The sequence below is a fragment of the Macrosteles quadrilineatus genome, unplaced genomic scaffold (assembly GCF_028750875.1).
Source record: "Macrosteles quadrilineatus isolate MER2022 unplaced genomic scaffold, UCM_ALF_1.0 Scaffold_2__2_contigs__length_208266976, whole genome shotgun sequence".
In the NCBI taxonomy this organism is placed as follows: Eukaryota; Metazoa; Arthropoda; class Insecta; order Hemiptera; family Cicadellidae; genus Macrosteles; species Macrosteles quadrilineatus.
Genome location: NW_026542595.1, coordinates 127,044,966 through 127,117,054, shown reverse-complemented (window position 1 = coordinate 127,117,054; position 72,089 = coordinate 127,044,966). Strand labels below are relative to the sequence as shown.

The window sequence follows — 72,089 nt, the reverse complement described above, 5'->3', positions numbered from 1 at the left end:
AATATATCTTAAGAATATTAATATCCGTTGTAGCTATGATTTCCTTGCACATCACGCCACTGTGATCGTATGATTTTCAATAAATCTCATTGGCTACAAACATCACCTGATCCCCTCTCCACCTACATCACACCACCGTCCATGTCCGTCCGTCCCTACAACAGACAGTCTACCTCCAGAATTCAAACCTTAACCACCCGTTTGTAGCCGTGTTTTAAACATGTAAAACTATCGTATTTATTTATCAGTTCACTTCCTAAGTCCAATTCAACCCACGAACACAACAAATGGCGACGAGGTCGGTCAAATTTACATACCGCGCAATGCAACTGTTCGATTGTGCCGCGTAGTGTAAAAAATATACTAGGTAGCCCTATACCAAACAATACCGACTAAACCAAGACTGGATATCAAGGGTTCTACCGTAATTTACTAAGACAAGTCAATGGCATGAACTCAAGATACTATGGCACTGTTAGCTAGGCCTAGCCCTATTTTTTTTTTTTGAATGAGTAGGTCTACTTTTGGTAGCCTAACTACAGTAATCCATTGAAGGACGTTGTAGACAGTGATTAATCGCCTAAAATAGGTAATAAAACTATTTTTAATAGGCCTACCATTTTTGCTGCTGGATGAATTACATTCATTTGTTTTAGAATTGTGGCTCCATCATTGGTAATGGTTACTTCCCCATTGGCAGCTTGGATCTGAAAAAAATATGAGGTCTAAGTAGGATACATGGTTTGCTTCACAGATCATTTTAGTCTTAAGTATTTATTAACACATTCGCTGCTGAAACCTTTAAACAGGCGCTCGCCAATTGCGGCGAGGCCCGGGCGGAGCCCCGACGCGCTAACTGAATCAGCGATCGCTATTGGTATTGAAATATCTCAGTAAGACGAATCACAAAAGAGCAGTGGTGATTGTTCTGCGTTACTCCGAAAGTGGACGTAGTTCACTGAAACACCCAAAGGTAGCAGCACTGCCTGGATCAATAACCAGAGTCTTTGTAATACGGCTCGAACTGAGAAAATCCCCGAAAACGGGACAAAAGCATTGCCAGACGGGATTTTACGGGCAATTTTTGTACCAACCTACACCAGAATAAAGCTCGCATTATAAGCTACAGGCTGGTAAAGATTACAACGTTCCCCGACAATGGCTGAGCTCACATTGAAACAATAAACATGACATGGCGCGCTCCCCCACCCGTGGACCCCCCGCTCCTCAGCTGAGACGCGCGGGGTCCACCGGTGGACCCGCCGCATCGAATGTGTTAAGTTTTTAGTCTTGGGTATCAATGTAGTCTTAAGACCAAGAGAATAAAATAAAATCAAGGCAAAGTAGTTGTAGATGTGCAATTAGATAGATGGATATAGAGATCTAAATACCGTATGGATCCAATGCTTGGAGGATCTTTTAATAATAAACTAAGTTTAGTAGGCCTAACTTAAAGTTACAGTGTTAAATTTGGTACAATAATCATCGAATATGAATAGGCTATACTAAATAATTATTGGTCTTTAGTTTGTAGATACTGAAGTAGTTAAATAGAGTTCTAGGTTAATTAGAACATCAGACTAAACTTAGTCCTAAAACAACTAAACGTAGTAAGTTACCATTTTGTCCATTCCTCTTGGTCCCAAGCTAGTCCTGATGGCATCAGCAACCGCTGAAATAGATATTAATCTGCTTTAAAAATGCTGTTTAGGCCTATACCCCTTAAAGGCACAAGTAATATTCCAGGGCTTTGAGTACCATCTATAGGTACCTAGGCTAACTTATTAGACTAACTTATGGGATAAATCCAAAAGATTCTTGGGACCATACATCCAAATCCCATCATCCGCATTAAAAATAAATAGCCACCTACACCAGTTTTTCCAAGATTACTACAGTACCAATGTACAAAACATATTACAGCGAAGAAGTAAATCCATAAGCCTATACAATAAAATATATAGCTACAGCCTACAGCAAATGGTTATCCAAGCATTTTAATTGACAAAATCATTTCTGAACATAAAACAAACCCGCAACCAAAAAACCAAACACATTCGTCTCTGCTAAATATGGCAATTACATGAGCAATAAATATAAAACTCGAATGGCAAAAAACAATAGAATTAGCAAAGTATCATTCAAAACAGGAAATAAACTAGATTCATCGTTAAAGGAGCGCAACCCTACGATGACACAATCTTTTGACAAATCCGGCATATACAAGACAAACGGACAAATGGTTCCTTTACAAAACAATTCAAGGAACATCTTCCAAAAGTGTCAAAAGCCCACCAAACATCAGCTTTTACTGAGGATATGATTTCCCTGGGTCACAAATATAACTTACTAAGCAATATGAATAGCCTATTTTAAATTTTTCTAGTGACAGATTTAAATTAAACAACTTGGAAGAATTTGAGATATAACTTACATTAAACAGTACAAAGCTGTTAAATCCGACCACCAAAATGTGTTAAATTATCAACTCTTGTTCTCATTGAATTTTATGTATGACACAGCCATCAAAATACTGTAGAGGAGAAGTGTACGGTAATAGACATGACGTACGGCAATCTTTGGTGATAGATAAGATAACGGAGGTACAACAACTGCACTGACCACCCGCGGTCTGGACTCAAACACCGTCGGGTTAGCATTGTCTGTTAAAGCTGATCAGTTAACATAATTTTTTTTGTGTTTTGTATCGTGTCGTATAAATATTTACTTATTTATGTGTTACCTAATCCTAAATGTATTAAGCACATGCGTTATGTTGTTGTGTTCCTCTTCATATGAAGCAAGGATGTCCTTAAAAATACCGCCTGATGATGGATCCAAATAGGATCCGAAACTAGTTGTGACTGCAATTGATTGGATTGCCTAATAGAAGGGTACCTATTTAAAACCTTTTAAATTATTATTTGGCAATTCGGAGGCTAACATTTCAATGAACGGTACTTTCCTGTTAAACAAAGGGACACTTATTAGGCTATTTTCAATGATTTTTTTTTCCATATAGGCCTATAGATATTCTTGTTTTCGTTAACGATTTATATTTCTTCTGTTCTAATTTTATCTTCAAACGTATTTAAATTCAAATTGACAAACTGATCTTGTTTAGGCTAAAATAATATACGGTACCTACCTATATACCGGTACTTACTTAATACATTACTACTTGTGAGCTACGTCGTTGACGGACAATGTCAGATAGACTGCGTTAATGTAGGGCCTACATATACATTTAAAATATATACCACTACCTACTATTAAAATACATACAAAACTTAAGAAGGCTGTGGCGGTAAATAAAACGAGTAGGCCCTAACACATTTTTAGGGAATGGGTTCTATTCTAAGGAACTTATAGGGGCTCTTCACTCAGCTCCTCCAGCGAATATAGTGGCCTATTTACTAAGCTGTTTCTGATTGCCGCTTTGAAAGAGGTGATGTTCATATCCCACACCTTATCCGGCAAGGTGTTAAAAAGTCTTATGGCATAGCAGGGATAGCTCTTGAGGGTGCGGGTGAGACAACATCGCGGCATGTCAAGGTATAATGCTTGCAAAGTATCATAGCGGTGATGAACTTATCTTCGGTTGAACAGATGGTCATTCTCTTTCAAAAGTATTAGAATGTTCAATATGTATTGACTAAAGACTGTAAGAATGCCCAGGTCTTTAAAAAGGGGCCTACAATGTTCGTTGTAGTCGGCTGACATTATGATTCTTACAGCTTTTTTCTGGAGCAATAATATGTCCTGTACTGCTGGTGAATGACCCCAAAGTACCAAGCCGTACATAAGATGGCTATGAAATAGAGCATGGTAGGCCTACACAGGTACCTATCAAGAATTGCTTCGGAATGACGTTTGGAAGTTTCCTTAGAAGGCAAATCACCCTACATAGGTAGCCGTGCGCTGTATGTTAGTAGGGTCAACCGGGGCTAATATGAACAAAAAAAGTAGGCCTATACTTTTGACATTAACTCAAAAATGGTAAATGACAGAAGAAAAGAAAAAATAGTAGTGTATACAGCTCTTTTAGCTGAATCTATTTATTTACTAACAAAAACCATAAATGTAACCATTATTTAAAAAAAATTATAAACCACTGTTCACATTAGCCCCGCTAAAAGGGGCTAATGTGAACGGCCCATGGGGCTAATGTGAACACTCTTAATAACTCAGTTATTTACAACACTAGGCATATGTGGGGGCTGTTGTGAACAAGCCTAGGGTCTAGTCTACCAGTTGCAATAAGTCTCAATATTTTATCTTAAATAGTTTTTGAGATATGAAGGTATCTTTGGAGAGCCGCGGGTCGCCCTACGGTAACCCTTTTTTTTTAAACCATTTATAAATATTATACAGGGCTTATAATAAGATATAAACAAGAAAAAAATTATCTGTCAACATACCTGAGTATTTATAAAAAATTTCTTCCACATACGGTACAAATTGTTTTTTTAAAAGCACTTAAAAAACAATAATTTAAGACAATGCAAATTGTTTGTTTAGGCAAATGACAGTTTATTGCACTTTTAGGCCTATTAGGTAAATATAAAAATGTGGGCTAGGCCTATTCAACACCTTAACTGTTGTCTTCGTAAAATTAAAACTGTTTTATCACTGTAAGGCCTTCAAAGAAGTTTATTGAGGAACTTACGCCTCAAAAACTTCGACAATTTTGTCGAAGACATACTTATGTCTATCACTGGTTCCACATACATTAGGGGCTGGAAGTTTCCCCAAAATGTCAGTGGTAGAAACAATAAATATATCATCTTCTTTTTTCAGGAATGATTTTTTTTTCCTCATCACAGGATTTAAATCCCATCACTTCGATCTCCCCGTCAGCCTGAGCTTGTATATATAGTACAATATATACTGTATATATTGTTGTTCATAATAGCCCCATGTCACTGTTCACAATAGCCCCCCAACTTTGAAAGCTTATAACTTTGGCTGTTAGTAATATATTTTAACTTTGGGAAAAGAAAAATAATCCCCAATTCTTATTTAACAAAATTCAGGCTTAAGATTATTCCTACAACCAATGTAAAAATTGTTATAACAAAAGTTTTCACTTTGCGCGGAAAAGTTTTTTGGGCGGAAAAAAAGTGTTTTAACAAAGTATTTTTTTAAAGTACCTAAAAGTCAAATTTGAAGTTTTCTCATTATGGACACAAAAAATACAATAAATTTCCTTTCTAATTATATTTTTTTCATGATTAAAAATCCCAGATAAATTACTTTTTAAGTCATTGTTCATATTAGCCCCAATATTTTGGTGTGTTCATATTAGCCCCGGTTGACCCTATTATATGTTGTATGAGTAAATTGTATGTTAGGGTTTACCCTATCAATGTGTGAGCTCCAGCTCAGTTTGGGATCCAATCAGAACCCTAGAAGTTTAGCCATCTCATCCCTTTCAGTTAGTAGCTTCAGGGTGCAGAGCAAGGACCTGAGTTTTGGCTGCATTTAATTTTTTGCTGTTAGGCCTATATCCTAAGTTATATAGCCTAACTTATGTGTGTGTAGGGATTAAGAAATTAAAACTTTTCTAAGCTAACCTAAAATAACTTTAGGCTAACAAAACTTGTTTTTTCAAAATTCCCTTGATAACAGAAAAGGCAAGTGGAGAATATCAAAAAGGAATCTTTAAATGTGACAGCAAGTTTGGTTAGGTAGGCTACCGTAGTCATGTTAGGTTAATTTGGTAAGTTATAAGTTAAGTTAATTTCATTTATAGGCCTATATAATTTTTGTTTGTTTGTTGATACTGAACAATAACTTAAGTTATTTATCGCAGTTGTCAGCTAATAAGTTTTAATTTATTAAACTTACCTAACCCTAGCAGTGGCCAATGTTAGAAATCGGGAATGGCCAACCCATTTGGGCGATTTTACAGACCTTTTTTTGAAAATTCGTAAAAGTTCAACCGTCCAAGTAAACCTAGCCAACCTCATATTCATTTTGTTTGGAAAGAACAGGAGAATCTAGAAATAGTAATATAATAATGATTTTAGTGTATTTTTTCGGTAAAGTGAAAAAAATGAAAAAATAATTTTTTTTGTTGGTAAATTTTAAAAGCGGCCTTGGTATTTTTTTTCTACGGATTTTTTATGGGAAATTCATTAATAAACATTCTCAACTGAGTTGATTAAAAGTGTTTTTTTTACCGTTAAAATAATTTCGGCCCATACCGTCACTAGACGACGGCTGGCCATTCTAAGCATCAACGTCAAACCGTCACCAGACGACGGTTGGCCACTGCTAGGGTTAATATCGATGTGCCTAGGCCTAAGCTACATCGCATCAAAAAATAAAATCTTCGATAATAATGAATGTTTCATTTAGGCCTACAGAAAAGTACCCTTAACGAACAAAAAATCTTCTTTGACAACAGAGAAGAAGTAGCCTAGGCATAGCCAAACATAAAGTAGGCCTAGGAACCTTGCTTGTGGGATAACCGTGCGCTTTCAACGGTCAGTATTGAGGCGGAAATACTTAAGCCGGAAATACCTAGACCTGTGACGAGCAAGGAAGATCCCGAGAGGCTTTAAGCACTGCGCAGAATTTCCTATCGCACAAGGCACAGTGTCTTTGTCCACCACATGAGCATTTAAGTACTGTAGCCTACATAAATACAGCGTCCAACCTCTCCATTCCTCGAAAGATTTGGAAGTAGACTACACCCACGAATACCTACATTTGTGGCTACAACTTTATACCCTACCTAGAAGTTTTCGGTAGGCCTACGTTTTCACAATGAAGGTTTAAAACAAACCAAACTTAGCATAGGCCTAGGCCTAAATTAGTTCTGACTTTTTAGTTGAGCAGGATCGTTATGATGGTGAACATTTTTGTTAACAAACATTAAACATTAAAATATGAGTAAAGTAAAGTAGGCCTAACTTACCTTTTGCAGCGGTTATGTTACTTGATCGAATGTCAGTCGGTTTACTTTTGTCTCTATAGACACCGGGTCCTTGAGCTCGTCCACCCATTGTTGCTGCGGGAGACATCTTTTTAATAAAATAAGGAACTATTTAAATGCAAATAAATGCTTGTAAATGTAATAGTAATTCAGAATTTAGTCACAAAAAGTTTCACTAGACTCGACTCCCACGACAAAATGCAAATGCAGAAGACAGGAAGAAGAAGAAGAACACAACTTGAAGCACGAGGTGAAAGGAGTATAAATGAAAAAAGTTTGTGCCAGTTACAAGCACAGAGTAGAGAATCGTATAATGTAAAGATCATTATCGTTTTGATATATTTTTATATATTTTTTGAGGGGGCGTGGTTTTGACACGGCCGCCTTTAACTACAGGCCGCGGCCTGGTAGAATTGGCAACATCGCAAGTGGTGTTGTTCAATGACAGACGTCCCATAAGATAACATGGCAGACAGGTGACATCAGCTCATTAATTCGCACTTTATTGATTTAATTTTTAATTTATGAACATAAATTTATTAAAATATTGAAAATAAAGCATACAGAATTGAAAATTGAAACAATATGAATTAAAATCTATATCTATTTATTTATTTATTTATTCATTTCGACGGCAATCGCCATTTTACAAAACAATCATTAGACAAGATTTACATGCAACAAGATATAATACAATAGAAAACATCAATAAATGAGTAAGAATTTTGGTGGTGGTGGACAGTTTGAGTGAAATTGCAACAGTTACAACATTGTGAAAAAAAGTAACAATAACAAGAAACAGTGTAAATAAATAACATCAATAACAATAACAAGAAACAGTGTAAATAATTAACATCAATAACAATAACAAGACAAAGTGTGAATAATAAACATCAATGACAATAACAAAAAACAGTGTAAATAATTAACTACAATAACAATAAGTGTGAAAAATTAACATCAATAACAATCAGTCTGAACATTTTTAAGCGGAGTCAATATTGTCATAGTCCAGTAATCAATCTTTCGTAAATACAAAAATACCATTAGTTGCTTCCTAAAAAATCAGCTGTTACAACACCACTTGCGACGTTGCCAGTTCGAAGGCCGCGGCCTGGAGTTAAGGCCCTGTACACATGAGGGCGGCAGCCGCCGCGGTGGCCGCCTAGGACCGTACACATGACAGCGGTTGGAGCCGCGGTTACGCTGCGGTTGCGGTGTGAATTGACCGTCACTCGACAGCCAGTACTGTATTTACCCAATTATTTTTCTTTTAAAAGCGTAACGCTTGACAATTCTTTTTAGCAAAAAACTCAACAAACTCTTGCCACTCAATCTTTTTTAGTTTTATGTCCTAAACGTATCTTCTTTGTGTACTTCTTTAATGAGCTGTTCAGTGTCAAAGTTTTCTGGTTCCACAGCAGCACGCATGGCCATTGTAAACTTACACTACGAGCACTGTACATCAACTCCAGCCACAGCTACACACTTTCACCAACACAGAGAGCGATATCCACAGGGCAAGCGCGCAGATGCCTGTGATCCTATAGTAGCAACTGCAGTCAACCGCGGCGGCTACCGCCCTCATGTGTACGCTCTCATGCCAACTCTAGTAACTTCAACCGCACGGGAGCCGCGGCGGTCGAAGGGAAATCTACGACCGCCGCGGTTTGTTGCGGTTGACTGGAAGTGAGCGGTTGCATGTGAACGGACCCATTTGCTCCTTTGTACTTTCAACCACCGCGGTTCCCGCGCAATGGCAACCGCGGCGGCTGCCGCCCTCATGTGTACAGGGCCTAAAGGCGACCGTGGGTTTTGATATCCAGGCAGTACCCTTGTTTGCCGAGTACAGAAACACCTTTCATTATTCATGTACTGCCTGCGGCGTGAACCTCTTTGGAAAATTTCACAGTATCCGTTTGTGTCCAATTCTAGTGCGGTTTTTAGAAATTTTTCTCAGATTTTAAATACGAATTGGACTGTTTTTTCTCCGTCTTTTGTGGTCCACCAGGACATTCCGCCATCGTTGCTGGATGACGTAGTTCTGCCAGAAACTTGGTGGGATGTCACAGACGTGACGTCATTTAAATACGTTGTGATTTTTGTATGGTTGGGGATTTTATCGGTTCTTTTGATTTATATATGTCTAAAATTGTACAGGTTTAATGTTGAAGTTACACTTTTGGATTCAAAGGCAAGGATCAATAGGGAATTAGTGGGGGAGTAATTATAATAGAATTTTTTTTTGGCTGATGACATGCTATATAGGGCTATGATTGTTAATTTTTTGTTTGTTTTATTGGTGTTTTGAAGAGATTTAGATAGTGGAGACGCTGAGGACATCGTCTCGTAAGGTAGGGGGGATGTAAGGGAATAGGTTTTATATTTGTACTAGCTGGCTCGACAGACGTCGTCCTGTCCTATTGTGGTTTTATGTCACATGCTCGTTCATTTTCAAGATGAGCTCGTTCGCATGGCTCAATCACGTCCTGGTTGAAGTTCGTTCGCTACGCTCACTTACCTTTAGGTTGGAGCTCGTTCGCTGCGCTCACTTGCCTTCAGGTTAGCTCGTTCGCTACGCTAACTCGCCTCCAGGTTGAAGTTCGTTCGCTACGCTCACTCACCTTTTGGTTGCAAATTAGCTGTTCTCATAAATTAAAAATAAATATAGTGCTGCACCCTGTTGGTAAACCTATTAACCTTTTAATGCTATTGAACATCACAGAATAAACTTGTTTAGTTGCACCAGCTGTTAAGATTCTTTAATTCCACTTAAATATGAGTACTCATAAGGTTAACATGGGAAACTCCAGAGCCACTGGGGCGGAGCCCTATTGACGGATCTGCACCAAACTTCACACAAACCATCCTTGAATAATGTTTAATAATGCCTGAAAGTTTCATTACAATCTGTCGAGCGGTTTTGGAGTCCATAAAGGACAAACATACAAATATACAAATATACAAACATACAAACATACATTGGATTTTATATATATAGATATATATGTAAACTAGGGGTTGAATTGTAGATAGTGACCTTGCCAACTAGGAAGCATGCTGGAGGTGTTTTGGTAAACACTGGGTGCTTGCAGTTGTGCTGAATTTATTGCCAAACCTTTTACACTGATCATCAATGAATCTTTTGCAACTGAAACTTTTCCAGACAAATTAAAAATATCAAAAATAATACCTATTCATAAGAAAAATGATAAAAAACTTGCAGCTAACTATAGACCAGTAGCAATCCAATCTGCTTTTTCCAAGGTGTTTGAGATAATTTTCCTTAATAGACTCATGCCCTTCTTAGAAGAAAACAACATACTTTGTAAAAATCAATATGGGTTCCGGAAAGAAAGATCAACTATAGACTCAGTTTTTAAATTAATGACAAAAATTTATGACAACATTGACTTAATGGAGGACTCTCTCATCCTTTTATATGACACTAGCTGGCCCGACAGACGTCGTCTTGTCCTATTGTGGTTTTATGTCACATGCTCGTTCATTTTCAAGATGAGCTCGTTCGCATGGCTCAATCACGTCCTGGTTGAAGTTCGTTCGCTACGCTCACTCACCTTTAGGTTGGAGCTCGTTCGCTGCGCTCACTTGCCTTCAGGTTAGCTCGTTCGCTACGCTGACTCGCCTCCAGGTTGAAGTTCGTTCGCTACGCTCACTCACCTTTTGGTTGCAAATTAGCTGTTCTCATAAATTAAAAAAAATATATAGTGCTGCACCCTGTTGGTAAACCTATTAACTTTTTAATGCTATTGAACATCACAGAATCAAATTGTTTAGCTGCACCAGCTGTTAAGATTCTTTAATTCCATTTAAATATGAGTACTCATAAGGTTAACATGGGAAACTCCAGAGCCACTGGGGCGGAGCCCTATTGACGGATCTGCACCAAACTTCACACAAACCATCCTTGAATAATGCTTAATAATGCCTAAAAGTTTCATTATAATCTGTAGAGCGGTTTCGGAGTCCATAAAGGACAAACATACAAATATACAAACATACATTGGATTTTATATATATAGATGACCAAAGCCTTCGATTGCCTGGATCATGAAATACTTAAGACCGAACTAATGAAAATTGGTATTAGGAATAATCCCCTAAACTGGATAATGTCATTCCTTAAAAACAGATACCGAATTGTAAATATTAGAAACACCAGTGAGACGAATGTTATAAAGACTTTTAAATCAAATATCTCTGACTGTATCAACACAGGAGTCCCGCAAGGATCAAATCTCGGACCAGTGTTGTTCCTTCTGTATATTAATGATTTGCCTGAAGAGATCGATTTGGTATGTAGATTTATGGTAGGTATCTCCAATAGTTTTTTCTTACTTTTTTTGAAAATTTGATTTTTATGGGGACTTTCCCGTAAAAACCCATAAATTAACAGAACAGACCAATTTCCTCAAACATGGCCCAAACGATTTTTGATAAAATTTAGTATGTTTTAGCCCATGACATTCTAAAAAAAATGGTACTCCCATTGCTTTAAAAATTAGGGTTCCAAATTTATTGTAACTCATGTTATTTCAACACAAAAACTCCCCTAGAATAACAAAAAATAAGATTTTAGAAAAAAGCTGGTCTTGATTAAAACGAGTATGTCAATTGTATAAATTTGTTAATTTGGACAGGTGAAAAATAGATGTAACAGAGAAACCCCTTATTGTATTAAGTATATAGATGGAGTACAGTTCTGCTGGTAATAATAGGATTGTAATTGTAATGGTATGGTAAAAAATAGTAGACTTTTAAAAATGTCATCAATATCTATTTATCAATCAACAATAACAGTTTCACTCAATTATGTTGGTCATAAACACTTTAATAAAAATAAATCACATTGTATATATAACATAATAACTTTACATCTAAAAATATGTCAATTTGTACATCAAATGATCCACTGTAAAATTATTAAAACTTTCAGTCTACATGATCACAACAAAATTATGGGATTCGTTAGTCAAAATACAGTACTTAGAGTTATTTAAAACAATATCAAATATTGCCTATAGGTATTTAAAAATATTGTATATCTGTGTAGTACATTATAAAACTCATTTTAAGTGTACTTGATAATTGACAAGTGGGCTGTGTACTTAGCAGTGGGGAATTGAAAGCTGTGTAATAGTGCTATTTGATAAAATACTTAAAACTCTAAGGTGAAATTCCATGCAAAACTGGACTAGCTTTGACGTTCACTCATCTAACATTAAGCTACTGAAGATCACAATACTGTAGTAACAGCTAAATCTATAATCTAAATTATTTATTAAGGCTTAAAGCATCTAAAAGTAACATCAAGCTGCCACGGATCGTATTTTATATAATGATCAATACTCGACAAAATAATACTAAAAAATAGGCCTATTATGTACGTTTATAAAAAGTACTGATAAATGGATATTAAACCTATATTAAGAACATGTAGTTTATGAAAGTTGATTTTGATGAGTTCTGAGTAATCATGAATGAGGATATATACTATAAATTAAAATTAGAAAAATATTTCTACTTATTATGTATTGGTGTTGTATTAGAGGAATAACATAATTAATTAACTACAGTACTAAATTAGCATTTGATAAGCATAGTAACAGACACTAAGTTACAATTAGTTGTCATTAAAATCAAAAGGTTATAAAAATTCATGCATATTTTTATTGCTTAGGAAGACAACTTTAAAGCAGTGTATTTGCAGGACTTAAGTCCCAAAACAGGATTTTTTTAGGCCTTGCATGAGAATAAAATGTGATGCAGAATAAAACAAGATTCATTTTTGAGCGCTGATACTCCATTTTGTTTTTATAAATTAAGATGGTATAACGGAGTATGTTTTATCTATGGTATAACCAAGTCAAGAAGGATGTGATCCAATGCAAAGGAGAAATTTGGATGGCGAAAGATAAAGAAGAGTGGAGGCGGCTAATCTACGAGGCAAAAGATCTACAGAGATTAGCGACGTTCTATCAGTAAGTAAGTATATTGATTTTCAGATACCAGTTTATTGGTTCAATTATTTTAATAGGCCTATATGCATTCATTATAGCAAGGCTAAAAAGAACTATTTTAAAATAATAAAATAATACATCAATAAGATTACTCAGGATTGAACCGGTTTTTTTACTAAATTCATGTATGATAAAACAGGATTTAACATTATTTTAAAGCAGGATAAAACAAGATTTTCTCGGCCTGGTAAGCAGGATGGTAGTCTGGAAACAATGTTTTGAAGTGTCAAGTGTTCAAATAAAAATCAAGGTATGATAGTCAGAATATGTCAACTAGTAATTGACTGATATGTCTACGAACTGAACACATCGTTTACTGCAATAATCTTTTTTAAAATCCAGTGTCAAACACTAAGTACATAATAGAAAATATGAAAGGATTGTAGACTTTTTGAAGATGAGATTCCTAACTTTGAGAATATAATACTTAAGCATTTGTCATTGCTAATAAGGTACTACAGTTGCTTACTAAACTTTGGCACAGGAATAGGTAAGCACCTTACTATATAATAATCTTAATTCAAGTTAGAAGACTCGGCTGTTTCGCAGGCACTTGAGACTTAATCATTTCTTCTGCTTCTTTCCCTCTAGATTTTTCAAAGCTATTTTGCCTCAGGTGTTTTTCGCTGAAGAGAGAATTGTCAGCTTTTTCCTCAAACACGGATCGACTTGTACAGCTGATATCTGAAGGTTCGACGATTTGTAGTTCTATTTTCTTGTTTGGAAGAGGACAACCCTCAAAAAGTGATCCTGTGCTTGAAGACTGACTGGGTATACTGCTACAACTTTCATTTCTCACTTTAAGCGGTCGGATCTGTCTCAATTTGGTAGTTCCGCCGAAACAAATGTTGACCGTGTCAGAATTCAACGGAAGCAAATCGGACACGGCAGAAACCGATTCTGACTTCCCCAATTCGTACGAGCTTTGACTACTTTTCAATATCTTTCGCTTCCCATCGGTTGAAGGCATCGAATTTGTTTTCACGAACGAATCCGAATCAACCAATCCTAAGGCTTTCCTATCATTGTCTGTCAAAACTCTACCCAACCTCGGTTTTTCTGTTTCGATTTCTCCTATAATTTCTTTACTTTCACTATACAACAGCTGTTTTACACTGCTTGAATCCGAACGTGACTGTTTCATCCCATTAAGGGGGGACGTTTTATCAGATATTCCTAGTTTCTGTTGGTTAATCTGGTTGAACGAATGTGCGAAAAAGGATGTCTTGGGCTCCAAGTTGGGGGAACTGAGAGTTGATTTCAATGGTCGCGGACTCTTTTTTGTATCTTTTTGCGGACTGATTCTGTTGTCGTCTATAGTTTTAAGTGGCATATTCCGATTGAGGATCCCAGGACGGAGAACGTTGTTTGGTAAACTCTTCCGCTCAGAAACATGTATCTGGGCAATAATACGAAGGATCTCTCCAGGTATTTCTAGATCTGTATTGTTGTAGGCGAGAGTGGTTATAAAATCCCCCAGTGTGGAAACTGTCACTTCCAAGCTTCTAACTTGGGACTCTAATCTATTTATCTGCATCATGTGTGATGATCTACTCGTCTCCAGTCTGTTAATATTGCTTGTAGAGATCTGTAACATAGAAAATTAGTGTAAAAGGATGTAACATAGAGCACAAGGACGTAGGTTTTTGGATTGTTGTAAGAGTAGCAGGCTTATCTGAATGGGAAAGAGTTCTAACAGAAACAAGAAATACAAGACATTAAAATATTTCACTGTCACTGACAACATTTTAAACTAAGAAAAGTGTGAGTTTAAGAGTGCATCACTCACTAAACCTAATGATATTTAAATTGGATTTACATCTAACCTGTTTAAGGGAATACTTCAGTGGAAATCCGATCAGGAAAATCAAATTTCACTTAGTCAGCAGGTTTGCTGAGGCGGGAATGTTAAACAAAATAGTTACAGTTGGTTTTAATGCCTTTTCTGTGGTTAACTAGCAGTGTTTTATTATTAGATTGATGCATCACAATTAATTTTACAAAAATGACATTTTTCACCTAACAGTTTTTGATACTTTTGTTTTTTTTACCCATTATTATTTTTTTTACAGTGCAAATTGGTTTTGTTTGACATTATTGCTACCTGCAAGAATGTAATCCCTACTATAAAGTCACTATGTTATTGATTACCTCAAGCTGCTCTGACAAACATCTGTTCTGTATGTGGAGTTGTTTGTTGGCTTCCTCCAGCTCCTTGATTCTCTTCACCTCCGGTCGTGGAGTATTAACTTCCTCTTGGAGCACATGATACTCCACTTCATACTCCAACAGTTTCTTGGATATGTCGGAGTAGAAAACCTGTCGAAAACACAAGGTGTGATTAAGGACTTGAATTCAAACAACGCTGATACTATTTTATTATTATTTATTACTTTGTGTATATTTACGCCTTTGTTACCTAAATATATATTTTTACAGTCCAAACACAGAGCTTGATGTATTGTTACTTTTCAACATCAACTTATAGTTAGACAGCGTCATTAATTGATAGCCAAAGATAAACGGCATTTTAATCTGGAAACAATCTTGATCACTAATGGAGTAAATACTTTTGTTACTAGGATTATTATTCACTAGATCAGATTTTTTGGCTGCTTAATTTTGTGTAGTCTTGAATCCCTTGAACTTACCTTGATTTTGTCAAGTGATTCTCAAACTGAAGAGCGGATGACAATAGTTTCAATGACTATGTCGTTTTGACTTAATGCTCATAGGTTAAATGTTTTTTATATTAGGGATGACCTCAACACGGGATAAGCTTGTCATTCTTGACAAGTATCTGGCAAAGGCGACATAGTCACCAAAACTATCGTCACCCCCCTTTAGAGGAGGTTAAGGACTTAATAGACAAAATCAAGGTAAAATGGTATCTTATTTGGTTAATTAATCAGAATCATAATTTAGACTTCAATATTCAAGTACAATGAGGTCCAGTTTAAAGCCATCAAAAAGCAATTGACTTTTCTCACAATTAAACTAGTAGGTCTATCTGATTTCTTACACTATAACCATTCAGCTATGCACAATAATCAATTGCAAAAGTAAAATGACAAGCTATATGAAACAGTCACACCAGAAATAATCACCTCTTTAAGTACTTTATCCATGATGGGCTTGTCTATTTTAGGAAAGTTGGTTTTAAAGTAGTTCATGATCTGTTCAAAGTTGTCACAGTTGAGAAGACCCTCTTTGTGGTGACTGAGCAGAGCCATGGCAACACGGAACAACACTTCCTTGCCTTCCAGGAACAACAAGTCTGCAACAGAGATGGGAAACACTGTTACTTTGCAATAATAGTCAGAAACGATCATTAGCTTTTTCGGTGACACTTGAAATAACACTATTACTTCCTTGTCCAGCCTTCAGCTGGTCGTAACGCAGAGTTCTTTTCATCTGCAATTATTGAGCGGAGCGAGTGAAGGAAACACTGTTACTTTGCAATAATAGTCAGAAACGATCATTAGCTTTTTCGGTGACACTTGAAATAACACTATTACTTCCTTGTCCAGCCTTCAGCTGGTCGTAACGCAGAGTTCTTTTCATCTGCAATTATTGAGCGGAGCGAGTGAAGCGAGCGAAGCTCTTATACTACACTCCTGCTTTTGTTTTACAAATACTCCTCCTGAACGGCTGAAGCGATCTGCACGAAATTTAACACAGTCATAGTACCCAACCATGGGAAGGTATAAATCTGAAATGGTACAAATCGGACCATAGGACTTTTCCCTACATGAATGCAAACTTTTAGAAATTTAACATGGGCCTTATGGGTTAATTGGTCGCCATGGCATTATTTGCGAGTTAACACTAAAAAGTAAACAAGAGCCTCGACATATGTTAGTCAACAAATCTAACACATTATAAATACAGTACAAAAGAAAAAATCTGATGAATACTAAATAGCATATTAGTCTATTGCATGTAATACGAATTGATTAACAATCAGTTCTATATTGAGTGATTAAAATCATGCCGTTTATATTTAATTGTATAATCGTTCTGTTCTTTTTCAACAATGAATAGTTAACTAATTAGGCCTAAGCCTATGTTGCGTCACAGAAAACATACTCGGTTATAGTAGTATGTTTTCTGTGGTTGCGTGGAGAGTATAGATAGGATATACAGGATATAAATAGGAATGCAGTCTACAAATAGGAATTCCTAAGGTGAACCAAATATAAGACTCATAGTTTCGCTGCAATTAGATAATTTGATGACATGAACCCGACCATAGATAAAACATACGTTAGTCTATGACCCGACGTATCATTGACTTTGAATACTGCACATAGACATCCCATATAAAGTGAAGCAGAAGTAGGCCTAAGCCTACCATTGACTTCGGATACTGCAATTAGGCGTTTTTTTATGTGAACAAAATAAATGGACCATTGATTTAGGATACTGCAGGTAGACTATTTATTTACATGTACCATTGAGTTTGGATACTACAAGTAAACAATCCGTCTACGTGAACCAGACGTACCACTGACTTTAGAATCTGTAAATAGGCATTCCATTTATGCGAACCAAATATATAATTGGCATTGGATACTGCAAGTAGACATTTAATTTATGAGAACCAGATGAAACATAGAATATGGTTCATGCAAGTAGACAATTCATTCACTTAATCCTGACTTATGATTGACTTTGGATACCTACTGCAAATAGGCATACTATTTAAAATGCGAACCAAATATATCATTGACATTGAATTAATATGCTGGCTCCGCTCAATATTGCAATCAGACAACTGCATTGTACACCTAGTTATGGTGAGTGATTCATTAGATGATTTTGGGAAGCTTGCTAATAATAAGACCTGATCAGCTGGATTTAACTCGCTCATTCAAACAGTTAAAACGTTACAAAAATAATAGGTGATCTCAGTAACCTATTGTCAATGTAATAGGTGACACTTCAGTAACAGAATAATTTTCATTCGTATTAGTTAAATAACTCCCACCTCTAGTCTATAATAGCATGAGAAGTGGTTAAGCAAAGGACTTTACCTCAAGGCAATTGCCAATAGATATCATGTACTTTTTTCCTTCATTTTCATCAATTATCTGTTTTTTTTTTCAGAAAAATTATAATTTGGTCAAAAGGACCAATGCGCCCCCGAAGGATCAATGCATTCCTAAGGCAAGAGCTATTTCCTCCAACTGAATTGTTTATTTCTAACCCTTTCACAGACTTTCCACTCTGAAAATAAATGCCTTGACTCACCGAACACTCTAGTCACAAAACCGAGGGGAAACTGTGACGCGAACATGGTGAGCATCCACGGAGCTGCAAAGAGCGTCGGAGCAACCTCATGTTTGTCCAACTGGGCGTACAAGTCCGGCTGATGATCATGTATCAGTCTGGACAGTTGGTACAACTGGACCTGTAGCGCTATCATGTCTGGCAGATACTGGGCTCTCATACCTCGCCGAAACATCAGGTGTCTCAACATGAAGAATGCTTGGTCTTCAGTCATCTGTGCGATCAAAGATAAATAAAATAATTTGTTATTCACTGAACATTGTAGTTTCATTTCATTTCATTTATTTCCCACGGTTAAACCAATTTTACAAATTTGTCTACATCAAGATGATAATACAATAACAATAACAATAATAAACAATAACAATACATAGTTGTTTGCTAAGCATAAAAAAATAATCACCTACAAAAAGGTGCATATGGTTGGCTACACTTTGTTACTCCAGTCAACTTGAATTAATTGGATCAACCTGGATTATACTGGCTGGATCAACCTCACTCTACTTCCGCCATCATCAATGTCAGTCGTTCACATTCATACATTCTTGTGGAATATTAATTAGTAGATACAACATTTTGTTAGGTTAGGGAAAAATCAGGACATGGCCCCCCTCCCCCCGGATAAACATAGGCTTAAATACGGACATAAGGAACCAAAATCGGGACTGTCCCGGCAGAATCGAGACGGGTGGCAACCCTGCTGCAGGGTGTTATTAAATAAAAAGTTCAGTTAAAATACTCAGGTAAAAATTATAGTACTCACATGTAATAGCAGCACCCCAGCCACGAATGACAGGCCTTGGCAGTACCCTACCTCAGGGTCCAGGAGGGAATAAGCCTTGAGTAAATTATACAAGGCTAACTGGCCTGGTCCTAGGGGTGAAGAGAAATATGTGTGGTTGGGGAAGGTGCGACCTGCAAAAAACAATCAGTCAACTGAATCATCTTAATCTCACAAAAAGGGCAGTTTGGTACATGAAATAATGCCACATTAGTCTACTTTATCTTAAACACATTGTAAATATCCCAAATAAATTGATACAGGTACAAATTGAAATATAAAACAAATTAACAATGACTCATTGATTTTTCTCATACAATAAACACAACTGATTGAACATCGTTTCACAATTAACATAGAATAACAAAAAAAAATAAATAAAGATAAATGTTTTGAATGCATGGGATTTTCACAAACAAATTCCTTGAATGGATTCAGTTAAAAACCTTTTTAATGGTTAAGAAAGCTTAATATAATTTTCTCTCATTTGAAAGTTCCCGGAATATAGTGTAAAAATGTATTTCCTATATAGATTTTCCTTTTAAAATTCCAAATTGTGCTGCTCTACCAATAAGTGTGAATTTGTGTTTATATATATGAACATTGTCACATATTGCAATAATTTTATCATTGATCAAAACGTATTTAATTAAATCATAACATACAGTGAATTTGGTATGCAAAAATCTTGCATTCTTTGCCTAGTCTGTGTATCTTAAATACTCTAGTACTGTACTCAACAATCGATGTCAATGTATAAGCCTTCACAACCATTTGATGAGCCTTCCTCGTCACACGTAAAAAAGGCACTGCTGTTTTGAAAATACCCGTTCTTCATGATGAAACCCGGTAGGCAGTGGCATCTGACGACAAATCAAACAACTATTTTGAACTGCTGTATACAGCACCAGCACATTGTCAATCTTTTACAACTGTTTCTGATCGTTGTGATTTTAAACTATGAAAGGTCAATACTTCAAAGGTCATGATACCTTTTGTGCACCATTTAGTTGTAAATGTAAACCTAAAATTCCACTTTTCCTACCAGGTACTTTTGAGTTCTATGTGGTTATGCATTTACCTAAGTCAATAAGTATCGCATGCTGTTGCGAGGTGAGTTGTTTTAGTAGATCCTCGTAGTGGACGTTGTAATTGGGGAACTTGGAGCAGTCAAACGGAGGCATTTGAGCACAATGTCTCTCTGCTAGATACAGCCAAACTTCACCTCTCTTGCTGCGAGGAACTCCTGTAAAATATAAACATTAAAATACAACAAAAATATAATAAATTAAAGTGTTTAAAAAGTGTATGTTAAAGTCATGACACCAACAATATGTTTGTAGGAAGGTAGGTGACCACATAAAGCATGAAAGTGGCCTTACAAGATTTTTTAGATTTAAAAAAAGATGGGCAACATAAATATTAGAAACTATTGAAACCCAAACTGTTTGCCAACCAGTCTAGCCTGCACAAATAAAACCAAAAAGGATGAGAGCATGTGTATCGCCATTCTAGGCCAATTTATACTATCGAGTTGTGTTTTGTGTTGCCATAAAATACCAACTACATGTTTTACCTTGTCTGATAGCTTGAGTAAGTATACGCTCGTCAGCTTTCCTCGCCTCTTTGTTGATGATCATCTCCCAAACCTCCAGATTCTGTCGACCAAGTGCGCCAATGTCGTCATATTCCAACTTGATACGCTTCATTGTAGCTTCTTCTTGACTAGCTGTAATCATGAAGGAGTTATTGACTTTTGCATACTGAAGTCTTATGGGCCTTGTCTGGCATAGACTATGTTTTTCAGTTTGAAATGTTCTACAAGATATTTATAGTTAGGTTAGGATAGGTCTTAAATTGTAATAACCAACTGTCTGTGTCTAATAGTGTCAAATAAATAGAAAATGTTAAATATTTAAACAATGTTCAATTAAAGTGTATAATGCAGTTGGTCACTGTCTTCGGTGACATTTGAGTTCACACGCGTAAATACACAATGTTTAACTGTTTTGTGTATTTATGAGTATGAACTCATTTGACGATGACAAATGTTCAAAAGAAAATGAAGAAGAAATGATCTGACAATGAGCCAACTTGCCTTGAAACTGTAGAGATCTGTTAAAAAACTATAGGATTGACAATGGTGACAGGTTAGGTATATAACCTGCTTGTTAAGTAACGATTTTCAATTTAAGAAGTAAATAATAAGGATAAAGAAGGTTATCCGAAATAGATTTTCTCCCCATATTTTGGTCAGTGTTTTTACTGTGTGTAGTTAATTATGAATTTTTTGTTTCACCAACTTTCCATCTTACAGGTAATACATGATGATAAATGATCGACTAAATTAAATTGATTATCGAATTAAATTGATGTTACCTTTGAGTCTAGCGTTTTCCTTCTCCATTCGTATAAGCAACACCTGTTGGTTGATAGCTTTCCTCCATAACGCTCTCAAATCAGCTTTATCTCGTTTGCTCAAACTGTCCAACGCACGGTTTTCTGAAAAGAGAAAATAAATTATTTCATAAATATGTAGATTCATTATATAGACATGTCAAGCTACGATACCTGCTTCATTTTACTTATCCCTTGAAAGTTAGAGAAGATCAAAAAAATAAATAAATTACTCTCAAATGGTACAGATTACATACCTAAAGACAAACACTATAGCCAGGATATATTTACAATTTTAGGGATGGAATTGCATTTAATTCAGGATTTTTCTTGAGACGGGATTTGTTCCAATTGTCAGCTATTTTTCTACGTGTAGAGTGACGATGATGACATTTTCTGCAATCGTAGGAGATGTCGCCAGTATTGACAGAAGACGATGTGCATAGGCACAATGATTCCGCAAAACCATGAGACTAAATGATGTCTCTGTGACCGTAGAAGATGTTCACAATGATTTGGCAAACCCATGAGACTAAATGATGCCTCTGTGACCGTAGGAGATGTTCACAATGATTTGGCAAACCCATGATACTAAATGATGTCTCTGTGACTGTAGGAGATGTTCACAATGATTTGGCAAACCCATGAGACTAAATGATGCCTCTGTGACCCTATAAGATGTTTACAATGATTTGGCAAACCCATGAGACTAAATTATGCCTCTGTGACCGTAGGAGATGTTCACAATGATTTGGCAAACCCATGAGACTAAATGATGTCTCTGTGACCATAGAAGATGTTCACAATGATTTGGCAAACCCATGAGACTAAATGATGCCTCTGTGACCGTAGGAGATGTTCACAATGATTTGGCAAACCCATGAGACTAAATTATGCCTCTGTGACCGTAGGAGATGTTCACAATGATTTGGCAAACCCATGAGACTAAATGATGTCTCTGTGACCGTAGGAGATGTTCACAATGATTTGGCAAACCCATGAGACTAAATGATGCCTCTGTGACGGTAGGAGATGTTCACAATGATTTGACAAACCCATGAGACTAAATGATGCCTCTGTGACCGTAGGAGATGTTCACAATGATTTGGCAAACCCATGAGACTAAATGATGCCTCTGTGACCGTAGGAGATGTTCACAATGATTTGGCAAACCCATGTGACTAAATGATGCCTCTGTGACCGTAGGAGATGTTCACAATGATTTGGCAAACCCATGAGACTAAATTATGCCTCTGTGACCGTAGAAGATGTTCACAAAAATTTGGCAGACCCATGAGACTAAATGATGTCTCTGTGACCATAGAAGATGTTCACAATGATTTGGCAAACCCATGAGACTAAATGATGCCTATGTGACCGTAGATGTTCACAATGATTTGGCAAACCCATGAGACTAAATGATGCTTCTGTGACTGTAGGAGATGTTCACTATTTTACTATGATCATAAGACATTCGACTCGTCCCGAAAATCAGGAATAAAATAAAAATACCATCTCGTCCCATACATTCCAAATTCATGTACACCATTACCTTGTAGGTTTTTACTAGGAGTGACGACAGTGTTAAAGATGGCTTGACGCCAGGAGCCTGCCTGTCTTCCTGGAGTTTCAATCTCATCTTTGGGCGAGGTGTTGTGTCCGACCTTTAGGAATCTGCAATACATTCAAATAATAACCATTTACTATGCAAGATGATGATGCGTTAACTCATACAAACTGTTAATTCCTACAGCTTTTAAATAATATAATTGGGCAGACAACACGGTAATTTATGTATGTATAGATTTTAACTAACTCGCCTTTATATTCCATCCACTAATTAACAGCCCGACCCTTTTCATTCAGGTCAGTCAAGTTTTACTGATTTTACACCATTTAAAATGTTTGTTAGGGTTTTTTTTTCAATAATCCCAATTTAGATCACACTGTTCTTCGATAAATTATTCCCCATCAAAATGTCACTCACATGTTCATCATGGGACTGCTCTTGGGTGTGTCGGGTGTGTCACCCGTGTCAGGTAGAGACCCGACGGTGCTGCTACGGGTGCGGGTGGGCGTCTGAGGAACCTCTAGCAAGCCGGATGATGCTGAGTGTGTCATACTACTGCTGTTGTTGCTGTCCTGTAATCATCAAATCAACTCTTTACTGTCATTCAGCATTCTAATAATTCAATAGATATGTTCAATAATCAACAATATACAAATTAATAGGTCACACAGTAACCAAAACAAACAAAAATGTCACGGACAAGTTGACCAAATAATTCATGTTATTAAGCAGGTAGGCTACACTTTTTATATTTGAATGACTAGACATTCAAAATGTTTAGTTTCGTTCAAGGAAAGGCTGTAGGCCAGGATTTTTAATTGTAGAATAAGGAGGATAGCAACTAGCTTTTATCTTTCTACCACTTTATCCACACTTGAAAAAGTCCAGGTGTGTAAAGTGTCACTTCTGTATGTTCTATGGGCTACCTACACTTCTCCAATGTAAGCTAGCTGCTATTCTATTTATTCAAAATCCTAGACTTTCAAAATATTCTTTAAGATTGTAAAATGGATTTTCAAGCAACTAGTATTATATGAATGTGGGAGGGGGGCCAAACTCGACAGGGTGCTGCTACAGGTGGGGGTGGGCGTCTGAGGAACCTCTAGCAAGCCTATAGCCTATAGGTTGCAACGCTATACTTGTCATTTATTGTATCTTAATATTAAAACTTTCCAAAGTTTTAAGGTTTTAGATTCAATTTTGACACATCAATTCCCAGCCTTTATAGTTGTTTTCTGCACTAACCTTACACAGAGCAGCGTTCATCGGCAAACTGAGTTCCTTAACCATAGTGTTCTTGACAGGAAGGTCAGAATGAGCCAAATCATCCTTGGAGCCTTTTCTTTTGAGCAGCTGGTCAAACGAGCTGGTCAATGACCGCTTGGCCTTCATGAAGATGGTGCTGCTGCCCAACATGTGGTTCAGGAATTCATGTCTGCGGACAAATGTCAACAAATGAGTTTGGAAAAAAAATCCTCTAGGCTACACTTTGTTGGTATGATTGTGGGTTTGAAATTGAAAAACAATGTTCTATTAAAAATTATTATTTGGAACGATAGCAGTGAAGAAGTGATCCCGTAGCAAAATCAAAAATATCTTTTGTGGTCATGGCAAAATTGTCAACATCTTTTGCTGTTACTGTGAGATCATGAGCATCTTCCTTAGTCATGGCAAAAGGGTGAACATCATTACATCATCACTATATCTCACAATCGCAGCAAAATTATGAACATCACCCACCATCGTGGCTAATCGTCAATTTTGATCACACATCTAGCCAGACACTGTCTGGAATAATGAAAATAAAAGTTCAACTTGGCTCGACCCAGCCTGTGCTTAGCCCGAAAATTATTTAGGCTCAAACCGACCCGTTGTTCCAACTGTTAGACCCTAAGACCTCTGTAAATGTGATCTCACCTATTCTCTGCTGTGTCGTGTACATGTCTGCTCTGTTTGCTCTCACAGTGAGCTCTCAGCAGCATCATCAACAGCTCGTTCTGCTCCTTCACACTGGTATCACTCAATGCCTCGGCCCCTCTCAGTTTAGTCAACACCACCTCCTGCTCCTCCTCTGGCAGCAGCTCCAGTCTGCGGAAGATGGTCGACTGCACTCGCTTGTCACTCGTCTGGCCTGGAGATGCAGAAATACTGATTAAAATAAAATCTGTAGGCCTAAAATGAGTAAGTACTACATAATTTGCTACTTGATAAAAAACATGATTTTGTGACATAAAATCCTGTTATGCAAAGGGGTCTGTGGGTCACTGATATTTTCGAGTAGGGTCATGTCGTCTATTGGTATAGGGGGGAGGTTGTGCAGTGCCGAGCTTTAATTTTCGCGATCGCTTGAAGGGTCTGCGGAGATGTGCTATCAAAAATTGACGATTGCCCGGATCGCGGGTGATGTTCAAGATTTTGCCATGACCGCGGAGGACGTTCACGATTTGCCGTGCGTAAGGAAGATGTTCATGATATGGGCGAGATAATGTACAATATTAATATTATTTATAAAAATTATTTTATAAAAATTGTAGTACCTATTACAATAAATATTATTAAAAATTACTGCTTTCCAAATTATCCTGATTATGGTCTAGATGTGAGGGCTAAAACATTTAAGGCGATCCGCCACCTTAAATATGATTTTTTTTATTTTTTAAGTGAATTTTGCTAATAACATTTTTGCTTGTTTTATTAGTGTTAGAAATAAGGTTTCCAGGTGGAATTATTTTTTTAACCCTTTTAAGTATCTTATAATTTGAAATGTTAACGTTTTTTTACGTTTTTTACACATATTTTATACTTTAAATAACTTTTTTGCTTTTTAACCATTTGGCTTGATTTTTTTTAATTTTTATTCCTTATAGCTTAAAGAAACTTTTGTCTTATGGAAAATAAGATAAAATTGCTAGGAAAAAAGTTACAAACAATTAAAAACACATAATATTTATAGTTTTTTTTTTTATTTATAATTTTTTTTTCACAGTTAGTTTTAAAGTCAGAGTGTTTTCCATAAGACAAAATATTGGTAATATAACAATGAAATAGTGGTAAAAATTTCATAATTTTATTTAATATACTTTAGAAGTTATTCAAATTTTTGTATCAAGAAACACGGAAAATCCAAATTTTGGGAAACAGAGTTTAAAGTTGAGGCTTACTCAGGGAAGGTCGATACTGAAGCTTGAAGCGTAGCTGAGTCAATATTTTATTTCATTTCTTTTTGTATGAAAAAATAATCAGATTTAGATAAAAATCTACACACATACTCAGAAAAGTGTGTAGAATAAAAAAATAACATATTTGGAAAATTAAAAAAATTTTAAAAATTGGCCATTTAAAGGTGGCGGATCTCCTTAACCCAATCTAAAGTAAAAAAGTATCACCTGCAGACCCCAATGAGTAAACTAGAATATTGACTTGATAAGCCTAGTGAAAGCACTAAAAATAAAAATAAATCAATTATGAAATTATTAGTGAACAGTTTAAAGTACCTAAGCTAGTTGACAGTTTAAACTTACTTTCAATTTCAGCGCAGAGCTTATGGTACCAAACCATGGGACAGTGTTCACAAGACAAAACGGGTTGTTTCTCCTTACGAACAGCTTCACAGGCCGTTATGTGGGCTTGTGAGATGGCTGGAATATGAGCAAACATATATTATTTAGTGACAAATATATTTTTACAATTGTATTTTGTGGCAATATATTAAACAGCCGTTTCTAAAGTGATGGAACAGCTTTTCAGTAGAAGAGTAGCAAGAAAATTTTCTTGAAAATAAAGTTATTTAAATACCTATATAAAATAGGCCTAGATGATTTAAACTTCTTGACAAGCACGTAGTCTCGAGCAAGCACATTGTTTTAAAGATCACTCTCACAATTTCAGAAAACATTTTGTAGTTTTTGTCATGTAAATTTATTAGGTAATAAACTATATTATGATTTGATTTGTCGTTAAAGAACTTACCACCAACAACGTCGTCTGCTACAGAGTCCGATTCACACTTGAAGACATATCCAACGTGGTAGTCTAGACCTGACTCCCGGCAGATGAAACCAAAGTGTGCGTGATGCTTGTTGCCCTGTTAAATATTAAAAGTTTACATTTACAAATCAAGCTAACAAATTAAATGATGTTTAGGATTCTTTGTACGACGGGCTTACCCGAATGGGAAAAAGTCTTATCTCAAGAAACATATAACTTTACATGACACTTAAAAATAAAGACAATTTTATTATTTGGGTACAGTGTAAAGTGTTGTGTTTCTTGAGCCAGATCGGACTATTTTCATTCAGGTAAGTCTGCTATCCTCACAAAAAATGAATCATCACTTATCTTCACTAGAAAAGTTTTATACTCGTACTGGTTAGTTTTCAGTTGTTCAATGTTTATTGCGTGTGTGTTTTATGTTTGTAATTGCGATGGTTTAGACGGATATACAACATTTTTAACACTATTGACATCTGATGATGAACTAGTCTAGAACTATACATCCCATTACCATGTCGTATTATGTACAACTAAACACGGATTACTTAATCGATCAGAGCATAGAAATAATTTCCAATTAATCCAGTGATCAGAGGCCTTAAATTATTTTGTAAGTATGTAATTTTGAAATAAACAGGAAATAACAGAGAGCGAGCTTTAGTAATAGAGCATGAGACTTTGGTCCTTGAGGTAATGGGTTAAAATACTGTCAATGACCCAATGGCTTTTTAGTGATATTTCAGCGACCCTCTAGGCTTAGCCTGAAGTCATATGTAAACAAACACGGTTCCGGACTAGATCCTAGCATCCTAGGATGCAACGATGGGACATGAAAAAAACAAAATAAATGTAAGTTAATGAAAGTTTGATTTCCAAACAAATTTACTTGATACGTTTCTTCCAATCTCATATGTTTACCTGGACACAGTAGACAATGTCTTTCAGCTGTTTATGTAGCAGCACTTGTTTCCTGTCAGGACTGATGAGTCTTAGGTCGTAGTGTCCTACTTGGAACACCATCGTCCTGTTGTCTTCTACCTTGGTTGTGTTGTTCACCTGTCAACCGATAAAAATAGTTTAATTCGAGGTTCATACTATGAAGAAATAATAAAATACATCATAACTTTGAATAATCGGGTATATATAATACCGGAAACCAGTTCAACTGGAAATCCTTCCATTTATCTATCTATCCTTCCATCTTCGTCAATTTAAAAGGTACTACTTTTCCATTTTAGTTAAAATTTTAACAAAAAATATGATTCTAAAAGCCAGCTATACAACGCCCTGCTATTTACTGACGAGTTACAAGGACTGTCGAGTTACATGACTGTCGAGTTTCCGGTCGTCGAGGTAGTGAGGTTTTACTGTATCACAAATAGTTCTTATCCTTTATACTTACTCTTCTACACCTCTTTTGAGCAAGCATGAAAACACATTATTCCATTAAATATTACAGATTAGTAATATTTTCAGAAGATAGTGTATAAAAGAACCAAACAACAAAATATTAAAATTACATATAATTTAGCTTTAAGAGTGTTGTTTGTCTCGAGAATCATTATTTAAATTCCCATGATTATTCCATGTGAGCGTAATTTTATACATAATTAAGCCTGGATAAAATGACGCAACTTAACCTGATTTTTATTCACACTCATCAAGTTTCAAAAATTGCATCTTTGACAGATGAAAAGTTAAAGTTAAAGTGATTCGTATAAAGTAAACAATGTTTACAAAATATAATATGTACAAAAGAGGTAAGTTTAAACCTCACTGTAATCCCCCATGGAAAAACCCGTGCGTGGGAGTGAGTCGTAATAGGCTATTTATATTGAAATAAGAAAAGTTTGATAACTTAACATAGTAAATAAAACAAAAAAAAACTAAAACAGGAACTTCTAATTGCTGGTATGATTCCACAGTGCTGGTGGGATCGTGACAAATAACACTGATAAATGCACCGTCTATATTTATTTAAATTCACACCTGCAATTTGTAACATACATTTCCCCAAAACACAATAGGTAATACATTCAAATTACCAAAATTATTTTATATCAGTATGCCTATTGTCGATAAGGGGTGAAATGTACAATTCGACACAAAGATAAACACAAATAATGTCAAAAAACATAATATTTTTATCAATAGGGACTATTTTATTTTGTTTAACAAAATAAGTAGACAGATTATAAAGCCTGGAAAATGTGCGTGTAATGTACACGACTACAGCTGATTCTCTTGTAAAAAAAATGCATTTCACGTATTGAAAACAGCTGTTTATACCGTGTAAAAAAATAGTTTTACTCCAACTTACCCCAGAATCAGATTTCTTCACATTAATTTGAGGAACACTTCCAACAGACCCTGATCTTAGCCTCATCACCAAGCCTCTGAAACAGGGTTGCCAACTCGAATGAATCAAGATGAAATGAGAACTTCCACAATGGTCTATCTATACTATAAAATTCATTAATACAATTTTACAGTTTTATGTCACTGAATAAATAGCCTATTTGATACATTAACATTTGTTTACACCATAAGGCTTGATTTAAATAGATAACATTTTATAAATTGTACTAACTGTGTTTCAGACGTATCCGCCTTGGTTGTTTCAACAACCTGAGTGTTGTCTTGAGAAGTTGTTACTAAGGCCAGGTTAGGAGAAGAGCTGGACTCAGATATAGAGGGTGATTGCTCTTTCACATCTTCTTCCTATAAACAAAACACTAAAGTGATCAAATACAGTGGAACCTTGATAAGAAGATCTTTAACAAATGGACCTCAATAACAAGTGTAATTTTCAAGAACCCTTGATTTTATGTTACCCTTTGTTAAATGTCATTGCAGACGATTATAAGGAGTCAACCTTGATAACAAGTCATATTGGATTATCCCTAAGGGAGACTTGTTATCAAGGTTCTTCTGTGAATAGTATGTGTTTACAATATTAAATCCTGAACAATAAACTAAGCTACAAGGGTGCTAGAAGATTGTACAGGGGAAGAGCCAATTAACCACTAAGCCCTATTTACACGAGGCCAGGATAGCGGACAGGTTACGGAACAGATAATCCCCTCAATCCACTGGGTGTCTCTAATCCATTTCAAGTTACCTGAGGCAGGTGACCTGCCTGACAACTTCCTTTGTGTAAACACGGCTTAAGAGGCTGAAGACCATATTTTTACCATAATTTTTAGGTCGGGCTGGGCCAACGGTTGGCCTGAGAGATCGGTTAGGGCCAATAATAGTTATTGGGCCAAGCTCTGATTGGGTCTTTTATACCGCAGACAAGGACTGTTAACAGATTTAAAAAATAGGAAGTTTCAATAGCCTTCAGGACTCAGAAAACCATAAAATACTGCATCCTAAAATAGAAGAATGTAACAAATTCGACGCTACAGGCATCTACAAAATCAATTGTAACGATTGTGATAGCTTCTACATTGGACAGGCTGTGAACTTAGTTAACCACTTCAAAAACCACATATCTTTGTGGAAGAACAACAAACGGGAAAGATCAAACCCCGTCTAGGTGCACAACACCTTTGACAAAATGGCCATTCAATGGAGGGATAGACTATGTATTTTAAAGAATTGTAAAACAGGATATGTAATGAATGATTGGGAAGAATCTATATATATAAAAGGCAAAGCCCTCACTGACTCACTCATCACTAATTCTCCCACTTCCCATTTACCTAGGAGGCTGAAATTTGGTACACTGATTCTTTAGGCATTAAAAAGGAAAACTAAGTTGTTTTCATTCTGATCGGACTCTCGGGCTCCGCTCCAGTGGCTCTGGAGTTTCCCATGTTAACCTTATGAGTACTCATATTTAAATGGAATTAATGAATCTTAACAGCTGTTTCAATTAAACAAGTTTGTTCTGTTCTATGATGTTCAATAGCATTAAAGTTACAAGGATTACCAACAGGGTGCAGCACTATTATTTTTTTTTTAATTTATGACAACAGCTAATTTGCAACCAAAAGGTGAGTGAGCGTAGCGAACGAACTTCAACGTGGAGGCGAGTTAGCGTAGCTAACGAGCTAACCTGAAGGCAAGTGAGCGCAGCGAACGAGCTCCAACTTAAAGTGAGTAAGCGTAGCGAACGAACTTCAACCAGGACGTGATTGAGCCATGCGAACGAGCTCACTTATGAAGTAAAACGGGGCAAAGCCCGCGGGTACAGCTAGTTATATATATAAGTAAGGAATTAGGATATAAGTAAGGATGCCATTCAAGATTCCTGTCATTCGCCTATTGGGTCTGATGATGATTGGAGTGTCCAATCAAAATCGATCACCACTTACCATCTTTTATGTATATTTACTGTCTTGTGAGTAACAGTATAAGCGTAAATATATATTTTACGTGTTATAAGATGTTTCTTTTATTTACCAAGATTTACTTTCTGTCAATTTTTATTTTAGACCAGGAGATCAACATTTGTGACCTGACCAGGCCTGAACCCAAAGTAAACAACTAAATTGGTATTACAGTAGACTCTCGCTCATCCGGATCGGCCTTGTCCGGACTCCCGGTAGTCCGGATCGGCAATCGTGATTTTTTTTAGTGGCTCAGTACTGTAGACTACCTCGAATAATGAAAAAACTCATATAATACGGCGGTAAAAACTATTACCGGTGGAAGTGCATATGCCTGGGCTATCATTACTGTGGACCTGGAACAAAATTTGGCCGATGGTGGAAGTGCATATGCCCAGCTATCATTACTGTGGACCTGGAACAAAATTGAAAAAAACGTCTATATACAGTACTGTGTATTTGCTCGACTCTCGATAGTCCGGATTTTTCGTAATCCGGACCGGACGTCCGCCACATTAGTCCGGATGAGCGAGAGTCTACTGTACTTGTATCTACCTGGGAGCTAGATGCTTCTTCTTCTTTAGCTGTCTGTAGAGCATTTTTCTTCTCTTTTTCTAGCTCATAATTTTTAAACTTATCTAACGTGTCGTCAATAAATGTGTCTGTTGATATCTTTTTCTGGCTCACTCTGACTTTTCCTATGTACAGCACCTAAAACAGTCAGTTTATTATCAAAAATGTATTTCAAAAGTGGTTAAAAATCAAAATGGTTAGCAAGCAACAGTCTCTTTTAGCGAATTTCCCATATAGGGAATAAGCTATTTCCGTAGTACTCATGGTAAGACCTGGACCCAGGACCGATTTTTTTTTCGTTTTGAGGTCCCTAGAGGCCAAAAACACCATCCGTTCAAATTCATATATATATATATATATTTATATATATATATTTTTATATATATATATATATATATATTTTTTTTTATATATATATATATATATGTCCGTTAGCGCAATAACTCGAGCAAAAATGATCCGATTTTGATGAAATTTGGTACAAACGTGTAAACCTACGTTTATTCGAACGAGTTCGCGAACCAGCATGATCGGACCATGGGAACGGGGGTTTATGGGGGCTTTTATGGGGTAAAAATGGGTTTTTCCCATTTTTGACCCAAAAAACATAAAATTTTGCAATTTCTTTCTAAACTATTTTGTAGAGCTTAAAAAAACAAATAATTTAGTATATTGAAGCGTTATAATGCGCCTAATATTTACGGAGAAAATTCCAAAAAATTGTAAATTTAAAATTTCCATGTTATTCTTATGGAGAATAAGTAAACTGTTGTAGTTTGCTTGTTTATTAACATATTTTGCCCAAATTTGGAAAATGTTTTTATTTCTTACCAACTATTAACATTTTACATAAAAAACACTTTTACCCTCCCTGTTGCAGCAAACCTAAGTATGTTTTAAACTGATTCTTTTTAAATAGGGAATAAATGTGATATTTTTAAGGAGACATTTTAGTGTAAATCCATTCAGGGAAATGGAAATTCGCTTAGTCTGCAGGTTTGCTGCGGCGGGGGTATTTAAACTGACTATGGTCAAGGAAGAAGTGAATTTTGTTTATAAAAACACATTTTACCTAAAACATTAAACTGAACAATTCGCTAAAACATGTACAATGAGAAATTTTGTAATCTTGCATAGTTTTCTGAATATAGATTATGTAACAAAAATCCAATCTCCTAGCTATTTCATTAATTATTTAATTTATAAAATACATTCATGTAAATTATAATTAAAATGGACCTTTTCTGGTTATTCACTACTACTATATCGTTTGTAAGTATGATAATACACAATAAACGTTCTTATTTTAAGTCTTAGTTCTAACCAAACCTAACCTTAAGCAGAAATTATTGTACTGTAATTATAATATTGAAACCTGAAAAATATAGTCGTAGTGAATAAAAAAGGCACTGAACAGCCTTTGTAATAGGTAGGAGGACAAGGTCTAACATTTTTACGGTCAATCCAACTAGAGTAATTTGGCTTATACAAGAGGTGTAACCATCCTATGCCAGTTCTGTATTTTTAAAACATATTCCAATAGAAATATTGAATACAGAAAATCAAAACAAGTTCAAAAGTGAATTCAAAAGTTTTTTGATCAGAAATGCATTTTACTCTCTTGAAGAGTTATACAATTTAACTGATGTGAATGCTGATGTATGTAGATAACTGTCAATTTCATAACTGAACAATTCAACAATGTACTGAGTTATATTAAGGAACTGTGACACTATTTATTGTATTGCTGTACATTAAACAAATAAAGAAGTTTTGAATTGAATTGAATTGAACCAACGCTGAACGTGGTGACTTAACTGTAGTAGGAATAGCTGTATTTTTCCACCTTAACATTACGGGAAATATGAGAGCGTTGCTTGAAAAGCCCTCCGAGCAGTCAGTTGATTGTCAACTGTCTAATACACTACACGAACCACAATGTAGCAAAATATGACGGTAGCCGATATTGAAAAGTGGAATCGATCCGAGCACTGGTAAGTGCAGAGTATGTAGTTGGGATTCTATTTAATCCCCCAGTAGTTGAAGAAATAGGTAAATATATGTGTTGTGAGCTTTATGTGTCAATTTGTGTTCATTTATGGATGAAGACTTCTGTCAGATTTCATGGACTGATTTTATGTTGATTTGAGAATGGGTTTTATGACCCAAAAGTTGTACTCCCCAGCCCACAGTTTCAAGAATGAAGATAGAGAAAGGTACGTAACCTATTATAAATTAGTTTAGGAAACTTTGTTAATTATTTTTTACCCATTTTGTATCTTTGTCGTTCAGTTATGTTCCAGACAGGATTATGCACAGACAAATAAGCGTAGATTCTATCTTACACGAGAATTTTGTACTTACCAAGTACTTTTAAATGAGTTTTATTTCACTTTACTTCATATACAACATGTTATATAAGCCCCAATATATGTTAGTAGTGTACCTCAAAGAAGTGTGATGAGCTGGGAGATATGTCCGCACATAGTGAGGTCAGAGTAGCAGCGTTACTGAGCGTACGTGTTGGCGGAGGAACTCTTGTCGCTTGGTCCTTCATTGCAGCAAACAGCTCTACTGCCTATAACACATCCACATAGGTTTAGTATACTTAAATATACACAAGTAAAACAAGAGCAAACAGCTGTTGTCAATGATGCAAACAGCTGTAGTGAGCGAGACAACCAGACATTAGTGGAGACTGAAATGTTTAAATGATAGCTGTCTAATGGAACAGCTGATCTTAGTGAGTAACAAAGATACACAGAAAATCTAACTCCATTCTTTACACATCCTTCATATTTGTGTTAAAATACACACCTAGGAATCCTCCAAATCTGCTTTCATAATTGAAAACTGCTCGATCAACGATGCATGCCCATGAGGCAATACCAGAAAGACTGGGCTTTTTATAAGCGTTTTTTATTGGTAAAATGGGTTTATTTTCCCTGACGGATCCATGGTCTGAATGAACACTGAAAATAGTGTGCAGATGTTGGGCAACGTGATGCAGAAAAACGGAGACTTAACAGAATGTACGGCTACCTCTGGTAGTAGGCGGATAGTCTGATTAACTACATTTTTTTTAAGAGGTTGGTGGCCTCTTTTCTTGCATTTGCCCGTCCACATAGACTAACTGCCTGCGCGTGGAACGTATCCAGCAAAGCAAGGGGTGAGCCGGTACAGTACAAAGGTGAACTGTACTAATAAAATGTTTTTGGCAGTGACCAGGACCGAACCCTCGACATCGCTGCCTTGGGCCCGAAGTCTGTGACGCTACCGACTGAGCCACCGACTCACCTAAACTACATTACTGCAACTGTAAACTGTATTAACTTTAACTGATGCATTAACTGCATTATTTTTTGCAATCTACAGTAATTGAAATCAATTGTAAAGTTTGATGTGTATACAGGGTGGATCAGACCACTCGTGCATAACGATTTAGCCCAGCAAGCGTAAAAGAACCTTTTTTTATTGAAAATCCGCCATTAAAATTTATTTTTAGATGGTTATGATTTTAAATTGTCACTTTAGGCACTTTTCTTTTAATGTTGGGATCATTAAAAGTAGAAATATATGACCAAAAAGTAATTTAAACAGTTTTAGAAATGGGGCGTTTTTTGGAGGTGAAGGAGTGTGATTTTCGAAAAACCCCAAAAGAGTGTCCTATGAAACTTAATTCCTGACCATGAAAATTCTTTTAAATCTAGCTCTTACCGTTTTTGAGCTATAACCGTTAAAAAAACATGGTTTTTCTCAAAAAAGGGGGGTTTAAAGGAATTTTTTGGAGGGAGTTGTAATTTGAAAATGTATCTTTTTTGGATTTTCTGGGTGGTGTGGGACCGAGATGGACCTCCACGAAAAATTTCAGACCCCTAGCTATTCTAGAAGTCGGTAAACATTTGTATAACTGATCAGTAAGTCAGTGAGTTAGACAAGCGGCTGTATATCCCGTTTAAGTATGTGCACGGGTGGTTTGATTCACCCTGCATATAGTTTTAATTTTTAACAGCAGTTACAGTATGAACTTGCAAAACTGTCAAGTTCTGAGTGACGTAAAACTTAAAATGGCTATAATTTTTACTGCCCCATATTTCAAATGCAACATCATTTAACTAGCCATTAAAAATTATCTCCAACCACAATGGCAAACAGCAATAGCCATTAAGAAGTAATGGTTATTTCTTCACAACAATAACTGATGAATGGTTATGACATCACAGACACAAAACACACTGTCAATAATTAACAAGTCCACTACATGATTAAAAGCTGAAGTCCTTCTAAAAAATCAACACTTATGCATCTTAACTTATGTTTAGTTGCAACTCACATCGTTTTAAAACACATAAGACCTACTATTAAGTTTATTTACAAACAACAAAAAAAACTGTTCAAAACTGAACATTTTAGAGCATCAAGCAGTAGATCCAAATTTGAATTGTTAGTTTCATACATGTATGTCTCGGAAGAGAAGTGTTAAACTTCCATTTTTATCCGTTGAAGTATATTTCTATATTATTAAAGATTTTTTCTACAAATGTCATCAAAATGTAACCCGAAAAGTTCTAAAAACTTAATTGATTTTCAACCCAAAACAATTTTTATGATTTTTATTAAATAAAACTAAAAGGAACCAGTTAAATATATTTACACTTAAAATATGATTTCATTTTGGTTGATATACTTTTATATATTTGGTTGATATAATTTTATGGAAAAAATAAGGTGCCGGAACTGTAACCTATTTAATGTAATTTGTATCTATTTATGCCAACACTTTTATCTTTCTGATGAGAGGTACCGGAACCCCGTTCCGCCGCATTCCCCTGCAAATCGAGCACTGTCAGACATAATCATTATTTGAGTTTATATATTTTTGTAGGTGATATTTAGAATAACATACAAAGTGTAGTTAACTTAAATATTGTTTTACAGTGTTTTTGTGTGAAAAGTATTACTACTCTATCTGAAAACTAAATAGCTATTATACTGGTGTGTAAAATTAAAACATGTCTAGGACAACTATATGTGCTGAAGCTTTAAATGTGTTTGTATGAGCAAGAATTTTTAAGCATAAAAGAAAACATGTAATCTGGTTCGCTTCTCATTTGTACTCCTTTCAACAAATAATCAAACTAAGTTCACCCATCAACACATATCTGCTGTCAAATCAATAATATTTCCAAAGCGTAAACATGTACTTAATGATCAAAAATAAATATCAACAAATTTCAGTGACATTTTTTAAATCGAAAAATAAAGACTAGGCAAATTCATGTGTTAGTGCAAACAAAACAAGGAACAAACAGCAGAATTAAGCGTCCATTTGAGGCAGGAATACCATTAAAAAAAACAAAATATACTTACAAACTGGTGCTAAATTTTTAATTCCACTGTTAACCTTTGCTTAGAGCTATTATCTGAAATGAAAAAAAAAACTTGTAATTGCTAAACCTTCCCTGTTTTATTCTCTAACTTGTTTCTCAGCGTACATAAAGAATTGAATGAACACAGAAATTTCCATCTGCAATCTATGTGAAATTTTACATAAAATAACCAAGTCGTTTATATGATTATTGCTGACATTTTACATCACTGATTAGTAAAATAAACAAGTTTTGTTTAACATTGATAATCTTTTTTAAACTTCTTTTAAAGTTTTGTGTAAATAAATTGATTTATCAACACCAGAAAACCTAATAGATAGTATTCAATGTATTTTATCCTGAGTACATAAAATAAAGACCAATTCTCGCAAAAAGTTTAAACCTTAAGTGTATTTCTATACAAATCAAAAGCAAACCACTTGCTACCCAAATGGATTCACTCTTTCTGTATTTCACAAGTTTAAACCCACAAGGACACAACCTAAGAATCATTAGATTATTCTTATAATTTTCCATAACATTACACGATAAGGTGCCAAAAAAAGTTCATTGGAAATCTCTCATCAATATACATAATTGTGTATCAGAAGTTGCCAATGACGTTGAAATAGCTTTTGGCGAGTTGCCAACCTCTAGATAACTGAACTGCTAACCTGGATCATAAACAAGACACAACCATAGTCCAACCGAGGACTGACAGACCTGGTTTATAATGGGCTTAGTACACGCTAATTAAATAACTTAACAAAAAACTTGTCACCAAAGCAGCTTGTTAATGTACTTTTTGAAGACCAGGAGGTTGTTTTTGACAGAAATGGGCTGGGAAATGCATCTGGAGTACCGTAAAATCAGCTGGAGTACAATAAAATCAGTTGGGAGTACAATAAAATTATCTGGAGTACAGTAAAATCAGCTGGCGTACAGTATAATCAGTTGGAGTACAATAAACTCAGTTGGAGTTCAGTCATATCAGTGGAAGTACAATACAATCATCTGGAGTACAGTAAAATCAGCTGGAGTACAATAAAATCAGTTGGAGTACAATCATATCAGTGGAAGTACAATACAATCATCTGGAGTACAGTAAAATCAGCTGGCGTACAATAAAATCAGTTGGAGTACGATAAAATCAGCTTGAGTGCAGTAAAATCAGCTGGAGTCCGGTAAATTTACAGATCACTCTTATGTGACAGTTTTTCAAACATGCATACTTTGAGTTTTCTAGTAGACACTCAACAAAGCTACACAATTAATAATACACAGGTTTGGCAAGATATATTGCACTTTCATTTCCAACATGTGTTAAAATAGTGTACTGTATAATAATCAGCATTGAGGTTGTGTGTATGGGTTGTGTTTTACGTATCCTGTATATTTTGCTGGTAGTGTGGCAGAAAGTATAATAGGCAGCTCATTTTGGAAGGTTTAAACGGTATTCACATGAAATGCTACGCTCGGCAAGCCTAGCTATCATACAGGAGAACTTAAACAAATAATAATACTTCAGAAGAAAGTGAGGAAAGTTTTAATATGACCCATCATGAATGAAGCTGGGTAACTGAGTGGGTTATTGTGCTTGCCAAGAAATAAAAATGACAGCAGATAAGTTCTGGAAAAAATCTGTAGCCTTTTGAGGGTTTAAAACCTAACTTGGATGATCACAATAAATAAATGGTCCTAGCTAAGAAACAGCTGATTTCAGTGAGTGATAAACATACACAGATCATTCTCTCAATTCTATATTCTTATTCAGCTTCAAATGTGCACCTAAGTGTGTCTTCAAAAATTCATTGATAGAATCGATGTGACCTAGCTTGACTAAAACTAAATGTATTTTCCCAAAAAAGGAAATCGGACATAAGTAGGCCTACACTAAAACGTTAACAAACCAATTTAAGGGGATGAGGTAGTTTTGGCCTTTGTGTCAAAGTTTGGAATTAAAATACTTTTTTGATTTAAAAAATACCTACAACAATAATAGTTTGTATGTGATTTTTTATCCCTGCCATCTTAAAATTTATAACAACTGTATATGGTACCCAAAATCTACTTCTAAAAATAATGGACAGTTGTTTTCTTAACTTTATCTATATCAATGTACGAGATCCATGTTGTTGTCAGCTCCATTACATTCCCTTAGCTAAGCCAGGCCAACTACTCGCACCACAGTGAGAAAATGCCCGCTGCTAATTTTCTAATTGATTTGAATTTGTATTAAATTTGATTAACCGGTATTCTGGTTTAATGGAGTTCTGGTTAAATGTGCAGTTAAAAAGAGGTTTACTGTGATGGTAATTATTTGATTTCCATCCATCCTTCATAGACTTTTTACCCGTATTCCTACAAAGTAAAATGTATTTGTTTTATAAATTTCCTATATTTATACAATGAAACAATGAATGAGAGTAGGTAACAAAGAGCGAGGCAACAAGCCAAAGAATTGAGAGTCACTCCAAAGCCTTTGCTGATGGAGGATGTATAATTCAAAAGTTTAAGATAAGGCTGTCTGTATTCTACTAAGCAGCGACTGTGTTATGGCACTTGTGATGTGAGGCTTCGATGACTTGCTAGATTTTAACTATCCGTCAATCATCCACTGCAATGTTAAGTTTAATTATTGTTATTTATTTAATTTTATTTTCAAGGCCCTTTTTCTACTAACCAACAATATTATAGCTCAGTTCTTCTGTTAGTAAACTGTTCTTTATATAATTATATTTTATGTTTTTTACCTACGACCGATTTTCAAACTAGCCTTTTCAATTCAGTTCTAGAATTTAAAATATCCACTTAACAGTATTGTTTACTTACTTTACAGTATTGTTTTGTTACTTAACAGTACAAGTTTGGACCAATGAGGTTCAAGAATTGAGAAAAGAAGTAAAATTGTAATACTTCAAACGTCAACTTATCAGCTGTTAGGACCAATTTAATTGATTAAACAATGAGTGGGTGGTTAGGACAAAAAGTTAATGGATCAAAATCAGTAATAATGAGAGGTTATAAACGTAAATATAATCTCTCATGGAAGTTATGTTATGAGTAGTGATTTTTAGTAATTAGGAAATGGTGGTAGGTAAAGTAGTGTACGCAACTCGCGTAATTAGCCTTTACAACACTCTTAGAGTGTTGTTTACATTTTTTACTTGTGTCGTATGAAATATCCTTACGTGATTGTTCCATGTAAACCACTGTTTAAATACTGGTAATATGTTTATGGACCTTATATATTTGTTCATATTTTTTTCTTCTACACTATGCAATTTTATTTATTACATTTTAAGGTGTTTTGTTTCTTGATTTCCCTTTGAGGTCCAATTTTTTTACATTTTTTGACGAGTATAGGTCGCTATTCAAGCAGTCAGGGAAAATAGCGCCCGGCGACTTATACTTGCCATTCGACTGCAAAGGGTTAAAATATGATAGGCCTATACAATTATACTTCAGCTGCTTGTAATTAGGTCATGTATAGTGTTTGATGTCAGAACTGATTTGATTCCATCAAAATGCATAAACACGTCTAACTAGACATATAATACAAATTGAGATGAGGACACCACCTAGGTAATATTTTAACCCAAATTTGAGTAACGGATGAGTGCAGAATGAAGTTAGAGTGCCATGTGTTAAGCTTAGTTACTAAAATCAACCATTTCATTAGTCAGGACCATTTATAAAAAGCCCAATGATCAAGGACAGCTGGGTCCTGTTTCAAACTATCAAAAGTTACTAACTTTTCTCAGGATCAAATTGGCAACTATTTGATTACCAGGCGCAGGCGAGCACATTATCACTCAGTTACCCAGTTTGTGTGGTACATATTAACAATTTTAAATAGTTCTTTGGCTCTTTTTAAAGTACCTAACTCATTATTTAAGAAATGTAATTCTACACAAAAAGGCATCATAGTCTATATACTGACTTTAAGAGAAAAAAATGTATGTTTTGAATTCTCTGATATACAAATACATTGGTTATTATATTCCAACCAATATTGCTAATTCAGATATTATACTATAAATAATTTACCAAGTAAGAACCAAGAACTGTATTTTTAGAATTTTACTTCACACTTACAATTAGTTTTAAATGTTCACTAATTCTACTTTGTTAACTTTTTTCTGACCACTGATTTTCACTTTCAAAATAATGAAATTTAATATATTTTAAATATAGTTTTTTGGCTTCTGATATTTTCCTACTTGAATTTTTATTACAAAACAACTACTTCAGGTGTCAAATCTGTTTGTTAGTTCTGAAAAAATGTTCCAATCAGAACAGTTATCACAAGCATTCAAAATCACCATACATTCACATCTTTAATTCAGATTAAGTATTCTGAATCAAGCACAAGGTAACAATCAAACGTTTTTACTGGATGCAACACACAATCTTAAGCCAAGGCAGAGACAGTACAGTAGTTAGAACTGCAGTAGGCCTACAGCTGACAACAGCTGTGAGTGAAGGTCAAATCAAATAACACATCACAACATATCAAGTACATCAAACAATCTAACTGAAGCTTTGATTGGTGTGGTTAGACAATTGCAATGTGGAGGAAAACCAATTATCAAGCTGCAAGGTAATTCAAGATCTTATGAGACACTAAAAATAGACGAGGTATTTACCTTGTGCAATTTTTCTACAGATATTTTGAGTATGATTTTTTTAAAGTGGTTCCAGTAAAAAAGTTATTTACTTAGTCTTATTTACTTTCCGAAAAAAAAAACTAGCAACCTGTGTCACTTCCTGACTTACTCTGCTAGTAGTTTTTCATTAAAAGAAATTTTAAAAAAATCTAGGAAAAAATTCTTGCCCAGATGGGGTCTTGGACCTGGTACCTTCGGTTCATAAATTGACAACCAATTTGCCTATAAAAATTAATATTTAGAGGTTGATTTGCTGCACACTTTAAATAATATAGATAATAAAGATATAACCATTTTGCATGTCAAATTTGGATAAATAACGCCCCAAACATCACAATATATTTTATTAAAGCCTCATAAAAACCAACTGTTCATTAAAAATTATATATTTTTTACTATGGAGAGTATAAGCTATAGAAGTTCAAATAAAAATGTTATAGCCTTCAAAAACTTGAATCAACTTTTTTTTATTTATAGTTTTAGAAGTAAAATTACTGAGGAATGTTTCCCATTCAGGTAAGCCAGATATACCCAAAAAGAATCCTTAACACTTAACCCTTGTTGGGCTATCTTAAATTAATCCTTTACCTAAAATTGCTACATACTTTTTTTTGTTTTAACGCCAGTTGTATTTTCCACAAGAGGACCAGAAGCATTCTTAAAAGACGATCCAAGCCCTCGAGTTTTAGCAAATTTCCCATTTAGGGAATAAGCCATAGTAACATGGTAATACCTGGACCCGGGACCGATTTACTTTTTTTATTTTGAGATCCCTAGAGGACAAAAACACCATCCGTTCAAATTCATATATACATGTACATATATTTATACAATATGTGTGTCCGTTAGCACGATAACTCAAGCAAAAATGATCCGATTTTGATGAAATTTGGTACAAAGGTGTAAACCTACATTTATTCTAACAAGTTCGCGAACCAGCATGATCGGACTATGGGAATGGGAGTTTATACAAAATTTAACAATTTCTTTCCAAACCATTTTGTAGAGCTTAAAAAAACAAATAATTTAGTATATTGAAGCGTTATTATGCGCCTAATAGTTACGGAGAAAATTCCAAAAAATTGTAAATTTAAAATTCCGATGTTACTCTTATGGAGAATAAGTCAACTGTTGTAGTTGGCTTGTTTATGAACATATATCAATAAAATTTGGAAAATACATTAATTTCTTACTAAACTACAGTGTTATTACATAAAAAAAACACTTTTTTACCCTTCCTGTTGCAGCAAACCTAAGTACAAGTTCAACTAATTATATTTAAATAGGGAATAAATGTGACATTTTTAAGGAGACATTTCAGTGTAAATCCAATCAGGCAAATGGAAATTCACTGAGTTTGCTGCGGCGGGGGTATTTCGTATATGCCAGGGATAACATCTGTTTCTTTCACACCAAAGTCATCTAGAGACGACAACCTCTAGGTTAGCAACACACCCCTCCGACCATTTTACCAACTCACCCTAACTAATTAACTAGGATAGCAAATGGACATTCTAGATGGATTATAAATAACTTTGTAGGAAATATTTCACAGCAAACATAAAACATCTATCCCTGGAATAAATGGTTCTTTATATCACATCATGATAAAGTGGAGCAGAACTAACAAGCTAAGAGTCAGCTTCAGGGTGTGTCTGTTTACAAGATAATTACCGAACCTTTTCTATGAGGAACCCACAAACTTTCACCCATGTTACAACCATTCAGCTCAAAACCTGTCTGATACATTACATAGTTTGAAATGAAAACTGTTTGTAATAAAAAATTCCCCGTTATTTCTTGTTAAAAAAATGTTGATTCACTATAAACCTTAAAGGATATATATCTGGGGAAAATATTTTTGTGAACCGCAAATAATCATGTCATAACAAGAGCAAATTTAGTATATTGAACAGAAATATTAATTTTCAACCAAAGATAAGTTTTAAGTGATGACTCATAAGTTATCTGTAAATGGTAAACGGTGTTGGAATTAGTGCTAGATTACATTGTTATATTTTCAAGATTATCTACTAAAAATATTAGTCAAATTGTTGCTAAAATTCTGTTTACTAATAAATATAGTGCAGAGCACAAGAGCTAAGGTCAGGGGTGCCCATCCCCCCCTAGACTCATGACGCACCCCCCCCCCCCCCAATTGAGCAACAGCCCCCCCCCACCATAAATAATGTACACAACAAATGAGAAACATTATTCCCCCGCCCAACACTATTTGTAAAACTATAAAAGAAGTTTTATAATTTTTTTTAGATATTTAAAATTCAAACCCAGTTAATCTATATAAAGTTATAGTTTTGTCTGTACACTGCTCAGAATTGTACATATTTTGGGTTATTTATGTTCTATACATTGAAGACGTTGAAACATGTCTTATCTCAATTTATGTCCGTCTGTCACGGCTCAGAAGGCATTTTATGCAGCCTACTCTAAAGAAAACTAAAGTACCGATTACGATTCTAATGGTTTAATTGTATCCACAGGATTGGCAAGAGAGTCCTTATAGCCATTAAAATATGGCCTCACTATTTTGGAAATAAAATAACGGACGATCAAAAACACAATTTTGTGTGATTTTTCTAGTTTATTTTCTCCATGTTTACTACATACGTCATTAATTAATAAAATACTAATAATCTGTTAAGAGAACACGTCATATATGATATTACGAACAGCTGTTTTGATAAAGATTCCTTTTCCTAGCTGAACTGATATGTTTACATAAATGTTGTTTACGAATACTGTGTAGGCCCTAACCATTTCCGATCACGTTTGTAAGCAAATCCAAAACCAAGTGATATTAATAACCGTGTGGCTTTGGCTTACACAACGGGTTTCATTTATCACGGGTAATATGTAACTGTAAATTAAATTAAATAACTAGCCATCATCCAGGTCGGGAACCGGAGATTCTGTGTGTATCAAGTTGTACTTGAATTTTTATTACAGGGAAAAGACCGTGATTTAGTGTTGTACAGGACTGGAAAACTTATCTTTCTATATAAATAAAATTAGAGTTTTATAAGTCACCTCAATTTAAGGAATTCTTTATTGCCAGACTATCCATATAGCGTTCGTAACCTCTGCTTAACGAATTGTCAGCGTCTTTCTCGATATAACGATCCCCTCTCCCTCCCTTTAGAAACATCACAGCTCCTTTGATGAAAATGAAATGGAAACAACGCTTGCGCCAATAATCGTCTGCTCCGTTTTACACTTCTCACTTCTGTCTGCTGTGCGCTATGTTACAACAGATTTGAGATACAACAGCTGGGGAATGAGAATGAATGATGACGATATAATCATAGATTTTTTTTTTTTTTTTTTTTTTTTTTTTTTAACAAGTATTTATTTACAATCTATTCTATACTAGAATAATAAGTAAATTTTATAACCATTTTAACATGGGTTAGTTACACTCCATCAAGTGCACTAACATACAAAACTTTTAAAAAGTTTAACTAAAAACGATTTGGAAGGTCTATTGGATTAACTCTTTTGAGCCTATATGTAGCTTCACTATTGTCGAGGAGGTTGACTGCCAGGAAATTTGGATGGGTTTCTAATTTTCTTTGGTATTTTTCACTTCGTTTCTTTATTTATTCTTTAACATAGGGTAATTTTGTATCTTGATGAATTACTTTATTTGTGACAAACCAAGGTGCTTGTAAAATTTTTCTCAATGTTTTCGATTGAAACCTTTGAACTATTTCTATAATCATAGATAAATCATAATGCTTAGTAAACTGTGATTGAGTGATTAGTAACCATGATAACTTTAGTAAGGTTGTGAGTTGTGATTGGCCGATGAGTAGGCCTAAATATGGCGACTTGTTGAATTTGTGTATGAATTGAAGAGAAACCAATTAAAGAACAGAAGAACAAAGAAAAAGAATAACGAGATTGTTCTCGTTACATTCTTTTTTAAGAGTGTTTTAATTATCTCTAAATATAATTTTACACTTTTTTATTACTTATCTATCAATTCCTATGCTGTGATACAGCACCTATCGGTAGCCTATCTGTCTATCACGAGCAGTACCTTATAACACTTTCTAAAGGTTCCTTTAATATTTACGTTATTTATAGCAATGCAATGTTTGGCTAGTGATTAGTTGAGTTTGAGTTAGCTACAATTTTAAACGTTGCCGTTTGTACAACTGAACCAAGATAAATGATTTTAAATTTACAATAATAATGTTATTGCACAATAATAATGATTATGCAATATTGAATTTCGTTTATAAAAAAGCTAATCGTGACGTTAATGGCTGTTTTGCTGTTTACAGCGTTTTAATGAGTTTGTCATCTGTTTTTATACTATATTGGATTAACCGTATTTTTCATTACCCCCCCCCCTCTCCCTATTAACTCAGGTAATCGAGTATCTACACAATATTGTAAAGTATTGTAGCCTATGCTACTTGATTGTATTTTAACGAGCTTTATGTCAACAAAGCGTTCTGTGCTAAGTCGCGGTGTAGCTGGACGTGTCTGTACCACGCGTTATCTTTTATCTATCACAGCAGTTGAGCCATCCCGTGCGCTCCCTCTAGATCTCACGTCTTGCTAATCTTAAATAATAACTTTCTACACGAATCCTAAACTATCCTAAAATCCTATTTTAACTAATTCAATTCAATAACTATTGTCATTAATTAATCCACTTTCTATCTGGTAACTGTGTAATATATTTTTGATTGTCGTCACGTTGAACACTGTAGCAATTAGCTTTAGCCACCCCCCCCCCCCATTTGAATATTTTGAGCCCCCCCCCCCCAAGAATTTCAATGACGCAGTCTGCGTCACAGCCCCCCCTTGTGGGCACCCCTGGCTAAGGTTATAAGGTTTTTTGTCAGGAAAGCAGGTTTTTTGAATGGAAAAAGTCCTTTAGGGCACAAGAAACAGCATCCTTAGTGATGGTATTATTGTTTTTGGTTTCCTACCAACCAAACAAAAATGATTAGCTAAAGATACATCTTTCTATGACCATTAGCTTAAGAAGAATATATATATATGTTTAAAATTAGTAATTTTGTAAAACTGAAGGTGAATTAAAGGATCCAACAATATCTGTATCATCATTTATTTTGAAAGGGCATTCTCAATTTCCAAAAAAACAAATGTATTTACTCTTCCACCTATAAAATATTAACTGCAACTCGAGACTAAAACCCCCTAACTCAACCGGAACAGCTTTCTGTATTATTCAAGTGTGTTTTACGGACAGTGAAGTATCCACCCACACAATGGCAGCGAGACAAAGGAGGTTTAATATTTTAACTGTTAGTCAGCTGATAATTAACAGCTGACCTGTCACCCACACAACTGTCTGTAGCTTTCCCTCCATTTATGCAGTTTCTTCGTCTCCATTATGACAGATGATGATCTAATGATAGTGCAAACAATCTGTCAATTGTCCCAATGTGTCTAAAGTTGGATAAAGGAGTTGGAACCCAATTAGATTTCTAAGTGACAGTCAAGCAGCCAAATTGTGGTTTGGAATTTAATTGACAGTTTTAGTTTTATTTTGTATGTCATTGTAAATAACATATTTAACAAACCATCGACTTTTGGTGGAGGAAATTCTTAGATACAGAGAATTTCAACACACAAGAGTAACTTTTGCTTTTCTAGATTAGTAACAAACTAAACGGTTAAAACCATTGGTGGTTGGTGAGTATCGAACCTAAAACTTCTAGACATAAGTACCATGCTCTACTAGACAAGTCTCAGATTTGTCTAGCATTTTAAAAGAAAGCTTCACGGTGCTTATCTAACCCTAGCGTCAACCTTTTCTAGAAAGCATCAACTAATATTTGATCAAAAACGAAAACTAGGTCAAACCAGTACAGTATCCACTTGTATTCCAAAAGTGTTTATCTAGTAATATAAGACGACCACTCAGTTTTGTTAATCAGTAACCATGAACGACAAATGTTTTAAGTCTTAATAGCATTTTTTATTCAGTTATCGATGCTCTATTTCATTCAATTGTTGTCAAAATGTGATATTTTAGATCCTCCACTTCTGTATTTATCTAGGAATATTCAGATTAAAGACAATAACTCAATAAACTTAACAAGTAACTACAATAAAGGAAAACAAATATTACAAAAATATTGATGAAATGGTCAATTTGGTCACCTATGTCTTATTTAAATTGTATTCTAAGGTGATATTCAAACTAGGGAACAAAATGGAGTAGCAAATATTCTAAACATCAGTTTGGTTAACCAAAATTACATTTTTTCCAGAAAGATATACTAATAGAGACAGTTGATAGGACGTGTTCCTGTTACTTGATTGTTTATACTCTGTCCAGTGAAAGCTGGCCTCCTTGACCCATCGTCTCAAGGTCCAGAAGGCTTGTTCCTTGTTCATTCATCATTAGACAGACTTAATCATTCTTGAAAGAAAAAACCATAGCAGGGCTGTCTCCAATAAAAATGTCCAGTAAAAGAAAATCGTACCGTTCTGGGTCTAATTCTAGTTTTTTTTTTTTTGGAATGACAATTGTTTTTTAGAGAAATATACTGACCATAGACAGTGAAGATTTTTATGTTTTTGAAATGAACTTTGGCTGGTTCATCCTGTTGCAACTTTAGCATTATTCTAATAGCTCTTTTGCTGCTTTAAAATTTTTTATAGGATGAATTATTTTGCTGAGCCGTAGAGTGCTATGACAAACTGCTACGAATGAACACGGACAAAACAAATGTTCTATAAGATTTTTAAGACACAGTACAAATTTTACCGTCAAATCATGGATTGCAGAATCAATGGAAATGTATCGTATAATAAGGAGAACTGATGCCAACAAAACGTGAAATCCAGTAATGGTCCCATTCTGGAGTCTATGTCTCTAGGTCAAACCTTGAAACGACCTTGTAACCAGTTGTTGGGATAGACTAAAGGACCCTACACGACCGACATCGATCTCGCTGATACTGGGGCAACCGTTACAGTTTAGTGTTTACTTCATCTGTACGATAATCATTTAGTCTAATGTGTTTAGAATATAGCTCACATTTACCTCGTCCACTTTCCTACAAACAAATCTATATCAGGAGGGCTTTGAACTTTCATCAGGTATTTCAACAGATCTTAAACATCTAATTGCTGTGAAGACATGTTTTTCTCCACTTGTGTTAAAATAAAATAAATTAAACTGCTACAAAATATGAAATTATATACAAACTGATTTCAAAGAAGACAATCGTTTCCAAATTCTTACACCTGTCTATTTACAGTGAATGGAACACACCCTGAATAAACAACAGTTAAAGATGGGATTGTCTAGCCGGTCGAATTTGACTGTTTTTTTCATCTGAAATATACTAGGGTCAAGTGTAGGTATTTTGTCCGCTGAACTCAACAAGGAAAACCAACAACATTCACAATTCCACAACCAAACTCAGCAGAGGAAAACCTGCCTTATCTAATCCAGGGTTTGTCAAAGTGTTTTTTGCAAATCCCAGCGGTCCAAGGGTATATATTTAGATTGTCAAAAAATATTCAGTTTTAAATCACTAGTATAAAAAAATCTGCTTTTGCAAAAAAAATTTAACCTTACAATACAAGCTCAACTCGATTCAATAGATATATGGCTTACATTAAATGAAGCCATTGAGAATAGAGTTACCCTAACAAACTAGGCAAACCCTAAATTTTCTAAGGGAGCCTAAGTAGTAAACAAGAAAACACCTTGAGCACTAACCGGATACTGAAAGAACCAAACATCAAACAAACTAACCATGCACATTAGCATTTGTTGAGCAACTTATTAGCATAAAATTGGTCCAAGTTCATTCCAGATCGCTTCCTCTTCCTAGGTATAGAAGCAATAATAGTAAACAACTGAAGGCCATCTGAAGATTGAAGATCTACTTTTTCAATGGAAGAAGCTGTTAAAAGTCAGAATAGCAATGCAAATTTGTTAAATAAGAATGAACAATTATTCAACTGAAACCGTATCTAGAAAATTATTACTCAATATAGTCAAGAGAATTGGAGAGAACAAGTAGACAATCGTAGAGTAATTTATTTCCAATCAACAATTATTTAATACATACCATGGAGAAAATAACAAAATTTTAGCTGAAATCCACGAAGGGGGTGGGGAGATATCTTACATTAATGATAATTATTTTAGGGTTATGGTTTCTTACGATGAAAATAAATGTTGTCCCTACTGGAGAACCAACTACTAGTTAAGTAGCCTTGCTTTCTAAATTTTTCGTTTATAAATGTCTAATGTATAATAGAAATATATAATAAGAAAAAAAAAAATAGTTGTTGAACGTTATAAAGATTTGAGTTGAGACTGAGAATCAATCTCTTCTGCACATGCTGAGTGTTTGTTTAGAGAGCAAAAACGCATTACATAAACAACATTTCTTCTGCAGATTCCAATGGGATAAAAACAAAACCAGTTATTGGAAGTTTTCTCTGGTGTAAATTTTCAAGACATTGAATTAGAGATTAGATAAACCGACTCGATGACAAAATCAATTGGTTGTCAAGTCACAACAAATTTTATCATACTTTGTGGTTGGCTGACCAGGATTTGCTTTTTAAATAATTTAATATATAAAAAATAATAATATAATATATAAGACTTAGCGTCTTGAAGCAATCCAGTTTTTGTACTCAGTGTACAGCTGTTTCGGCTTTATAAAGCCATCTTCAGCGCATTCTTCTAGAGGTCAATTCATTATAAATATGTGAACATTCTGGTTCTTGTCAACTTTTTACATCACATTTTACACAACACAAAAATGAAAACATAAACTTTGGTAGGCCTACCTTACTTGTATGTCCATTTGAAGATGGCTTTATAAAGCCGAAACAGCTGTACACCGAGTACAAAAAATGGATTGCTTCAAGACGGTAAGTCTTATATATTAAATTTTATCATAACGTAAATTTATTCAAGGGAGTGATTGAAAATAATATATACGGATATGATTAAAGTATTACAGCAGTACTCGATACATTTCCATTGATACTACAAAAATATAAATATAAACATCAAATTTTCCTATTGCTCTCTATTAAAATATTACTGGCTTCAGTCAAAACGCATTTTGAAAAAAGACAAATCCTTAAACACAAGATAATACAAAAGATTCAACAGTCAAAGTCTACTATCTCTATGTCAACAGATACAGTTTTTTTATGTTCAAAGGTTCAAATTACTTAGAAGACTAAACAGTTCAAATAGAGCACACAGAAGTAACATAAATTATCAAAGTACTACAGACCAAGTATCAAACTATTTCCACTTGTCACAGCCAAATATTTTTTCCTAAAATAGTCCAGGAGCAAACTGCACATATCCAGCTTCCGTGGGATTTTTTGTGAAGGGAATGTGTGACTATGTGGAATCTCTTTATTATATGTCACATAATGGTGTAGTAGCGGGTGTTTACCCTCAAAATGCGGGGTTTGGTTTTTATGACGTCGTAAATCCAAGATGGCCGCCATGTGTGACATCTATTCATTAAATTAATAATAACTCTTTTCAGAGTAAAATAATCGAATTTTAATTTACACCATTGAATTCAGCTCAAAAAATCAAACAATTTGGTGTTTTGAATCATTGCTCTATGACCATTGGTTACCGAGATATTGAAGGCGGAAAACACAGAACATTGTCCCCATGTTATCCTTATGGGGAAAAAATAAAATTGTATATCTAGCTTATTACTCAGCATATCTTAATAATGATTGGTATGTGGCTTCATTTAGTAGAGATCTACTTGATTATGGCCTAAAATCCCACATGTTTACATTTCCGTGGCAGCAAACCTGCATACTAACTTCCAATGTTATTCTTACGGACAATTTGTTGCATGCTTGTTCATGAACATACTTTGAGAAATGATGATGTGTGGCTCCATTTTAATTATTTATTGAAGCACTTGTAATTCGTTGAGTATACAGGTCTGCTGCTACGGGTAGGTCTGCTATAAACAAATTACAGGTATTAGAAAATAAAATACATTAGACTATAGTTGTGAGGCATATGTAATGTTGTAGGATTTTGAATTAAGCAATTGTATGATTGTTGGCGATTGATAGGTAATGACATGTAGAACCGTGTACTACCGAGTATTTTGTCTGAAAGTGTGGCCAAGCTGGTGTTTTTGGCCGCCATCTTGGATCCGCCATATTGGATGTTAATAATTTTTTTATACAATGCTAGTGTTGTGACACATCATTATGAACTAAATTTTCACACTGATTTCAATGCTGAAATATGTTTTTAAATATATTTTTTCGTTTGGAAGATATATTCAAATAAAAACTCTCCCCCATACATTTCTTACGGACGTTTCGTACTTTGAACATTTTTAAGATTCTTTTTCTTATATCTCCAGTTCCTATTAACGCTTGCAGTTCGTTCTAGTCTTAAGATATTCAGTGATGTATGAGCTTTCATTTGAGCTATTGATCTTTAAATACGGTTGAGTTAGAGCATTAGAATCGAGCTACGAACCCTAACACAGTATTAAATTTAACTTATTACAAATCTGTTCATTTTATTTTATTTATTTATTTGTTAACGGTTGCACCATTTTTACATGAATAATACAATAATCTTACATACGGAAGAAGCAGAAAAAAATCACAGGCCAGTACAAAAGTAGTGAAAAAAAAACTGGAAAACAAGACTTCAATACAAGACATAAAAAGATAAATAACAACTATAAATAACAAACTATAAATAACAAACTATGAATAACAAACTATAAGTAACAACTATAAATAACAAACTATCTGAACAAGTTGACAAAACGAGATATTCGAAAAACAAAACCAGTATAGGAACAATAACAATGATGCAATGCAGTAGCCGAGTGAAACTTCAGTAAAGAGGCAGAACAAACGAATAACAGATAAAAATTTCAGAAAAATAACAATATGATAAACTCTGTACAAGAACAAGATATAACAATGCAATAACAACAGGATAGACTATATTAACAAAAATAAATAACAATGCAATAAATAGAAAGTTTGGAAATATGCAAAGATTGATGCAGGAGTTCAGCAAAAAAAGAAAAAAAGTTCTGTTGTTATTAAAAGATGTATATCTCGGGTTATTAGTACGTCACTAAGTTCTTCCTGGTCTCAAACTACTTGGTTAATGTTTGATTTTACAGTTTATTAATCACTAAATGAAATCTGACTAAGTTATTTTAAAATGAGTCATGAACCATCATTTAACATTAAATTATTTTTATGTCCAAAACTTTCTTTGGTTAAAGACATACAGGGCTAGTCATCAGTGTTACATTTTTTAGACGTGGGACCTTTTAGACTTATATGCCTCATCACACATAATTTACTTTGTACTTACACCAAACAAATGTTGTAACCCTAATGACCAGCCCTGTATGTCTTTAATTGCTTTAACCAAAGAAAAATTTCTAAATAAAAATAATTATTAATGTAAAATAAAGGCCCATGACTCATTTTCAATTAGTCAGATTTCATTTAGTGATTAATAACATTTTAAACCAGACATTTACTGAGTAATTTAAGACTAGAATGAACCTTTTGCCGTATTAACAAACCGAGATATAAATCTTTTAATAAAACTGATTTGGAAAAAGTTAAATTTAATATTGTGTTGTGGTTCATAGCTCAACTCTAACTCGTCCGATTTTAATGATCGATAGCTTAAATAAAAGCCCTTACATCACTGAATACTTGAAGACTATAACGAATTGCAAGCGATAATAAGAACTGGATATATGAGAAAAATAATCAAAGTACGAAACGTCCGTAAAAGATGTATGGGAGGGGGGGGGGAGTTTTCATTTCAATATATCTTCGAAACGAAAGACGATATTTACAAACGGTTTTCGGAATTGAAATTAGCGTAAACATCTATAGTTTATAATGATGAGTCACAACACCAGCATTACATTAAAAAAAATATATTAATATCCAATATGGTGGATCCAAGACGGCGGGCCAAAACACCAGCTTGGCCACACTTTCAGACAAATCACCCGGTAGTACACGATTCTATATGTCACTACCTATCTATCACCACCAATCATAGTTTTTATTTGAATATATCTTCCAAACGAAAAAACATATTTAAAAACATATTTCAGCATTGAAATCAGCGTGAAAATTTAGTTCATAATGATGTGTCACAACACTAGCATTGTATAAAAAAGTTATTAACATCCAATATGGCGGATCCAAGATGGCGGCCGAAAACACCAGCTTGGCCACATTTTCAGACAAAATACTCGGTAGTACACGGTTCTACATGTCATTACCTATCAATCGCCAACAATCATACAATTGCTTAATTCAAAATCCTACAACATTACATATGCCTCACAACTATGGTCTAATGTATTTTATTTTCTAATACCTGTAATTTGTTTATAGCAGACCTACCCGTAGCAGCAGACCTGTATACTCAACGAATTACAAGTGCTTCAATAAATAATTAAAATGGAGCCACACATCATCATTTCTCAAAGTATGTTCATGAACAAGCATGCAACAAATTGTCCGTAAGAATAACATTGGAAGTTAGTATGCAGGTTTGCTGCCACGGAAATGTAAAAATGGGGGATTTTAGGCCATAATCAAGTAGATCTCTACTAAATGAAGCCACATACCAATTATTATTAAGATATGCTGAGTAATAAGCTAGATATACAATTTTATTTTTTCCCCATAAGGATAACATGGGGACAATGTTCTGTGTTTTCCGCCTTCAATATCTCGGTAACCAATGGTCATAGAGCAATGATTCAAAACACCAAATTGTTTGATTTTTTGAGCTGAATTCAATGGTGTAAATTAAATTAAAATTCGATTATTTTACTCTGAAAAGAGTTATTATTAATTTAATGAATAGATGTAACACATGGCGGCCATCTTGGATTTACGACGTCATAGAAACCAAACCCCACATTTTGAGGGTAAACACCCGGTACTACACCATTATGTGACATATAATAAAGAGATTCCACATAGTCACACATTCCCTTCACAAAAAATCCCACGGAATACAGTTTGCCCCCTGACTAAAAACCAAATCCAACAAATTGAAACTATTCGCACGCATAGTTCACCATAGAACAAATGCATAGCATATGATAAAAGTCAAAACTCAAAGCAAAAAATACAAATCCCCATAAAGGACCAACACTATTTTTTCACGATTTGACATTCAAATTATATCACCTATGTCAACCGATAAAGAAATCATATTCGAATAGGAGTTCAAATTCATAAGACTTTACAGTTCAAATAAAACACAGAGATGAAATAACTCAAATGACCCGACAAAACAAAAAAGTCTCCAAACTATCTAAACACGCTTCAAAGCTAAATATATTTTTCAGAAAACGTGAAATATAAATCCTTAAACATAATTCACACAGTAAAAACAATCACTCCAGTTAAGACTCACCATGAAAAAGACAAATTCCCAGACACAAATGTATCCATACTATCTTTCACTAGACACAAACTCCACTGAACGTTATCGTGGTGAGCTTCCAATGTCTAAAAATAACGAGGAGTCGCTGCCAAGAGTTTGACACTTGCAAAACTTCCGTCAGTCAGTTCCGTTGTACCTCAAGGCGTTCCAGGTTCAATACTAGTCGTTAACCATCGTTACAGCCTCACGGCCTTCTCGTGAACCCCGTCATTAACTGTTGATTGGTATTTTTTAGAGGAATATTTTCATTCGGGTTTAATTTAAGTGTTTTGCAAACATCGTACAAGGAAAACAGTGTAGGGTTAGGTGTTTTTTGTAAGCTTTGGTGGAGTGTAATTAGATTTCACATTTTAATTTACTTCTCACTTTAAAGCATGATAAAACAATTAATCCAAGGAACTAACAGTCGAACATGTTGTTTGTAAATTATAAGGGATGTATTTGTACTTAATTTACAATCTGAAATAAGTAAGTTTCACATTTCACAGTACAATTCATCCAATTTTTTGTAGGCTATTCTTATCTATGACAGTATAATAAGATTTTAAACACATAAGTATATCAAAAGTAGGCTAAACATTGTAATTTATTTATTAGTTGTAACAAGGATCGTTATAAATTTACTTTCTAAAGTTAAACATTTGGAATATTCGTGTGTTGCAATCCTGGAAAGATGATTTTTTTTTGTTTTCACAAAATGTACTTACTCCAGGGATTTTAAATCTGATACTAAGACTACTCGCTGAACTTTTCATTACATATTTTAATGAACTTTATTATTTGAAATTAACTTGATCAGGGACTAACTATCTCCTGTAGTAAAATAAACAGATTAAAACTTTAAAACGTACAAAAATATAAAATAGTGCTTATGAATTGCAGTTTGGCCAGGTGAAAACTTGGCACCCTGATAAGCTGTCTGCAAGTAGGAAGCGATTATGATTCAAATCTCGTATTTTTTATGTCAAGGCGACCAACCAACTAAATCAGCCCGACCCTACTTGTCTCCAATGAAATTTGCAATGCAATAAGTGAGAGCAACTGACGAAGACTTGCCAAAACTGCAAACTGCAAAATTTAAGGCTATGTTTTATTAACTATCATCTGCTTCAAAACCCTTTTTCTATAAAAAGGGCTATCTGGATGATTATTTTAAACTAGGAGAAATTGTCCTTTAGTTTGGTTTTAATTTTGGTACAGAATGTGAACAGTGTGAATAGTGAAGGTTGTAATATTTGGCCTATAAGAGTATTTTATTATTTATGTTAAGACTTGGTTTTAAAACTGCAAATCCTGACTTTGTCATGATATGTAATTGTATCATTATGACAAATAAATATTGATTGATTGATTGATTGAAACCTTTACTAAACATACAAAAAGAGGATAAAGCTATATGATCAAGATTTGTAATACGAGATTTTGTCTACTATACTCAGAAAAAATAACAACTTTTAACCCATAATAAGAGTTAGGCATTATATAAAAAAAATTATTTAACCTAAAGATACCATTTACTTATTTAAAAAATAGTCAACATGCATTGCAGACTAAGGAAAAGCGTTGAACGGTAAAAGTCATAAAAAGTCCTAATATTCATCAAATTATTATTAATCAATTTCAACAACAAGTATAACATAAACAGTAATGCTTTTGCAACAATATATCAAGGACCCGATATAGCAAGTAAGCACTATATAAGGTGAAATACAAATCATAAAACTCATTGTTGTAAATCCAGTCAAAGTGTTTAAAACAAACAAGTCTAGAATTACAAAGTAAGTATAATATACATGGAATGTGCTACATTGCAATACATTTGTACGTCATGTTTAAATTTGAAAAATTGTTGGATAACATTAATATTGGTTTCAAAAGTTCATTACTGACACTTACTAGGTAAGAATAAAATAAGTGTGGAAGAGGGAGCAAACTATGAAACAACTAGTACATGGGAAATCCTAAAAAGAATTCTGGGAAAGAAATCATGAAACGACATCGGCAAGTGGGTCGGGCAGACTTTCTGAACCACAACGAAACATGACAGAGAACAAACAAGGTACGATAAACCAGCTGTCAATATAAAAGGCTTGATGTAAGATTTTAGGCATACACATAATATACTTTCTTTTAATGATCAGGCGATTGATTAATTTATCCAAGCATTTCTTTTTCTAACACTTTTCGCCAAGCAATTCAAAGTCTTGACCTTGAAAGATTATCAAAGACATTTGCCATTAAGCTATGAAGCTGGATAATAGTGAATGCGTAATGGAAAAATACTGAAGTTGAAAATTAGTTATGCTAATTAGGACTATATTTCACACACTTTGGAAGATTGTATAGGCCCTAACTATATCTGTGAGATTTTAGGAGTGTTCTTATTGAATTAATATTTTAATAGAACATACCCTAATCTAAACTAAAATCAAATCCAGGCAAATTTGTTTAACGGGGCATCATACGCTCCATGGTAACAATGTAAAATTAGCAACCTTAATGTCCCATTTACTTATAGACCACTAGAGCTGCCATCTGATTTTTTAAAAGTTATAATTCATGCTTTTGTATAAAACTGGTACAAAAATTATTTACTCTTAATAAAATCTTAATGTATATATTTTTTTATATAGGCCTATATAGGTACTTTAAAATTCACTTTTTTGTGTGTATAAATGGCAGTAAGATTTTTCTTAGGTAGAGTATATTATTAACCACTTCTGTTATTGAAATAGCTTCAAATATATTCTGTGAAAATTTCATTGTTCCATCTCATATAGTTCCTGAGAAAAAGGGACATATATGTATTTTAAACATTTGTTTATGAAGAAACAGGCTTAAAAGTCGAGATTACAAGTTTACTTATTACTCAAATGTAAATAAATACTACCGAGTAAGGTTTCATTTAAAAAATAATTTCTAAGGTTAGGAGTTTTTTATAACTAGACCTACTGTACTAATAAGGTGTCATTTTGTTCAGGAAGTAACCAAAATAATAAAAATTTTTAAACAATTATTTTTTGCGTATGATGCCCCCTTAAAGCATTACAGTACAGTATATTACTGTATATGAAAATAATTCTAGATATTACAACAAATCTAAATTAAATTCTTTGGCATAAATCAAATACCTGCTACATGCCAAAGAATGGGGTCTGACTTAGGGGAGGTACGAATGAGGCATTTAGTTCAAAATTCCTCCGCGAACAGCGCTGTAGTAGAGAGCACTTTGTCAATGAAGGTTTACTATTCGCAAAAATAGTTCTGTTCATAAAATAAAATTATAAATGCCTCAAATTCAATTTTATAATTTTTTAATTATAAAATTAAACTATCATAACCTAACCGAACTAACCAAACTTGCTGATAATTAAATAATATAAAAAAGATTAGTAATAGAAAAAATAATTATGTTTATTAAATAAAACTAGAAATTGCTCAATTAAAATTTTATAATGACTTAATAATAAAATTAAACTGTCATAACCGAACCAAACCAACCAAACTTGCTGATAATGAAAAAATCTGAGACAAAAAGTTAATGCAACCAGCGAGATTCGAACCCGGGACCTTTAGCACGCCAGCCCGCCACGCTAACCACTAGACCACCGAAGCCGTTTTCCACAAACCGTATTGTTACGGTAATAGCGTTCCCTCAGCTAATAAGAAGCCCACAGCTGTCATCGTAGCCTCTTCCGTACCTCCCCTGAGTAAATACCTTTGCAAGTTTTCAAATTTTATAAATTTTTTACATAAAAATTATAAGTTCTCCTTTTATATTACATTTATTCAAACTGTTTCACCCAGTAAGTTTGTTTCTGTGGTAGCAATTTAGTATAAACATTATTGTAGATTTTGTTCTAAGGTAATTAGCTGAAAATAAGCTTTGATGAATTTTGTTTTGCACAAAGTGATTCACAATGTCAAACAACATCAGTGCTAAGTCTCATTATGAGTACCTGCAAGAAAACTAGTACCAGTTTCAATTTACAATAAAAAGGGAAAAAGTCACAGAGTGTGACAAGTAAATTGCTTATCAAACCTATATAATACACTAACTGACCTTCTACATCACAGCTAGTACTCAGGATTGTAACTCTATAAATAGCAAGATGTGCCTAAGTCCGTAGCTTGTTGAACAATATTTTTAGCCACTGAACCATTCTTTAACTTATTTACAAAAAGAACACTTTGCTCTTTTTTTGCATACATAAATTTGTCTTAAAATGAATTAAGTTTTCCAATTAAATATGAACAGCCGTTAACTTTAGTTAGATCCCTCGGTATTCAATTGGTCTACATATTGATCAAATTTGCTATTTGACCCTATGATGAACATACAAGTTATAACAGCACAATAACATTTTTAATAATAGGACTATTTTTTTTTCAAAATCAGCAACAAGTTTTTATGAAAAAAATGTTTAGCTGATGTTCAATCTGGCTTATTTTTTTGTCCTACAGTTAATAAATTCAGTCCCACAAGAAGTAATAAAACAGCTGTTTTCGTTGCAATACGACAACAAAAATTACTAATAGTTTTAGATTATCTTTTAAATTTATTATGTAAATATCTATACCTTAGGAATTTTTTATGTGTTTTGCAATGTCGCAGTCCAAACCCTGGTCTTGTAACTATAAAATGTTGACGTTTTATTCAACAGTATCATTAACTTGATAGCCCAATGAAAATTATATCTGAATCTGGAAAGGAAACGATCTTGATTGGAATCGGACCAGTAACCTTCAGTGTTGAAGGTGAGCACAAACCAATTAGCAAGCCAAAAAACAATTTAATAATTTGGCAGATTTGAAACAACTATAAGAAAATTAATTGCAACAGATAGCATTTGAAAAGCGTGGGTTAGACATTGAAAGAAGTCTTTATTTATATTCTTCCCAGAATGACCAGGTAAGATCAGTTCAGATGTTGGTGTGAACATGAACTGTTCACGTGAACAAATTTACAGCCAGAATAGAGCTGGCATCTCTCACGTTCGTCACGGACACTCTCCCTATCTCTCTCTCTCTTTCTCTCTCTCACAAGGGAAATCTCATTGGTCCGGATCCATCAAATGTGTCATAAGTAATATTGATATTGTATAAGTAATCTATAAAAATAGTTAATACAAAAAGGGTTCTCCCTGTAACATCGCTTTTTTGCCTCTCTTACTTAACTGATTTGTATGAGTCAGGTTTATTATAAAAAGCTTATAATCTAGCCCAGGGACCGGTAGTTAAAAAGGTAATTTCCTTTTGGGCTTCATTTCTCAATTGATAATTACTCTTTATACAGTAGGCTACTTATAATGAGTGTGCAAATCGGCCGCAAATCTCACTTCAACCCTTTTCACATTGTCACAATTGCTGTTTTATTGCAAAATTATCGGATTTGAAATGCATATAGTATAGGCCTATGATGGGATAAAAACATATTTGGTCACGCAACATTTGTTTGCAAGATGATTTTTACATTAAAACTGCAATAAAATTAGTGTTTACATACGTGTAAACTAGCTTTTCTGAATTATACACAGTGTTAACTGACTACTCGATTCCCGTAAGTAGGATGGGCTAACACCTCGTTTGTATTTAAAGCAAAAAGTCTTTTTATTTTAATATGATGATATTTTATGTAAAATTTTTCAGATAAAAAATCTTTATTCGCAATGCTTCAAAGACAAGTTTTGAACCTAATTAAATGAGAAATTTGTTATATTTATAACAAAAGAATTTTAACATATTAAAGGTAGGTAATTAAACGTTTAAAGCAAATTATTTATGGTGCTACAAAAGGCCAACATTGACATTAGACTACAAGATCAGGATTTGGACGGCTTCCTTAGAATACACAACAAAATTCCAACAGCGTTGGTCAAAAATAAAAGTAATCACCATTAAGTAGTTAAATTAAACAAAAAAAAAACATGATACAGTGATCAATGTGGTCATTTCCTCATGGTTACTGTTACGAGTGTGCAGTAAATGACTGGAGGTTAGGAAGAATGGCCTTGGATGTGCCTCTTAGCTGACCTCTACGTACTGTTCCACAAGGTTAAGGACTCGGACATTCAAAAATATACCTGCCACAGCAAACAGAGCCTTGATATACCGTAAATAAACAGTAAGATATATTGCGGAAGATGCAATTGTAGATTTGATCTAGGGCTTGAAAACAGTAGTTTATCATCTGTGGGCAATACTTCAAAGTAATATATTTCATGATTGAAAATTTATTGATCGAGGTGGATTTATTGAGGAAACGATTCCCGTTTTCCACAGTTGGTTGACAAGTAATAAATATCTAACCCAAACCAAGCCCTTTAAATAATTTAGTTTTATTGTCAAAGATACATCACTCCATAAATAATACCGTAGAAAATATTAAGATGAATTAAAAGCAATTATGTATGAATATAGCGACACTACCATAAGATTTGTTAAATCTGATCGCATCCAAAGGCTTGCTCCATTGAAGTTAAGTCGTACGATTTACGTAAAATAAAGCTTCTGTAGTAGGCTATTCTTATAACTATGTAAAAGGGTGATAATTCAGTAGAGAGCGTTACTGAAATCTAGTATAAAAAATAGGTGTACAATGTCTTACCAATAATTATTACCAAGCGCCCAATAATAAAATCAGCTGTTTGACAGGTAATAAAATTATAAAAATGTCAACAGAGTAAATAAATGCAAACAGCTCGTCTTCCAAAACCCCCACCCGTAAAATGTAATAAATGCAAGGGAGCCATATAATTTTTTAAAGATCGAAAATAAGACACACACCTTTCTAGGAATAGAGCAAACAATATCCCAAAATGTATTACAAATCGTATTCATGGTTTGGTATGGTTTTGTGGACAAAATGAAAAGATAAAAATTATGCAGTAGACTATATTCTTGGAAATTTAAGAGTATACATTAGGTTGTCCAGACAACGGAGCAACAAGTTGATAGAGTTGTAGTGACTTTGAGTTTCAACCTTTGGTCTTCAGCCTTGAACGGTTCTCAGCTGTTAAATTGTTTACACTCATATAAACACAAACAACAACAGTAGGCTGGTAGGCACCATAACACTACAAACATTTGTCGTTTGTCGTTGACATGTTTGTAACCTAAGTAAAACAGTCAATGACGTTTCAATCATTCTCAACTCAACACTACAAGATTGTTTTATTGTTGCCTTTTGGCTGAAAGAAGACGTAGTTGTGTAGGAAGGTGAAACAAAGCTATACCTGGGATCATTTTAATTTTCTCCCTCTATACAATAGTAGGCCTACATGGAGAGTATTGTTTTTGTCAAAATTTTGAAGTTTGAGTTTTGGGTGGATATATATGTTTTGGGTCCCAATGGATGGATATGTCTGTTATCCATGTCTGTTATATGGCTGTGGAATGTGTGTAAAATTTTCTCATACTTGACCCAAAAGATTTTGATAAAAATTTTGTATGTCATACTCTTTTAGGCTCTGAACATGACTATAAAACACCCATTGCAGTAAAAATTACTGTTCAAAAGTTATTGCAACTTTTGTGATTTTCCCCATAAAACCTATTTATCTGCAGAAAAATCAGATTTTAAAAAATGACTGGACTAAATATGATTTAACCTTTTAATTCTAAGTGAAACAGTGCAAACCCTATTGCCGTAAAAATTAAATTATGGTTTAAAAGTTAAACAGCTTTTGTGATTTTCCCAATAAATTATCAAAGTTACTCACACCGCTTACCATTGCCATGATAAGGGTTGTTGACAAGCTAACGGGAGAAATTATGTGTCATATTCCTGATACCGTTAATAACTAGGCCTAATGTTTTGAAGTTTCCAGAAGCAAAATAAACTTTTCTTAATTTTTTTTTTTTTTATAATGGCCAATATGTGTATGTGTCCAACTAAAATATTTGCTTAGCTTCATTATCAAATCTGAGAAAGTGTATAGTCAGAATATTTTTTACTGGTTTGAGATTTACAAAGTGTCAAAAAAGCTTGACTAGTCTCAAAAAAACGTAATAAGAAATTTTTCGTTTTTTGTTACACTGCATCATGAACAAACCGTGGTTTTGTAAAATTAAGTTGGTTATACATCATCGTAAAATATATTTGATTAGGAACTTATTCCTAACCTTTGAAAAAAATCTGTCTCAATCACCAAATATATATAGCCTACATGTTAGTTCTTTCTTCTTATAAAACATGTTTACATTAATAACATTTTAATAGAAAAATATCAAGAGAAAAATGCATTTATTATGACAAACTCAGGTAAGGAAATTCGCTAGGTTTGCGTATTTTAAAATTTTGCTTGCTTAAATTCTACTCAAGGCTTTGCCAATTAGTAAGTAAATCAAGGTCAATTTAATTTATATAAAGGGCAAAAACAGGTTCGTAAAAGTCACATAAAAGTGTAGGTCAGCAGATCAAGTTCTCCAAGAAACATTCATGTTGTCTTGTTATAATTTACGAGCTTTGCTTTTATAGTTCTGTCCTTGTCTAACATCCTTTCCTTACTTCCTCCGGGAAGTATTTCGTTACAAGAAGCTTAGGATATTCATCAAATTAAGTAACATTCGCTCAAATGAATTATGATCTAATTATGAATTTATGATGAGAAAAAGGTTGAGATTTCAAGATGCAAAGTTTAACATTTACATGATTGATTTGCAGTTTTCATTAGTTTTAGATTTGTTTTGTATTAGATTAACCTAGTAGGAGCAAAAAATTACCTTTGAAAACATTATTGCGCTTCAGGTTATATTTTTAAGCGAAACCAGTTGGCTGATTAGGATAATTTTGGAAAGTTGATTTAAGGTTTAGCTAGCTTACCTTAGAAAGTTAGAAACCATCGGGCTAATATATACTAAAACCACAAAAGATAACATTGTATATTCCCTCATAAAATAAGACTTTTCAGAGGGTAAATTTTCTTCAACTGTTTAGGCCTATATAGGGTGGTCAAAAAAGGTGGGGATATATTTTACTTAGTGATTTCTTGGGTCAAAACAAAGAGAAAATCAAGAATAACATTTTTCCAAAATCGCTTCGTTAACCAAATATCCGCCATTTTGTATTTTTTACATAAACATTTTTATTTTTGAATTTTTTCAACCAATCTTTATAAAACTTGGTATGTAGGTTAAAGTAGAAAAGACCAATGTTAGAAAAACAACTCATCTTGATTCAACTTGAAATTTAAAAATGGCGGCCAGCCTAATTACTCAAAAGCGGCTAATGTTATGAAAAAATGTCAAGAACACTTTTATTTAGCATTTCTAATTCCCTATCAAACGGTACCAGGTTTAAAAAGATCGAATAAGACATAGCTGAAATATTAAGATATTTTGTTGTAAAATGGGGTAGAATAAGGAAGAAGCTAGTCAGGTTTGCCCCATTTTACAACTAAAAATCTTAATATTTCAGCTATTTCTTATTCGATCTTTTTGAACTTGGTATTGTTTGATAGGTAATTAAAATGCTAAATAAAAGTGTTCTTGGCATTTTTTCATAAAACCAGTCATTATCGAGTAATTTGAGTTTAAAATTTTTAAATGGCCGCCATTTTGAAATTTTAAGTTGAATCGAGATTAACTTATTTTATGACACATAAAAAGTTTCATAAAGATCGGTTGAAAATATTAAAATATAAAAATGTTTATGTAAAAAATACAAAATGGCGGATATCTGGTTAAAAAAGCGATTATGGAAAAAAATGTTATTCTTGATTTTCTCTTTATCAAAATCACATAAAGCGACAACCCAAGGAATCACTAGCTAAAATATGTCCCCACCTATTTTGAACACCCTATATACTTTTATTGGATATTTATTAGCCCCTGGACTCTCATTTTCTCAGGTAAGCTAGTTCAACTCTATTCTCTTTCCAATAAAATCCCTTGAAAATACAAGTCATTGTTAGACACACAAATGTAGAGATAGAGGTGTGTTTGTTAACTAGTGAAAATTTATTTTTATTTGTTTGTTGATACTGGAACTGTACTTCTTGAATAATTTTAAAACAAGTTGGAACAAGTTTAGAATACAAAGAGCTGTGGAGAAGAGCAAAATATAGTCCTGTTGGTGAAACAATAAAGAAAAAGGCCACACCCTAAGACCAAATAACAACATTGCCCGACAAGCCCTTGAATGGAACCCTTGTGGAAACAGAAAAAGGATGACTTGGAGAAGATCTGTAGGCTACAGAAAGAAATCGAGGAAGAAGGCAAGAGCTGGGGAAGTGTAAAAAGGATGGGCCAGAATCGTGTGAGGTGGAAGGCATTTGTTGCAGCCCTACCTCCCACTTGGGAAGAAAGGAACTAAGTCAACACGAACACATATAACTTATAAAAACCTAAACACAAAATGTTATCATACAATTTTCCTTATGAACCCTGGAAAAAATGTACAACTAGGCCTACTTTAAACTCATATTTCATGGGCTACAGAATCTTTTTGGGTGATCTTGGTCATGTGTGTTTGGAAATAAACTGTTTCCACGCACCACGTAGACCAAGCAAGTTTATGGTGAAACTGTGAATACCGGTATTCCATTCTTTACAAATCGAGACAAAAGGAGAAAGCATGTAAATCTAGTGTGTGAGGGATTTAAAATAGAGGTCAACAAAGAAACAGGTGAAAAGTTTTTATCCGTGATTTCTTGGATAACTAATGAGCTCCTGGATTTACGGAGCTTGGATTTAAAGAGCTTTTATTCCCCTTATTTTACCTTACACCATTGATTACCCTGAGAATTATCATTAAACATCACCGTGATAGTTGTTTCCTTAGCACAAGAATATTAAAATGCACTTACATCGTCTGGTTCTGTAGTCTGAAAGAGGTAGCAGTAGAGTATGGACTCTGCGAGATCCCGCAAGAAGTATCCGAAGGTGGTAACATTCCCGTGGATCATGAGATGTCGACACACGAGGTAGAGAGCATGAGACATGAGAGGAGGATCCCTGGATCTCGCATCCCTCGAATAACACATCACACATCCGCTCTTCACTCCGAGAGAAACCTACCACCAACATGATGGAATACAATGTGCACTGGGTGGATTTTTTACCCTCATAGTACTACAGGGTGCTTTGCCTAACCATACTCATACCGAAGAGAGCTAGACTAGCTAGACAAATCAATATTCCAAAGTCAGGGAAAAAATGCTCCCTTAGCCTATTTTTGTTTAGCCTACAGTAGGCCTACTATAGGATTTGAAAGACCTTTTTATTATTTTCTATATCAATACTATAATATTACTAAATTATGATGTTAACCTGCTGTTGTGTGCATTTAGTTGTACCAGTACCTACTGATTGTTTGATAAGGCGGTAAGCAATAGTCACTTACGCTGATCTTGTTGGCTAGGCTATATTTAGACTATATTCTACAAACGAAAATAAGTTACCTAATCTATAAAGAATAAGTTAATCTGTGCTAAAACGTAACAATTCATGACAAAAATCTACAAAAAGGTTCAACAATATAACGTACGTAAGTAATACTTTCCAAAACAAATAAACCGCTTGAATAACAAACTAGAGGCTATCAGGGCGACAATTTAGTCATAGGACGACTTTATAACTTTAAAACAAAAAGATATATCACAACCAAATTTGGCATATCATTACTGGTAGGCCTAATAGTAGGCCTAAGCTACTTTTTTGTGTAAACACAATGATCTGATGTTACCTATGGGGGTCAGCCCATACGGTAGGGAGTTTAAGTTGAAAATCCTAAAGGTAAGCATATGGTGATATGAACTTTAAATTAAAGTTTAGTAGAAGACAATGCCGCAAATTTGAGTTCTAAAGAACAACTGAGTAAAAAATGGCAGCCATTTGAAGATTAAAAATGAAAGATTCAAGAAATCTTTGAACGGCTGCCATTTTTTACTCAGTTGTTCTTTAGACCTCAGATTTGCGGCATTGTATTTTACTAACCAACCTTTAATTTTAAAAGTTCATATCTATCTACCTATGCTTATGTTTATGATTTTCAACTTACTCCATATGGGCCACCATAGGTGACATCCGATCACCATGTAGGCTACACCAAAAAGTAGCTTACAATTACCAGCAAGGATGCCAAATTTTGTTGTGATACCTCTTTTTGTTTTAAAGTTATAAGGTCGTCCTAAGACTTTTTTAATTGCCACCCTGTATTTTTGTTCACATGGCTTGGTTACAAAAATACACATAGAATACGGTAACTTAAACTTATTAGCAATAGGCTACAGTTGGCCGCTTTTGACCTGAATTAATGCATTAACCAGCCAATAAGTCCTTGGCATTGTTGTGTAAAATGTTCATATTTTGGAGGGTCGCTCGCAATGAAGCCGATTAACGTTAGCAACGATGTCACACTAGGAGTTAACTGACTCAAAGTTTGTTTTTGATTGAGTCGGTTCGGTCTGCCAAGTCTCATTGCAATATTTCTTTAAGACTTCTTTAGAGGTCTCACTCCACGTTTTAAAGCTTTCTGCAACGGACTTGAAATATCCAACAATTTTCTGTAGTCTTACGTAGTCCAAGTTACGTGTTAATGAACCGTGTGTGTGATAGTTCTAATGAATTTTTGTAAATAAATAAGTTTTCAAATGCTCGAATAAGTTTGAATACGCGTACCTACTATTATTACATTGAATCGCTTTAGTATTTAGGTTATTCTATGCGTTCTTCCTCATGATCGATGCACTGAATATTGACGTTGCATCTTACCTTTATTTAATGCATGACTTTTTGTAGTGTTAGCCTACTGTTTGCAGACCGGAGAAATTTTCTCCAGGAAATAAAATTTTCAGCTATCTACAGAACTTAAAGTGGTTTAGATACCTGCATTTAGGTAGGCTAATCCAATTCGTTGCTTATGTTGCAACCGGGTTCAACTCCGTGGAGTCATCTTCAGGCTTCCAAGGATATAAGTTATCACTTCATTTGAAGGTCGTCATAGTTTAAAAAAAAAACGAATAAACACGTAACAAAAAAAACTATGACGACGACTTTCAAATGAGGTGATAACTTATATCCTTGGAAGCCTGAAGATGACTCCACGGAGTTGAAACCGGTTGCAACATAAGCAATGAATTGGATTACTTAAATGCAGGTATCTAACCCACTTTAAGTATTATACGTACAGTAATCCGGAGGCTAACATCCATCAATATCTACAGAAATATTTTAAATATTACGCTACCTATTTATTAGGCAATCAAATGTAAATTATGATGTTGTGTAGGCAGGGACAAGGCTCCCAAAAACACTGAGGATCATATCGCTGTGGTTTTGGTAACATTAAACTAATTCAACGGAAAATAATTGTTGAGATTGAGTTAACGGTAGGCCTACCGTAATGTAACTTAGGCTATACAAAATGACAAATGCGACATCGGTGGGTGGAGGGCAAATGTCTTGTGCACATGTGCATCCCAATCACCACTCTTACTAACTTTTAACCTATGCTATAAAATCGTAATATAAATTAATTAAGCCTTACCTTTTGAACAGTGGAGCCTTTGCGAATTTCGGCCAGAATCCATGGTATCATGGGGTTCGATAATCTTCGATCAGCAGTGGCATAACCGAGATAATCCACTTTGTATAGCTTCATTTTGGTCTTAAGTTATTTGGCCTACTAGCCTATCTAAGAATCACTTTAAACAGTCAAAAATAGATAGGCCAAAGTACATCTAGTTCCATTGTCAGTAATTCACTCGTAGATGTAGTAACGGTAACTCTGTTGGGTATAGTTTCTTATCTGAACTATGCTAATATTGATTGAAACTATCGAATTGAAAATATTGGTTAATAATCAATATTTTTAAATATTTTTATTATAAAATAAAACTATCATAACCTAACCTAACCAACCAAACTTGCTGATGGTGAAAAAATCGCATGAAGGTTTACTAATTGAATCGATAGTTTCAATCAATATTAGCATAGCCCAGTTAAGAAACTGTACCCACTCTGTTTTTAGGAGTAGAATGAGATTTAAGAGAAATTTAAATAGAGTGAGATTTAACGTGGCTTAAAACTCTAATAGGCCTATAGGCCTAATAAAAGATTCTAAGTTAACTTCAAAATATGACAATAAGATGTTTTATCAGAGGCAAGTTGGTGCCTAAGTATTTGGCAACTATTTTGGTGCCTAGATGCTTTAGGCTAAATCCGTTCAACAATTACCGTATGCCTACCTAGCCTATTTAAGATTTAAGTTAGAATACAATTAAGTTACTTTTTTTATGGGCCTGAAAATATGACTGATTAACTAAATAAACCAACCTAGGCCAATGTTTAACAACCACCCTAAAAAGATTACCGTAACTTATACTAATCGACGAAGCATCAGGTAAATTAACTACCTATTTCAAAACTTGAATTGAGACCTACCAAATTAATAGCCTAGGCCTATATTACCTAGCAAGAATTGAAGCAAGTGGTGGGTACAGTTTCTTAACTGGCTATGCTAATATCGATTGAAAATATCGATTCGATTAGTAAACCTTCATGCGATTTTTTCACCATCAGCAAGTTTGGTTGGTTAAGTTAGGTTATGATAGTTTAATTTTATAATAGATAGCCTATATTTAAAAAAATCAATTATTAATCAATATCTTCAATTCGATAGTTTCAATCGATATTAGCATAGCCCACTTTAGGAAACTGTACCCCAAGTGGTATTGAGGCTAGGCCTATAACAGTTTTAAAATAATCACGAAAATATGAAACTTTGATGGTAAGATAAGTTAGGTCCCTAACTCAAAACATTGTTGACTTAACTTAGGCCAAAGCCTAGGTGATTCTGTGAATAAAATCACGACATAACATAAACTATTGGTATGACCACTAACAAATTTAAAGCATTGGTCCTAGGAAAGAATTTAACAATCAATCGTCAGTATTTCCATGCAAGTATGATGTTAAACAGTATAAACACTAAAAATCAATAACAGATTTGGGTGAGTTTTTGGTTAGGTTTCATGATAAATCTATGGTCTACGCCAGTCATACGTTAATTTTAAAGATGTAGGCTTATATACCTTAAGGTAAATAGTTATTGATTTATTGTATCACTAAATAAATAAAAATATTATCACTTTCTTGTGTTCAATCACGATTTCACTTATGACACTTTGGATGTACAACCACGGCACGATAACGAAACCAAAATAAACAGAAACAGAATTGAATTGAAATGGAAAGGAAACCTAAGGGAGAACAAGAGAAAGTCAGTACCAGTGGTGCCAACACACTAACAATGTACATTCAGTATTTGGTTCTCTATACTTTTATGAAATTAATATAATTAATTATAAATACATAACAATATGTATGTAACATCAACCCTCTCAACCTGGGTACCATGACTCACGCAGTCTCATGTCATCCTGCCTTTACAGAGGAAGAAGTGATGAAGACTCTTCTGAGCCTTGATGCAAAAAAGGGTTGTGGCACGGCCACCTTTAACTTCAGGCCGCGGCCTTCGAAGTGGCAACGTCGCAAGTGGTGTAGTAACAGCTGTTTTGTTTGGAAGCAGCTCATGGTATTTGTGTATTTACGAAAGATTGATCGTTGACTATGACAATATTGACTCCACTCGGTTTTCAATTCTGTATGTTTTATTTTCAATTATTTTAATAAATTTATGTTCATAAATTTAAATTTAAATCAATAAAGTTCGAATTAATGAGCTGATGTCACCTGTCTGAGTGTCTGCCATGTTATCTTATGGGAGGTCACTGACGTCAGTCACTATACAACACCACTTCCGACGTTGCAAATTCTACCAGGCCGCGGCCTGTATCTAAAGGTGGCCGTGGTTGTGGGCCTGACTCGATTGTACAGATTCCTGACGATTCTACAGGCCGTGGCCTGGTAGAATTGACAACGTCGCAAGTGGTGTTGTTTAGTGACAGACGTCCCATATAAGATAACATGGCAGACAGGTGACATCAGCTCATTAATTCGCACTTTATTGGTTTAAATTTAAATTTATGGACATAAATTTATTAAAATATTGAAAATAAAAACATACAGAATTGAAAACCGAAACAATATGAATTAAAAATCAATATCTGTACATTTTAAGCGGAGTCAATATTGTCATAGTCCAGTAACCAATCTTTCGTAAACACAAAAATACCATTAACTGCTTCCAAACAAAACAGCTGTTACACCACCACTTGCGACGTTGCCCCTTCGAAGGCCGCGGCCTGGAGTTAAAGGTGGCCGTGCTTGATTCCTCCAATAATTCTCCAGTACTGCCACTCTCTTTTGGCTCGTCCTCTCTAGGAACTCTATAAGCTTGTCCGTACGGAGCGGCGTGTTTCCAGAAGCACTGAAGATCAGTTATGTTGTACCAATACATAAATCCGGCTCGATCTCTGATGTGAACAACATATGCCGATTGCTATCCAGTCTGCTATTTCGAAGGTCTTCGAAAAGCTGATCATTTCAAGAGTCTTCCCACTAATCCAAAGGTCTATTTCTCCCTACCAGCATGGCTTCTCACCGGGTAGATCCTCTACGACAAACTTGATCAAGTTTCACTCCGACATCATATCTTCGTTCACACCAGTCAAAAACAGGTCCACACCATATTCCTAGACTTTTCCAAGGCCTTT

The 72,089-nt window shown here is 34.5% G+C and overlaps 2 protein-coding genes across 5 annotated transcripts in view; both read right to left on the bottom strand.

The window, feature by feature from the left end:
• LOC128987500 (T-complex protein 1 subunit delta) overlaps window positions 1–7,148 on the bottom strand; it is a 20,661-nt gene extending 13,513 nt beyond the window's left edge. The window contains exons 1-3 of the mRNA XM_054408379.1: window positions 6,926–7,148; window positions 1,620–1,672; window positions 618–707 (exon numbers count right to left, since the gene is read on the bottom strand). Coding sequence (XP_054264354.1) covers window positions 618–707; window positions 1,620–1,672; window positions 6,926–7,031 — 249 coding nt within the window. The 5' untranslated portion in view covers window positions 7,032–7,148. The remainder of the gene's footprint in view (window positions 1–617; window positions 708–1,619; window positions 1,673–6,925) is intronic.
• Window positions 7,149–11,734: 4,586 nt separating this feature from the next.
• On the bottom strand, window positions 11,735–70,599 carry LOC128985824 (TBC1 domain family member 1). Of its 4 annotated transcripts, XM_054405737.1 has the most exons (22): window positions 70,506–70,599; window positions 68,960–69,199; window positions 66,279–66,485; window positions 34,374–34,505; window positions 31,910–32,065; window positions 29,608–29,738; window positions 29,338–29,413; window positions 27,936–28,073; window positions 26,994–27,108; window positions 26,546–26,662; window positions 24,942–25,155; window positions 24,270–24,459; window positions 23,442–23,596; window positions 23,007–23,128; window positions 21,437–21,559; window positions 20,634–20,786; window positions 20,139–20,303; window positions 19,040–19,191; window positions 18,238–18,490; window positions 16,092–16,261; window positions 15,136–15,303; window positions 11,735–14,572 (listed from the first exon to the last, which is right to left on the bottom strand). In XM_054405737.1, exons 2-22 carry the CDS (start codon window positions 69,071–69,073, stop codon window positions 13,505–13,507), a joined length of 4,119 nt encoding a protein of 1,372 aa, XP_054261712.1. In that variant the 5' UTR covers window positions 69,074–69,199; window positions 70,506–70,599; the 3' UTR covers window positions 11,735–13,504. The 4 variants fall into 4 exon arrangements, with proteins under 4 accessions (XP_054261712.1, XP_054261714.1, XP_054261716.1 ...); XM_054405739.1 differs by lacking the exon at window positions 70,506–70,599 and having other exon boundaries at window positions 68,960–69,210; XM_054405741.1 differs by lacking the exons at window positions 66,279–66,485; window positions 68,960–69,199; window positions 70,506–70,599 and adding exons at window positions 37,298–37,350; window positions 55,441–55,511.
• Window positions 70,600–72,089: the final 1,490 nt, after the last annotated feature.

What these genes read in the sequence shown, in the direction of transcription:
- LOC128985824 (XM_054405737.1), bottom strand. Translation starts at nt 69,073, where the DNA reads ATGAAGCTATACAAAGTGGATTATCTCGGTTATGCCACTGCTGATCGA. An exon ending in AGCAGTCCCATGATGAACAT is followed by an intron (nt 23,129 to 23,441) that starts GTGAGTGACATT and finishes AATGTATTGCAG; the next exon opens with ATTCCTAAAGGTCGGACACA. An exon ending in CTGGGGTGCTGCTATTACAT is followed by an intron (nt 18,491 to 19,039) that starts GTGAGTACTATA and finishes TTGATCGCACAG; the next exon opens with ATGACTGAAGACCAAGCATT.